Source organism: Pinus tabuliformis, chromosome 2_1, assembly GCF_031772625.1.
Source record: "Pinus tabuliformis cultivar Carrire ecotype Pingquan chromosome 2_1, CPIR1, whole genome shotgun sequence".
In the NCBI taxonomy this organism is placed as follows: domain Eukaryota; kingdom Viridiplantae; phylum Streptophyta; class Pinopsida; order Pinales; family Pinaceae; genus Pinus; species Pinus tabuliformis.
Genome location: NC_142299.1, coordinates 208,618,828 through 208,690,916, shown reverse-complemented (window position 1 = coordinate 208,690,916; position 72,089 = coordinate 208,618,828). Strand labels below are relative to the sequence as shown.

The 72,089-nt window shown below is 39.5% G+C and overlaps 1 protein-coding gene across 1 annotated transcript; it reads right to left on the bottom strand.

The window, feature by feature from the left end:
• Positions 1–26,124: 26,124 nt before the first annotated feature.
• On the bottom strand, positions 26,125–60,301 carry LOC149199478 (uncharacterized). Its single transcript, XM_089400584.1, has 13 exons — positions 60,287–60,301; positions 60,019–60,109; positions 40,943–41,008; positions 40,630–40,730; positions 38,783–38,803; positions 38,513–38,585; positions 38,342–38,409; positions 33,749–33,769; positions 33,478–33,550; positions 29,580–29,647; positions 27,823–27,897; positions 26,498–26,599; positions 26,125–26,397 (listed from the first exon to the last, which is right to left on the bottom strand). The coding sequence occupies exons 1-13, from the start codon at positions 60,299–60,301 to the stop codon at positions 26,359–26,361; spliced, it is 813 nt and encodes a 270-aa protein (XP_089256710.1). The 3' UTR covers positions 26,125–26,358.
• Positions 60,302–72,089: the final 11,788 nt, after the last annotated feature.

The window sequence follows — 72,089 nt, the reverse complement described above, 5'->3', positions numbered from 1 at the left end:
ATGCCCCCATGTGCTTCTATGAGGATCTGACTTCGTTCAAATTCAAGGATGTATCTTCGCAATATCTCATCATTGCCCATTTTATATAGGTGCCCATGATGACAGAAAAATCTGATGCGCGCACCACCAATTCCTTCTTCTGTTGGACAGAGTATTCCTTCGGCGTGGTCCCTGTAGTTAGAAAGTGTATTATATCCTCGAAGTGTCCGTCTGCGACGCGCACAGCAAAAATTTGAGCATCAGGAAGTCCCTCTTCCAAATTAGTGGGTTCCTCGCCTATTTCAATGCACAACAAGTGATCCGGTCCTACATTCAAGCGTCCCGGATTTACCACAACCTCAAAGTCATATTCCTAAAACAATAAGAGCCATCTACAAATGCGCCCCCCCAACACAAGCTTATTGACTAGGTATTTTAGTGCAGAATGGTCAGTATACATCTTGAAATGTCCTCCTAGTAAATAGTGTCGGTATTTTTAGAGTGCATAAACCATTTCCAACCCCTCACGCTCTGTGGTGGAATAGTTCTTCTTGGATTTAGACAATATTCGACTTGCAAACATGATAGGGTGATCTACGCCCTCATGCGTGAGTATTGCTCCCAACACAATACACGACGCATCAACATGTACATGAAACTCCACATCCCATTTTGGGAAGACCAGGATTGGAGCAGAGGCCAATTTTTCCTTCAGGACATCCAAACTCTTCATGCAATCGTCATTCCAGCAAAATGTAACATCCTTTTTTAATAGCTTTTCCATTGGCGTTGTTATTTGGGCATAGCTTTTGATGAACTTTCTATAGTACCCTGTATGTCCCAAGGTAGCGCGCAGCTGTTTAACACTTCGCGGTGCTTCCAAATTTAGAATAACGACAATCTTAGCAGGGTCCACCATTAGCCCTTGTTTGTAGACCACATGTCCCAATAGGTTCCCAAAGGGAACCAAAAATGTGCACTTCTTAAGGTTCAGCGCAATCTCGTGTCATCCGCAAGTATCCAGCATCAAGCGTAAGCTTGCTACGTGGTGTTTAACCAATTCAAAGACCATCTAGTCATCCAGACAGACCTCCAGGAACTTATGGATTGTTTGAACGCGGCAACAACGATGCACGAAAAAATGGTTGGTGCATTCTTCAATCCAAACGGCATGATGGTGTATTGAAAGCATCCCCCTTCTGTTGCGAAGTTTGTTTTGTTCCTATCTTCCGGTGCGATCTTGATCTGGTGATATCCCAAGAACCCATCTGTGAACGAGTATGCTTCTTGTCCGCCAACATTTTCCAATACCTCATCTGTGAATGGTGTCGGGAATGGATTGTGCACACAGGCATCATTCAGCTTCCTGAGGTCCATGCATATTCTTATTTCGCCCTTCTGCTTTTTCTCCTGTACTACCATAGGACTCACCCAGTTAGATTCTTCCACTAGCTCAATAATTCCGGCTGCGAGCATTTTGTCTAGTTCTACGCGGACCTTTTCCTTGTACTTCGGATTTAGGCGGTAAGGCCTCTACTTGACCGGCTTTGCCTCGGGTTTTAAGGTGATATTCATCATTCCTAAGTCGCCAATGATCCCTTTTAAATCCGTAATTTTGGTTGGGAATAAGTCTTGGTATTCATGAAGTAGCTCCGCGACCTTATCCACCGTGGCATCATCCCAAGAATCTCCAAGCGTAGCATACTTCGGCTCCACCTCCGTCCCAATGTTTACTTGCTTTGTTTTTAGCGGCATGGTGATGTCGGGATCTTCAATCAAGGGTCCTCGAACCTCACAACATCCTTCTGTTTCTGGAATGTTAATATTCCATGGATCCTCATCATCCTCTTCCATGTTTACAATGTAACATTCCAGTGCGTAGCTCAGCTGTGTCACCCATTTCGGCTGAAGTACTTCCATTGGCTCCTAAGGTACTTTAAAAATAGTTGCTTTTACTACTTGGAGCACATCATCAACAGTATCCCACAACCAATCTTCAAAAGTGAAGGTTAATAGAAATCCCTCATGCAGGATATCCCATTCGCTCGTACCATGGCGGAGCTCTGTCTCAGTATACCAGTTAATGGGTATGACGTCCAGGGTATGATAGAAAAAATGCACCCATTTAGGTTGTGGATCTTCCCCGTAGACCTTGGTCCATTTCGTGAGGTGTGTGCATGAATCATCGCGTCCGTCATATTTCTCTGCTAGCCATACCTGTGGTTTCCCAAATCGTAGGCGCATCATCCTTCTGTAGTCGTGCCAATCTTCAAAAGTCTGCTGTTGCGTACCCCACTACCTTGCGGGCGTAGCACGCAGTGCCCATTTCGTAGCATCAAACCACTGTTGTTCTAGTACTTTGCTTTCAAATTTGTTCAGGAATTCCTCCACTGATTTCAATCCGTCATACATGGGCAAATCCCTTTCCTTTGTTGCTACACAACATAATGACCTTATCATCGTATTGCAATTTAGCATGGTTACCTCATGTAATCAGTTCTGCCATCGTTCTACTTCCTCGTCTGAATCCAAAGTGCAGGAGTTGTCACACTCCCATGAAATCCTACCATCTGCTATCAGATTCACCCAATCCTATTCTCATGCGGTTATCTTGTAGATACAATCGAGATCGTCATCACTATTGTATTCGTGCACCGGTTCTGTATATCACGCTCCTTCGACAGGATCTAGCGGTACTACTACGCGTAGTGACTTTTTCTCAAAAATCATTTTGCGCTTCTTTAGGTTTATGACTCCGTTCATATCAGTGGCCCAATCTATGCTCAGTAGTGTGGGATAGGGATTTCTATCGTCGACAATCTCTATCACTTTGAAATCCACCAGCGTGCTCGCACCTTCAATATCGACCGTTACTCCTTGCAATCTTCCCATGGGTAAGATCTTCTGTTGGTTCGCCATTTGCAATTGAATAGGAGATCACTGCAACACGGGCCTGCCCATGTGTTCCCATGTCTGCTTTGTCAATACATTCACGTCTGATCCTAGATCCAAAACTACTTGATCCATTTCATACTCACCGATTTGCGCAGTCAACCTCATTTCCCTTCTTGTTCGCGATGTATGTTTTCCAAGATTTTGTAGTACACGTGGCTCTCCTGACCCAGCGCACCTAGTGATAAGTTCCTACAGTCCTTTCACAGCCCTGTTGTCACGCAGAAGCTTCATACATGTCTCCAGAAAGGTAGTGAGCATTAAAGGATCCATCTTCGGTTCTAGTTGATCCTTACTACCTGAAGTGGAGGTCTCCGTGAAGCTCTTCTTAGCTTCCATGAATGTCTCCTTCACGCGCTCCAAATCAAATTCAGGTTCCTTTGTAGCAGCCTTGTGAACCCACACACTTTCTTCAAGCTACTTACCTTTGTCATATCCTGTTGTGATACCGCTCTGAAGCATAATGTTCACATTCAGATCCTCTTCGCGCAGCTCAACCCTCATCATTTGTAGATTCTGAGTTGTGGGAGGCTGGATTATTCCCTTATTGCACAGCCTCACTATCATGGTAGGGAAATCCTCTGTCTCATGGTCGAAAAGAGTACAATATAAACATGATGCTCTTGTCGGATTTGTACAGTCGCAGGCATAATGTCCCAGCCCTCCGCAATTGTAACAAATCAGTTGTCCGCGACCTCTTCCTGGGCCTATTCCACCTCGACCTCAGTCGTGCCCCTGAAATCCAGCGCACGCCATTCCTGCATTTTGATCGAGGGATCGTGTTTTAGTCTACACCCTATAGGTAGGGGTTCGATCCATCATTAGCTCATAACTTCTGTAGGTGCGCTCATCATGGCCTACCGACCTACAGAAATTACAGAACAATTGTTGGGACGTCTGTGCATACTTTTGTAAGAGGTGACAATTGTCCATAGCATGTTTTCCTCCTATTTGACAGATCGCACACCATAATGCAAGCGTCGCGCTCGGCCCTACTTGTGCCTCCGATCTCAATGGCATCGGCCCTCCTGCCGCCAAATAGTTCGCGAAGACTGGACAGTGATCTTTGTCATGTCCCTGTCCCTTGCATTTGATGCACCATACCTCCTTGTGCATCTCGGGGCGAGTTATCCTGTCCTGTTTTAGACTCTGCATTTCTAGACATAAATTTTTTAGTTGTGCGTGGATTTGTTAAACTCCCAGGCTAGGATCTTGTATAGGGGTTTCATGCAGTCTCATTGCAATCTCCAATGCTTCGGCTTGGGCGGATAACTTTTGCTGCGACAACGCCGTCCTCAGATGCAGTGTTAGGGATGCTACAAACCATGCGTGGTGTTGTGCATCTGTTAAGTTCATGTTGGCTTCGCAAATCATTCCTTTCAACCTCTAATCCAGTTCCCAGGGAGTCTCGCCTAGAAGCATCACGATCTCCTTAAACCCAATAATCGACTGCGTCTTCAATTTTGGCCTGCTAAACTCCCTGTTCAGCGCGGTTTGGATTTCCGCGATCCCTGTGTTTGGATTGTCATCAAAGTGTTTAATTGCACAGTCCTACAACGCGCTCACCAATGTCTCCTTCTTTATGTTATCTTTCACGACTCTGTGCACTTCCCATACTTCCTTTACCACGAACCAAAATTGGTCTAAATCTTCATTTCCTACTCCTTTGAATACCAGTAATTTTATTGCGCTCACCATACCGAACTAGGTGGGTGGTGGAGGTGGTGTGGGCAGAGATGGAGGTGATGATGGTAAAACCGGTGGTGGTGTAGGTGGGGGTGGTATGCACAGACTTCGCTACCTTATTAGACTGATCGCACTTCTCAGAGAAACTTTCGTGAGATCCTCCTCGCTCTCTCGCGAGGGTGAAATCAAGGGACTAGTCTCTAATTATTCGCTACTTCCGTTTCTGTAGATCTTCCCACTACGCGTAGTCCCAAACATTAATTTATTTGCATAACTTTCTTTTCGCACAATAGCATTTTAATCCAGGTATTCAAAGATTTAATGTACTTACGTCACGGTCCTTTGAGGAACGACGTCGCCTCGTTGTAGCTGACAGATGTGTCTACCGCGAACTTGGTGATGAACCCTCCTATAATCCGATCGAGCCAATGGCCCACAACGCGCATGATCTTATCTTCTGAGGCTTCTAGTTTGTGCACCAATTCTGGAGTCCACACAATTTGTTTGTCGAGCCTACACCTCCCTTGATTGTCTGCTAGCTTCGCGATCCACTCATACAACTCAGAGGGGAAGGATGCAAAGAAAATCTCATGGATTTCCGTATACACGTAGAGCTCTAACCACTATTCCTTTGATATTCACAGATTCCTGTTTTCCTGCGCTGTGAACTCGTGAATTTTTCTGTCCAGCCACTTTTGAATTTATTTTTTGTCAGATTCCAGTGACACGACATCAAACATCCCTTATGCAGTTCCTAATCCCGGCAACAGGACCATTTTTTGGCTTAGTGCGGCCTGACCCAAGTTTAGAAGTGATTTAGCCAAACAAATCCCGGTACTACTAGCCCTTTTGGCAATAGTCCACGGAGCGCGAACTGAGGTCTCACCCAAATTAGTATGGGAGGGTGCTAGAACCAGGTTTCCGCACCCTAGGGATGTCTGATGATTTCAAGTGGTCTGCAGTTCGATCCCGCACGCATGTCGCTACGCGCACTTACCCGTACCTCGCAGCCTGAGATGCTGCCTTCGCGCGGCCCTATTCAGGGACCGAACAATGTTATTACCCAATTCCCTACTTGCAGTCTGATATTAGTTGATTTACTTAACTTATTTGTATGCTTTCAGTTATACTTAACAATATTCACAATACCAGTGCGTGTAATAAATAAACAGTATAATTGCAAGTAACATCAAACACGTAATAACCTAGAATAGATACACAAAATTGGTAACATAACTTCTCTTTATCATTCTCTTCCTTCGGTTACAGACTCGACTCTACCCTGCGCACTCAGCTGCAGACTCTACTAGGCCTCTGCGCACTCAGCTGCAGAGCCTCTTCCTACTACTACGACCCAAGACACTTAGAATTTTCCTCTACACTTCGCTAACCATAAGATTCCATTCATTCAATCAATTCCATTCATTTACAACTTAGAGCCTAACTCTATTTATACAATCCCATGGTCTGCGGCTGACACTACATTCAAATCTTAGGGCAGACAGCCCTATGACTCTAAAATACAATTCGTGCTTCGCACCTGCACTTCGCAGATCTTTACAATAATATTACTCAAAACTTGGGATTTTAGCCCCAAAACATGCTATGAGGGATTCCATGCCCAACAACTACCTGATTGACCTCAACCATCAGCAGGATTGGTTCATTAAAGTGTTGTTACCACTTACTCGCACGTGGTTGAATCAAAAAAATATCGATACTCTGCAAGACGCCCTAGAGAAAGAAACTCGAATTGAGGGTATGGATGGATACCCACATGAGCATCAGAGAGGGGAAGCTTCCCACAACCCTTCTATCCTAGGACTGTAGCACCAGATCATAGATTTGACAAAGAAGCTGAGGGGTATGCAACCAACACGACCCGCATGACCGCATGTATGGTCTACCAAATGCCATATCAAGGGGCATCACGCCATGGAGTGCCCAACTTTGTGGGGCCCAAGCAATCCCTCCATACTGGTGGGGCCGTCCACATATTTACTTGTCACTGGATTTTCTTAGATTGGAAAAAAGGTTTATATGCAGGGCACACTCAGTTCCATGTATTTTTGAACTAGCATAGTTCAACAACAAATGAGTACTGTGAAATATGAAAAATGTATAGAAATGTCCCTCGCCTCTATCCAATTCTACATAAGTATTCCAATGTTGCAAACAATTTTTTTGCGAATTTTGTGACTTGTTAACTCACGATATTGTTCAATGTAGAGAGCTAGATGACCTAGTTGATTGATTGGATTGGTCTGCCCATCAGATTAACGAGAATCCTCGAGGATGAGGAGGTGGAGGAACAAGGGGGGGAAGAATAGGAGACAAACGTTTGATATGTTGCTACAGCTGTGATCAGGAGGGGCATGTCACAAGGGATTGCCTGCTACCTGGAATACCCCGGTGCTCTCAGTGCAGGTTCAACACACGTGAGAGAAGATTGTCGAGAGTTGATTTCCAAATGGGAAGAGCGTTACTGCCAAAGGGGAGAAAAATTAATCAATGCTAAACCAAGGGTTCCTGAGACAAATCCCCTCTCAAACTTTAATATAGTCACCCGGAGAGGGAAGAAGACCAGAGGTGATTGTAGATTCGTTGAACAACCAAGTGTTATAAAGCTAGCCTCACCAAATAGTTCATATTATTCTTATCAGCAGAAGTAATAGTATAAGGAAGTTGTGGAGACTTTTAACAAATTGGCTCTGAGTAGTGAGCTTCAAGGAGAACAACCAGGGTTTTCAACAGCTAGGAGCCCAGACCTATCACAACTCCGTACTCAATCCATAATGGAATGGTTCAAGATGTTTCTGCATATTGTGAATGATGATCAAATGCTTGGACAATTGTGGGAAATTCTTAAAGTTGTTAAAGATGGGGCGATTGAGGAAGGATTCATTCTCGCCAATTTACCCAAAATAAATTCTAGGAGAGTGTGTAGGAACAAGAAGAGAACAAGGAGGGATTTATGGATCGATGCCTATATTGTAGGTTTTCAGATCAAAGATATAATGTTAGACCTAGGCTCTGATGTGAATATCCTACAAAGGAAAACCCAGGAAGCCTTCGGGAGGCCTAAGTTGGTGTTCTCCCCAATTCAGCTACACATGGCGGATCAATACTGTATACTCCTAGTTGGAAGGCTAGAATATGTAGAAGTTGACATTACGAAGGTGAAAACTTATGCCGAATTTGAAGTAATAGATATTATAGGGGGGAAAAGACTCCTATTCGAAATTTCTTGGAATAGACTTGGATTTTTAGAATTACGTGATAATTGATCTAAATAAGGAGACAATGGCCTTTGAAGTGGAAGGAATTAGAGTGATCTAGTCCCTAGACCCGTACCAAGGTCCAAGGTTCACTAATCTGCGAGATGACAGAGAAGAACCTCAGTTGTTGGATGAGTTATATTGGTTGACGGTGGGAAGAAGAGAAATTTATATTAATCCGACAGTGGGAGGATCGATCAACTGGAGGAGAATTCAAAGTTCATAATCCAAATTCAAGGTTGGATGGGATGACTAGAAATAGGGAAGATACAAGATCAATACCAGATGTTGCAAAATGATCCATCGTATCAACTGGCTTGGTACCGAGGTACGAGAATTCCTTTTTTTAATGGCATGGGCTTTGTGATTGATTTTCTTGATGAAGTTGATGCAACCATATATGAAGTACACAAATATCTCTTACTAGATGTCACCTTACAAGCGACGCCAACAAGGTGGTGGGGATCACATTGCAACAATCTCAGAGAATGGTGGGAGATTAAGGCAGCGAAGAGAGTTAGATTCGGGATTCATAGGACTGCCCACAAAACTTCATTAAGTATCGTGGAAGCAACAACCCTCGAAAACACCTATAATATTGTAAGGCCAAATGGTCTAGGGAAGGAATTCCAGGGGACTTATGTGTGCACATATTTGTACACACCCTAGGGACATTTCTGAAGGCATGGTATGTAAAGGAAGAGATGAGAAGACAAACCGATGATTGGGATTGTATGGAAACTCAATTTATCAGTGACTTTTCCTTCACAGATAGTGATGAAAGGATAACAACTGCTTTGTAAGCTATCAAAAGGGTTTTTCTCATGGCAGGGCAGGTGACGGAGGGATGTATAGACCATAACACTCTTGAGCATATATATATGAATCCAGATTCCTTGAAGTTGTATCTTATGGAAAGAAATACCAAGAGTTTGATGAGGATGATTTGGAGGAATTAAGACCCATGAAATTCAAGGAAACTGAGGGGGAAGAAAGTGTTGAAGATGGTCCTGTAACCGATGGTCAACAAATACCACCTCTGAAGTTGTGGAAACACAACATTGGCACTAATGAGAAGCCAAAGTTAGCCTCAATTGGATATTACTAGGATGAGCAGAGTACCAAGGAAATATTTGATCTCCTAAGAGAATACAAAGACTTGTTCCCTTAGTTTATTGTGGAGCTTAAGGGTATTAAGGGGGGGTTAGGGGAAATGAATATTGTTCTTAAACCTGATACAAAGCTAGTGAAACATCTATAGTATAGGCTAAACCCGAGATTCAAAAAGAAGCTAAAGAAGGAGATGGACAAGATGTTGGTAGTGGGGCTTATCTTCCTAGTTGATGACGCTAAGTGGGTCAGTCCAATTTTTATATAGAACAAGAAGGATGATAAAGAAATTTGGGTCTGTGTGGATCATTCAAGTCTGAATAATACCTGTGTTCATGATCCCTTCCCCACACCTTTCAGCAATGAAGTTATAGAAAATGTGGCAGGAAACGATACTTAATCTTTTACAGATGGATTCTATGGTTACCATTAAGTCTGTATTGTGGAGGAAGATAAGAATAAAACCACGTTCACCACTGAATAGGGATCCTATATGTTATAGTAATTTTTTTCACATCTAGTCAATAGGCCTTCAACTGGATCAATCAACATCCTTTGACCTCCTTCTCATCATCCTTGCACAAAGCCCTAAGCATGACTCATTATAATCCCTAATTTTCTGCCTAAGAACACCTTGTTTCAGTAATTTTAAGGACCAATGATCTCTGGCCTCCTACTGGACAACATTGATTACCAGGTTGCTCCACTATGGCTTGTGTTGATCACCTATAGGTTGCTCCACTATGGCTTGTGTTGATCACCTATAGGTTGCTCCACTATGCACCTCCGTTGGTTCTAGAAATTCAGAAAAAAGAGAGAGAATCTTGAAGCCTATTCTTCTAGAAGCTTCCAAGATCTGATATAACCATTTAACTCAAATAAAAGTCTTGAATACTATCCTATCCTACTTTGGATTTTTCATCCCTTATCCCCTGAGCTCATCCTCCCATCAAGAGTGGATCTCAAGCCCTAATTGGTAAAAGGATAAGAATTCATGAACTACCTCCTTCACCTATATATTCATTGTCATCCATAGGCAAGGGGTTGGATTTTGGAGATTGATTCTACCCTTATGTTGTTGATGCAAGAGATATATTTCCATGCATTAGGGTGATTAGAGATGCATTTTTTGACAAGGAAAGGACAAGTAAACTTGGAGGATCTCTTTTAATATAACAACACCTATTTTTTGTTGTAACTCACTCCATTTCTATTTGTTAAATTGGCAACTAGCGCTAAACTCCATGTGGGTCAGCTTATTTATGGCAGCTGATATTTTTATTGGATCCCTCTCGTGGAGAGGTGTAGGATTGATCCAAAGATCATCCGATTCCGATAAGTATTTATGGAGATATGAATTTATTTTGTTTATGTAATTATTATCAAGCCGACCAGCTCTTATGTAGGCTCTAGAAGCCCAACCGACGTGTCTATTCATCATCCTCCTTTAGTATAAATAAGAGAGGATTTGGAGTCATTAACACTCACATTCTTCATGTGATCTCCTCTCCACGTCTTGGGTTTTTGGTGAAGGAGATACACTAATGAAGAATGCCTTAGCTGTAGTCACAGTCAACGTAATACCCTAATTCAGGAAGATATATATATACACTGAAATGGCACAGCATGGAAATCTATATGCACAACATTCAAGGGATATATATGCGGCTATATGTATAACACAGATACGAAGTTTACGAAAAGACATCTACACGCTGTCATGAAAATACCTTACTCACAGTTATGTTATGACATTTATACACAGGTCATAAATACGTTGGGACATGAATGCGCAGGAAAATGGAGATACCCTATCCGCAGTAAATAGAGGCACCCTATACGCAGGCCATGGAAACGTATTAGATACAATGATCTTCGAATTAAGTCAAGGCATGAAGCCACTGTCCAGGCATGAAACGACTGAAGAAAATGTTGTAGTTAAGGGATCGCTGAAGTAACCATAAAATCGCACGTAGTCATGGCATTAACAATGCCGTATTGGAAATGCATACGTTGGGCATGAGAATCATATTCACGCTGTTCAGGAAGACTGATATTCCGCTTTCATAATAAGAACAACCGCAGTCTCATAAGGCTAACAATGAAGCCGCAGTCACATGGATCTGCATTATGCCTGCAGTTAAAGCGTAAGGTATGATTAGGGAAAACCAAACTCGGGTATCTGCTCTGTTGCCACAGTCAAAGCGTAACTTAGGTATACATAAGGTTCCAGAAAATGTGTTGAGGATGCAGTCTAAATATATCTCTTGGTACACCTGTAGATGATGCCCTCGGATGGTCCTGTAACAGCCTCAACACTATGTACTATAGAGCTACCATAACAGAGATATCACAGGACGCAGTTATATTGATAATGAATGGAGCGCAGTGATATGCGGGTCATATTCATTATGAACACAATCATGTTTATGATGAATAATATATATAAGTCATATATATTATGGAACGCAGTCATCATAGATTATATACGCTGTTCATGAGGATACAAATACATTGTTCATTATGAATCATATGCAGCCCTAATATAATGAACAACAATGACATTTTCTATGTATATAAACTTCGTTGGCTTAGAGATAAAGACATTATCATTATGTGTAATCTGGGCACATATATAACACCGTCATGGGCAACAGCATTATGTGTGATCTGGGCACATATATAACACCGTTATGGGCAGTGTGAGCAGCGTGATGCATATGGGCAGTGTGAGCAGCGTGATGCATATGGGCAATGTGAGCAGCATGATGCATATGGGAAGTATGAGCAACATGATGCATATGGGCAGTGTGAGCAGCGTGATGCATATGGGCAGTGTGAGCAGAATGATGCATATGGGAAGTATGAGCAGCATGATGCATATGGGTAGTATGAGCAGCATAATGCATATGTATGAGATAATGAGCATCATGATGAATAAGATCATGATGGGCATGGGCAGCAAGATGATGCTAAGAGTAGATGAGAGCAGCTTAGTCATAGGGTTGCATGATGATAGAGGATGCAACATAAAAGGCAGCAAGATAATTAATAAGATCATGGACATGGGAAACATGATGATAATCATGATTAGTGCAGCATGGTGTAGTATGCAGTGGTGCAGCAAGAGAACCAGATGCAGCACGATGATAGGTGAAGGAGTCACCTTGGAGAATCAGTTGAAGCAGAATGTCTTCAACTGATCTCATTGTTATAGAAGATGATTTATGCTTAGATCTAGACAAGTCAAAGTGTTGACTTCTGTTGTAATTGTACTCTCTCTCTCTCTCTCTTTCTCTGCTGAACTTTGAAGATAAAAGAAGATTTGATCAAAGGGTTTTCCCACACATTGTGGGGTTTGTCCCTGGCTCGCGCCATATCTTGTGTCCTCTTGTCTTGGCTTGTCTTCTGCGTCTTATATTTATGTTCTATCTGCAGTTTATCATAATGCTGATCCGATTACTAACTTTGAAAATTTAAATAAATTGCTCTAGCATAGAACATACCTAATCTTAACATGGTATCAGAGCTGAGGTGAAGACAATGCCCAAGCAAGAGTGAAAGAGCAATCACCGAAGACAGTTGGGACAAGACAGAAGGATCAATGGGTTCCTCATAATTCACCTAGGGTGAAGTCAAAGCAGAGCATGTTATTAGAATGGCGCAGCGGAAGATTATGATGGTCCATCTTAAGATCACTTCATTGGGAAGTTCGGATCTAAGGGTGGAAGGAAAGGTGGATGCCTTGTTGAAATAAGTTCGGCCGTTATGCGAAGGAGTGTTCGAATGGCAGAGACACATCTCTTGATGAAGATAACAATCATTCTTGGGACATCTTCAATGATCAAAAGAATGACTGGTAATGCAGGTCATCAAGGAAATGGTCGACTCTTCCTGGAAAGCAAGGAACCCCAAAATCTCTTTTATGTACCTGATCGAACTTGATGTCCATCTCGGAAATGGGAGTCAAAGGTTACAGGGTGGCACTTATCGATAGAAAGGTACGTGTTTGAACATAGATCTTTTAAAGATGTTTTTGAGTTCAAGGTTGTATCGAGTTACAGGAAGTCCACTGGAGACCATGTCCATTGACTCAGCACCGGAGGTCTATGAGTCAGATGGTGACTAGATGCCTGAATTTAAAAAGAAGCATGAAGGTACATATCTGAAAAGTACCGAAGGAAAATATTATAAGGGGACCATTCCCCTCATGCAGCAGGTTCACAGGTTTGGAACAACCCGAGGAGTTTGAGAATCATGATCAAGGAATCTCATGTATACAGGTCGACGAAAGCCCTCTATGGCTTGAAGGAAAACACCTCGGGCATAGTATGAGAGGATTGATAGCTGTCTAATGCAACTGAGATTCATTAGGAGTGAAACAGATCCAAACCATTACTCGAAGGTTGTGGATGATAAACCTCTCGTACCGGCACCTATGTCTGATAGGTGCAGACCCTCTCATTTATAGAAGACAGAGGGAGTTGGATTCTGAATGTGAGAAGATAAGCTGTAAGCTTGTGACTGCCTCGAGGATCTTAACTTTCAGAAGTTATACGGTAATGATGTCGGACCAGATTTGGGAAATGCCTCTGAGTTTCATAAACTCATTCGCGTTGATGTTCTTGGAGAACCTCCGTCCGGACATCTGTGTTGCAGTTAGCATGGTGAGCTCATATTTGGTTGAGCCTCACTAGATTGGTGCCAAGAACCTTCTAAGATATCTTCAGGGCACAATCTCTCATGAATTGAGATACACTGCCGGAAATATGAAACCACATGATTATTCGAATGATGAGTGGGCAGGAAGTATGGAGGATCACTAGAGCACTTCTCAGTGCTGTTTGGAATCTGCCTTAATATCCTGGATGAGCAGGAAGCAGAAGTCGGTGACTCTGAGCATCACCAAGGCAGAATACCTCGTTGATAGTATGGCCTTCTGTGAGGCAGTCTGGTTGTTGAAGCTCTTCAGTGAGTTGTTTGTACACATGATGAATACCACTGTGATTCTCTGTGACAACCAGAGATGGGATTCAATTATTGAGGAATCCTGTATTTGACAATGCTCCAGGAGATAGACATCAAACACTGCCTTATCTGGGATATGGTAAGTCAATGATCAAGGAGGCTCCATCGAACTGAGATGATGTACAGGACAGAGCCCTGAGGAAAGATCAAATTTGTGATTTTCTCGAACGACTTGGAGTCATCGAGAGACCTTTGAAGAAGGGTCCTGCATGTTGCATACATTGAGCTCTGGGAGCTCTGGGGGGCTTGCAGTTCTACTGGAGCAACATACGACCACAGGGTGACTCACCCTCCCCTGGTGGTGCACACTGGAACAAGATGATTCGCTCTCTTGTGGGACAAGATGATTCGCTCTCTTGTGTAGCAGGATGATTAGTTCTCTTGTGAGGCCTGGATTGATGTGTTCTCCATGGCAATTGTAACAGGATTGATGTGTTCTCCTGTGAGGCCTGGATTGATGTGTTCTCCATGGCAGCCTGGATTGATGTGTTCTCCATGGCAGCCTGGATTAATGTGTTCTCCATGGCGATTGTAGCAGGATTGATGTGTTCTCCTGTGAGGACAGGATTGATTAAGTTCTCCTGTCGAGGCATCCTACCCATGCAGTCTGGGACTCATGGGAAGTACCTCTCATCTGATCAATGAGCAGGGAAATGAAGTTAGGGACCATTGTAGTACCGATGGACACATCGTTGTATCTACCGTACTCCCTACGCTAGGATGTCCTCCATTGATCTGGGATCAATGATACTAGTCTGGGACCAGTGGTAGGAGTTGTACATACTATGATGCTGACTTCGGGTCGGCTGAGACTGGTCTAGGACCAGTGGTACATGCTCCGAGACTGACTTCGTGTCAGTACAGTACTGGTCTGGGACCAGTGAGAGTCGTACATACTATGATGCTGACTTTGGGTCGGTTGAGACTGGTCTTGGACTAGTGGTACGCACTCTGAGTTTGACTTCGGGTCAGTGGAGAATGGTATGAGACATTCTCGATCAATTCTTCTTCTTCATAGTTCAGCAGAGCTGAGTAGAGCAGAGCTAGCAGAGCTGAGCAGAGTTGGGCAGAACAATGCAGGGCACTGATGGCAGAGATAGTACAGTCGGACTTATGGATTAATGGATGGAGTTCTCCCTAGTTGAGAGGGAGTGTTAAATTGGCAACTATGGCCAAACTCCATGTGGGTCAGCTTATTTATGGCAACTGATATTTTTATTGGATCCCTCTCGTCGAGAGGTGTAGGATTGATCCAAAGATCATCCGATTCCGATAAGTATTTATGGAGATATGAATTTATTTTGTTTATGTAATTATTATCAAGTCGACCAACTCTTATGTAGGCTTTAGAAGCCCAACCGACGTGTCTATTCATCATCCTCCTTTAGTATAAATAAGAGAGTATTTGGAGTCATTAACACTCACATTCTTCATGTGATCTCCTCTCCACGTCTTGGGTTTTTGGTGAAGGAGATACACTAATGAAGAATGCCTTAGCTGCAGTCACAGTCAACGTAATACCCTAATTCAGGAAGATATATATATACATTGAAATGGCACAGCATGGAAATCTATACGCACAACATTCAAGGGATATATATGCGGCTATATGTATAACGCAGATACGAAGTTTACGAAAAGACATCTACACGCTGTCATGAAAATACCTTACTCACAGTTATGTTATGACATTTATACACAGGTCATAAATACGTTGGGACATGAATGCACAGGAAAATGGAGATACCCTATCCGCAGTAAATAGAGGCACCCTATACGCAGGCCATGGAAACGTATTAGATACAATGATCTTCGAATTAAGTCAAGGCATGAAGCCACTGTCCAGGCATGAAACGACAGAAGAAAATGTTGTAGTTAAGGGATCGCTGAAGCAACCATAAAAACGCACGTAGTCATGGCATTAACCTAACGCTGTAATAACGCCGTATTGGAAATGCATACGTTGGGCATGAGAATCATATTCACGCTGTTCAGGAAGACTGATATTCCGCTTTCATAAAAGGAACAACCGCAGTCTCATAAGGCTAACAATGAAGCCGCAGTCATATGGATCTGCATTATGCCTGCAGTTAAAGCGTAAGGTATGATTAGGGAAAACCAAACTCGGGTATCCGCTCTGTAGCCGCAGTCAAAGCGTAACTTGGGTATACGTAAGGTTCCAGAAAATGTGTTGAGGACACAGTCTAAATATATCTCTTGGCACACCTGTAGATGATGCCCTCGGATGGTCCTGTAACAGCCTCAACACTATGTACTACAGAGCTATCATAACAGAGATATCACAGGACGCAGTTATATTGATAATGAATGGAACGCAGTGATATGCGGGTCATATTCATTATGAACGCAGTCATGTTTATGATGAATAATATATATAAGTCATATATATTATGGAACGCAGTCATCATGGATTATATACGTTGTTCATAAGGATACAAATACACTGTTCATTATGAATCATACGCAGCCCTAATATAATGAACAACAATGATATTTTCTATGTATATAAACTTCGTTGGCATAGAGATAAGGACATTATCATTATGTGTAATCTGGGCACATATATAACACTGTCATGGGCAGCAGCATTATGTGTGATCTGGGCACATATATAACACTGTTATGGGCAGTGTGAGTAGCGTGATGCATATGGGCAGTGTGAGCAGCATGATGCATATGGGAAGTATGAGCAGCATGATGCATATGGGCAGTGTGAGCAGCGTGATGCATATGGGCAGTGTGAGCAGCATGATGCATATGGGAAGTATGAGCAGCATGATGCATATGGGTAGTATGAGCAGCATAATGCATATGTATGAGATAATGAGCATCATGATGAATAAGATCATGTTGGGCATGGGCAGCAAGATGATGCTAAGAGTAGATGAGAGCAGCTTAGTCATAGGGTTGCATGATGATAGAGGATGCAACATAAAAGGCAGCAAGATAATTAATAAGATCATGGACATGGGAAACATGATGATAATCATGATTAGTGCAGCATGGTGTAGTATGCAGTGGTGCAGCAAGAGAACCAGATGCAGCACGATGATAGGTGAAGGAGTCACCTTGGAGAATCAGTTGAAGCAGAATGTCTTCAACTGATCTCATTGTTATAGAAGATGATCTATGCTTAGATCTAGACAAGTCAAAGTGTTGACTTCTGTTGTAATTTTACTCTCTCTCTCTTTCTCTGCTGAACTTTGAAGATAAAAGAAGATTTGATCAAAGGGTTTTCCCACACATTGTGGGGTTTGTCCCTAGCTTGCACCATATCTTGTGTCCTCTTGTCTTGGCTTGTCTTCTGCGTCTTATATTTATGTTCTATCTGCAGTTTATCATAATGTTGATGTGATTGCTAACTGTGAAAATTTAAATAAATTGCTCTAGCATAGAACATACCTAATCTTAACACTATTAATGCAAAGAGTTATTTATTTTCCTACATATGATGTTATGGTTTCATATATTTCAATACCATGTTGATCTATTGAATAAAGTGATTAGATGATGCTACATAGATTCCGTGGATTGTTGTCTTGTGTTATCTTACTGTATAGGTTCTAATAATCACGATCGAGCTAGGATTTCAGCATTCAAACCAAGGAAACAATGAATAATACGACATATTCCGTGTAGGCTTCATCCTGATATCTATTTAATTTAAGGAAAACATTAGTGCCTTTTCCTTTTTATTGTTCTAGGTCAGTCCACCAGGCCTAGAGAAGATACTTTTGTCCACAATCGTAGATTATGCATAACATTATGCGTATGATGTCATGCCTTTTGGACTCAAGAATGAACCAACAATATTCTCAAGAATTGCAGTGGCTTCTTTCAGGGATTATATTCATAGGTTTCCAAAGGCTTACATGGATGACTGAACCATCTACATTTTACTAAAGAAGCACTCCAGTTTTCTCTGAGTCATGTTTGACCGGTTTAGACAATCACAGTCTCCTTAAACTTGAAAAATTGCATATTCACTATCCCTTTCGTAACACTTCTAGGCCATATAGTCTGCAAAGAGGAAGTATGTGTTGATCCCACTAAGGTCGCATTGATGTTGAATATGGCCCCGCCAACAAGCATTAAACAATTGAGATCCACCCTTGGCCACACAGAATATTACAAAAGGTTCATCCACAACTATGCCTCAATCACTGCACCACTTGAGAAGATATTGAAGAAATATGAAAGGTTCGCATGGTCGAATGAATGTGAAGTTGCTTTCAATGTATTGAAATAAAAGCTGGAAAGTTCTCTAATCTTGGTTTATCCTAATTAGAACAAGCAATTTCATGTTCATATTGACGCATCGGGTATCGCCTTGTGGGTCGTCGCGGCTCAACCCAAAGAAAGAAATATTGATCACTCCATCTACTTTGTTAGCAAACAATTATCGACGCAGAAGGGAATTATACCACGAGTGAGCATGAAACCCTCGCATTGGTCACTAATAGAAAATGGCTAATTAGTTACTAAAAAAATGACTAAAATTCACATATAAATGACCATTTTCAGTCGGTGACCAATAGTAGCTAATTTACAGTATCTTATAACGCGACCAACTTTTAGTCGTTTTTAGCTTAGTCATTAACTGATTGTCTCAATTTTATTGTCTAGTAGTATATTTAGTCATAAATTTGGTCATTAATTTAGTCATTGATTTAGTCACTAATTGTCACAGTTAATGACCAAATATACAACAAAATATATTACTATATGATCACCTAAGAAAACTAATTAATGACCAAAAACATATGACCAAAATGTTGGTCATATTATAAGATACTATAAATTAGCTACTAATGGTCATATATATGCAAATTTTAGCCATTGTTTGAAACCAATTAATAACCAAATAAATATGTCTGAATTTTGGTCGTGTTATAAGATACTGTAAATTAGCTACTAATAGTCGTACATATGCAAAATTTAATCGTCAATTGTAATCACAAATTTATCATTTGCGGTAGTCATTTATCATCTTTTGGTAGTTTCATATTCATTATATAAATGACTGATTTATAAGTTTATATTCATTTCATTTACTTTCATAATAATTATTATAAACAGGAGAAAATAATGACATCAACGCACACTCCCCTCTGAGAACCCGTTGCTGCGCTCGTTGTTCCTGCTTCGCGGCCGCCTGGGCCTCGGCCTCCTGCCATGGCCCCTCCGGATCCTCCTTCGGAGGGGGTTGATCCACAACGTGCCTTTTCAGATCTGGTGAAATCTCTTCCACCGCAACGCCCTCAGCCAGCTCTCTCTAAATTTGTTAAGAAGTTGGATGTGCTTCAAGAAGTTCATTTACCTCCAGTCTTGCCCCGCATGGCCGCTTTGTCTCTTGCAGAAAAAGGTCTTATAGGTCAATTTACAGGCCTCTGGCCTTCTCCAAAAACTGTTCAAAGATGGGTAGAAAGAAATTGGTCTGACAAAATTCAAGGGAAAATCTCCATCAGGTTTTGTGGGAAAGGGTATTTCACATTCCACTTTGAATCCAAAGAGGATAAGGATTTAATTTTCAGAAACGGGCCCTATTTCATGGACTCCAGGGGCCTGTACCTCAACAAATGGACCCCAGACTTTGACCCTGAACTGGATGTCCCCAGTGTTGTTCCGGTTTGGGTCCGTCTCCCCCATCTCCCACTCCACTGCTGGGGAGATGAATCAGTGCGTGCCATTGGGAACACAGTCGGAAAATATATTGATCGCAGCGAACCGAAAGAAAACATGCAGGCCTGTGCGAGGATTTGTGTCGAAGTGGACCTTGGCAAAGGACTCCCTGAAGCTATAAAACTGAAAGTGGACGAGTGGAGCCATATCCAGCAGCTGGACTACGAGCAGATACCATTTAAATGTAAGGTATGTCATGAATACGGCCACTTTGCCAATCGATGTTCTAAACTTGTTGATGCAGAGAACGGCGTTCAAGAAGACCAATGGGAAACTGTCAAAAAGAAGAAGTCTGCCTCTTCGTCCAAAGCCTCCCTTGAATCTGGCCCTCCTGTTCCCAATGCATCTCGTCCCTCTTCATCCTCCCCTCTCTTGTCTGCCCACCCCCCTCCTGACCATCCACCCCTCCCCTCTTCATCTAACCCCTTTCTAGTCTTATCTCCCCTTGAACCTCCTTCCGTGGATCCCTCTCTCCCCCCCTTGATTCTTTCCGAAGCTTCTGAACCTTCTCCCCCCTTGGTCATCCCATCTCAGGCTTCTCTAGACCCCCCTCTTATCAGGCTTACCAGAAGCTCCTCTAAAGACCATGGAACTTCTAGCGACTCTTACAAGAAACCTGGACCTGGTAGAAAATCGGCCAAGCAGCATAGAGACGAGAATGCTCAGAAAGACATAGCCATGGGCACTCAAACCCCTATAGAATCTTACATCCTGGGGCATCATGAGAAAGAGACAAATCACAAAGATCAAGAGAGGCGAGCACCTCTCCGTACGCCCAATACCCAATGATGAAAATTATGTCTTGGAATAGCAGGGGATTAGGGCACCCCTCCAAAGTTTCAGCCCTCAGAGAACTTATACACAGTGAAAAACCAGAAATTTTATTGATTCAGGAGACAAAGCAAGACCAGCAAGAAATGAGAGGAATAATAGATCAGCAGAAGCAGTACAAAGGCAGTATCAGTGAATCAAGAGGAGCATCCGGAGGAATTGCCACTCTCTGGGATCATAGTAAGTGGAACTGCACATCAGAAAATTTTCATCAGCATTGGATCAGAACTATTCTGGAAAATAGAATAGACAACCAAACTGCAATCATTTATAATGTTTACGCCCCCAACCACTACAGAGAAAAGGAATGTTGCTGGGATGATCTTAAGGCTAGCATCGATGGTGAAATAAACTCTAATATTATTGTGGCAGGCGATTTTAATCTTATTTTACATGCCAACGAAAAACGGGGAGGTTGCTTTTCACCTGATCCCTTCAGAAGCCGTTTGGAAAATATCATGCAAGACCATGAACTTGTGGACGTTGCACCAAAAAACCGCAGGTATACTTGGAGCAACCGCAGGCTGGGCATTGGTAACATAATGGAAAGGCTGGACAGGTTTTTAATTAATGTTTCGTTTCTTTCTTCCTTCTCTGTGGGGTATGCTAGCATCCTTTCCTCTTCAGCCTCTGACCACTATCCTATAACCCTCACTCTGGAAACCCACTGCCCCCTTGGGCCCATCCCGTTTAAATACAGTCCCCTCTGGAATTGTGTTCCAGCTGTCAAAGAAATTGTTCAGGGAACTTGGAATCAGCACGTTGAAGGCTCTCCTGGTTTCATATGGGAAACCAAACAAAGAAGAACCAAGCAGGCTATCAAAGAATGGGAAAAATCTAGTTATAAGGAGCCTGAGGAGACCAAAAAGAAAATCAAGAATGACTTAGACAGCATCCAAAGAACGATAGAAGAGCATGGCCTCTCTCAGGAGAATAAGGAACAAGAAAGCGTTCTCTATACACAGTTGTGTCATATAAATAGAGAAGAAGAATTAAAATGGCGATTAAAGTCAAGGCAACTCTGGCTGCAAGGTGGCGATAAGAATACAGCCTTTTTTCACAAACAGGCCACGGCACGAAAAATCAGGAACAACGTAAGCTCTATTTTAGATGCTGAGGGCAATCAGCAAATCACCCAAGAGGCCATTAGAAAGGCTGCCACAGAACATTACAGAGAACTTCTAACTGAAACAAAAGGAGAAGAGGATTATGCCGATTTTCTTCAATATTTACCCAATGGAATCACCAAGGAAATGAATGACAGCCTGAATAAGGAAATTGATGAGGAGGAAATCAGAAGAACGATTTGGACTCTCCAACCTGATAAGGCTCCTGGCCCTGATGGATTTCCCATTTGCTTCTATAGGGCGTTCTGGGGACTAATCAAAAAAGATTTGACAAAAATGATCAGATGGATCCAGCGAAAGGGTAAAATAGGAGGATATACCAATGCCACTTATCTTGCTCTCATTCCTAAAGAAAATCGGCCCACTTCCTTTTCTCGGTTTCGACCCATTTCCCTCTGCAATTCCTCCTACAAGATTCTGTCCAAAATCTTAGCCTCTCGCCTTAAACCCCTCCTCCCCTCTCTTATTTCAGAAAACCAAGGAGGGTTCCTGGCCAACAGACAAATAACTGATTCCATTCTCCTAGTTCAAGAAGCCATTCATTCGAGCCTCTCTAGAAAGGAGAAAGGGTTCATCCTCAAGCTTGACCTTGCCAACGCCTTTGACAGAGTTAGGCATTCCTACCTTATAGTTGTCTTAAAAAAGATGGGTTTTGAGTCGCCCTTTATTAACCTCATCACTGCTTGCATCTCTGGGCCCTGGATTTCCCCTCTGGTTAATGGTAGACCGGGTGAAGCTTTTCAATCCTCTCGTGGTCTCAGACAGGGTTGCCCTCTTTCTCCTTATCTTTTTATTCTTATGGCTGAATCCTTTAGTCAAGCTTTGGACTTCAACCGAAGGGTGGGTCTCATCACTGGAATCAAATTTGGGAATGGAGTCAAGAATATCAACCACTCACAGTTTGTCGATGACACTTTGCTAATTGGAGGAGCCTCCACCACTATAGCAAGGAGATTCAAGACTCTTTTAGACAAATTTATGAGGTATTCTGGCGGTTTGGTCAACCAGTTGAAAAGTTGTATTTATGGATGGAATGCAACAAATCAGGTCATTCACAATATTGCAAATATCTTTGGAGTCCCTTGCAACCATGAGTGGACTCATTTCTCTTACTTGGGCATGCCAGTGAGTCTAGGACCTCTGAAGGCAGAAACTTGGGACATCATCATTGACAAGGTGAAGCGGAAAGTGCAGCAATGGGGATCTGTTTGGCTCAACCCAGCAGGCCGCCTCATCCTTCTTAAATCAGGTATTTCTTCTCTTCCCCTATATCGTTTCTCTCTCTACCAAGCTCCAGCTTCCTTTCATTACAAAATGGAAGTTATCCTCCGCCAATTCCTCTGGCAAGGAGGGAAAAACGACAAAAAGAAATTCAATTTAGTCAATTGGAAACAGGTCATTCAATCCCAGGACAGAGGAGGTCTTGGTATTAGATCCCCCAAATTTCTAAACCTAGCCTTTGGAGGGAAAATTGCTTGGAGGCTTATAACTGGTCTTTCTGCCTGGTGGAAAAGGGTACTGGAAATTAAATACTTGAACTTCCCCAGACAGCAGTTGCTAGATCTCGATATTCCTAACAGAGACTCATCAAAAATCTGGTGTTTATGTAAAAAAGCTATTCCATTCATGGCTCAGAATATTTCCAAAGTTCCCAAGGGAGGAGCCAGTATTAATATTGGAGCTGATAAAATACTGGGACAGCAGCCAATAAATAGTCACGAAGAAACCATTCCTATTCTCACTTTTTTTAACAGCATTGGTATCCATTATTTGGATCAAATCTCTTGCTGGGATCCACTTTCTCATCTCTGGCTTGGGTGGTCCTTTCCTATTATCCCCAATGATCTTAAAGCTAGCCTGTCTACTCTGCAATCTCTTCTCCACAGCAAAGCTCCCATCAAAAAGAATGAGATGGATGGATTTCGATGGGACCCAATTGGATCAAATTACACTGTCCAAGCAGCCCACCAACACATCTGCTACAGCATTTTCCCTATGCCAATATGGAATCACTGGAAAATGGTTTGGAAATCAGAGGCTCTTCCAAAAATTAAATTTTTTATTTGGACCCTTCTAAAAGGGAAAATCCTCACAGCAGAAAATTTACAAAAGAGGGGTATCAATGGTCCCTCTCGCTGCCCCAACTGCTACGCTGCTGAAGAATCTATGCATCACCTCTTTGTCGACTGTCCCTTTGCTATTGCTTGTTGGAAAAAATTATCCCCCATTGATAATTTCCCTTGGAGTTCCCAGAACTCCATAGGAGATGTGATTCATTATTGGAAAAAGAACTGTCCTTGGAAAAATAAGAAGAGCAATTTAGTGAAGAGGGTCTGGAATACACTCCCCTACACCATGTTATGGAGTATTTGGCTAGCTAGAAACCGTAAAATCTTTAAGGACAAGAACTCGGCTACAAGAATTATCTGCAATAAGGCAAAGAGTCTCGCTCTTGAAACTATTTCTGTCAAATCTCAAAACAATATCGATGTAACAATGTACAGTGTTGAAGAAAGGAGTTTTATCAGCTATATTCTGGATAAAAATAATAGCATTCAGAATGGCAATATAGTTAAAGACCAGCATAGCCAGGAAACCCACAGATGGAAAATCAGGTTAAAAGAGGATGAGTTTGCAAATTGGTTACAAAACTGCAACAGTTACTATCTTTTTTTCGACGGAGCATCAAAGTCAAACCCAGGAATTGCTGGAGCAGGGGGACTGATCTTCAATGCCAATGGGGACTGTATCCTCTTCTATGAATGGGGACTTGGGAAAATCTCTAACAACAGGGCAGAAGCGTTGGCCCTATATCAAGGGCTAATCCAGCTCAACAGACTTGGTATAAGAACAACAAAAATCTTTGGAGATTCATCGGTTGTTATTAGTTTAATGGCTCAAAATAAAGAATCACCTAATGTTCTCCTACAGCAGGTCATTCAGCGTTGTCAACTCTTGCATCAGACAATGGCTAATTTGAATTTTCATCATATCCTTCGCTCGTTCAATAAGCAAGCTGACATGCATGCCAACAAGGCTTGCGACAGGTCAAGGGGCAGTTTACTATGCAATGCCGAGGAGACTCAGCAACCTTTGCCATGAACCATATCAGTTCAACCTGCAACAAATCTTATAGCTCTGACAGGTGGAAGTGGATTCAGATTTTTCAAACATACAGCAAGATCATGATCAGCATTGGGATTTGGCTCAGAATCGATTCTCTCATTCCTCTGAATTCAATCAGTAACTTAGCCGATTTCTATCTAATCGACCTTGCCCTTCTGACTCCCCAGGACAGCCTCCTAGAATTCCCGCGCCCTATCCCTGTTCCTCTCTTCATTCTTGTGACTGCCCCTCATCGTCCCCGCCCTTCTATATATTTCTCCTTCTCCTTCCTCTGTTCAGCGCCCTTCCTCTTATCTGTCCCCCTGTTCTATCGAACTGGGCATTCTTCCCCGAGGTCCTATCTTCCTCTCGCCTCTGATTCTCGTTGGATCTTTGAAGCCCTGAACGTGTCCTCTGCTTCCTCCTTCGTCCGACCTCATCTGCAAAACCTCATTGCCACATTCCGGAGTCTCAACCTCTTCTATCCAATCTCTGCAATGGCCCGCAGCGAGGACTGCCTCCATTGTGCGGATCTTCAAGCAGAGCTGGAGGAAATAAGAGCTCAACAGAAGATCTTAGACGCAAAAATCGACAATCAAAACCGTATCATCAACGACAAGTATCAAGCTGAAATCAATCTGTTTTTGCACAGGGTTTCTTCTTTACATGAGCAGTTTAACCACCTGTCTAACAGGTGCAGCCATGCGGAAGAGTCCATAGAGGTTCTGAAATATATGATGGACAAGCGCAACACTGTTGCCCCAAGCTCCTCAAGCGCCAAGCACATCGATGTGGATGAAAAACCGGAGGAATCCACAGCGCGGCACATTAGTCACATTAATATAGATTAGATATGTTTTGCAAATGTCAGTTTTTGTTGTTTCAGTTTGTAAGAGTCTATTTCTGTTTAGACTTTCTCAAAGCCAGTAAAGGCAGGATTAAGGAGAAAATTCCTTTTTGTAACTCCTCTGATCCTGGTATACCACGGCATTTCATGTACCTCAGGAGTCCAAGCTCCCTCCTTTTTCTTTTCAGATATTAATACAACAACCGACTTTGTAAAATATATATATATATATTATAAACAGCTAATTTAGTCATATTCATTTTATTTATGTTCATTGCTAACCAATATAAATTACTAATTTAGTAGTTTTAGATTGTTTTTTTGTCTTCATTATTAATCAGCATAAATTAATTAGTATGGTTTTGCGATTAAATTAAACCAAAAAAAATTATGTCAATTACAATACTAAATGATATCAAGTGCAACTCTAATTAATTTCCACCACATAAATTATATTATATAAAATGTCAAGTATTACAATATGAGCTTCCAACTTAATATTGGTTGGACTACAATTTACACATGAAATATTGTCTCATCACTTCAAAACATTATCATTGTCTTTCCAAGGCAATTATTTAAAGAATTGACCATCAATATGTATATGTGTGTCTCATGTAGGATATTAACTTTAAGGGTATCGTTAGACTAGTTCTCTTATCTCTCTCTCTTTCTATTTTTGTGACTCCAGTGCTATTGTTCTCCTCTTTCTTCAATTCTTGCTTCTTACCATCAACACTGAGTTCCTCTTCTGAAAATGAGAGAAGATACAATACAGAGTATAAGACATGAAAGACAATGAACACTGAAATATAAAATAAAGTAGACTAAAAAAATTATACGACATATACCTCAACATCAACAATGTCAATGTCATTTCTCCCCATAAAAGCAAGAAACTCGAACAAATTTTCTTCAATTGGGTGATAGTGGCCACTATCTGGTGAAAGGACCTATATAAACAAAGAAAATAAAATGTCACCATAGAAAATAACACCTTAGGACTTATTAATCAACATTTAGGAAAATCTTAGGCACAATCATGCTAACTAAGTTACATGCCAAAAAGCTCAAGTTGTAAATAACTTGTCAAAACAAAAAGAAAGAAGAAGACAACATATAATAAATAATATATGACAAACCACTGGAAAATTGCATCATAGAAGAAGAGAAATATCATATGGTTACCCATATATGTGGGTAGTTAACCTACCCCAATATGCCATGATCCTTAGGGTCCAGAGGAAGTAAACCTCCTACTAACATAATGATTAACTGGTTGCATCTTGGCCTCCAAATAACTACCATGATTTCCCTTACACATCATATTATTCAAAGATTTATAAAACAACACAAGAACCAAGGATACAAAATTGCATTCGATAATGATGATATATTCAAAGCATTGTGATGTTAATAAATTAGTTTTGTGCAAATCTAATAAATATGGTAATCTAAAAATTCTCACTATGCCTTTTTTATCACAAATCTAAAAATGTGAAACAAATATCTATGTAATTATTTGATGAATAACTCATATTATTGTTTAAGAAAAAATAAAAGCATTTTTTCAATCACTAAATATTTTTTAGCACTCATTTCATTGAAACATAAGTGTTATAAAACAATATCCCACTGGAATGAGACAATTAGCAAAAATTGTAATAAATTGGGTACAATGCAACAAGTGAGTTTTAAAAATTGGAATGAAAGACACCTTCGATGTTTACAGTATTAATTGCTCAGACATCAATGTTTAATTTCATAACAAGATAAAATAATAATGCAATAGCTAAAGCACATATATCCAATATTCAACAGATATATTTTTAAGTTTTACAAAGGTGTCCGAGCATAATTTATTTCGTAGTTCGACACTTGATCAGTGCCAAATATTTCTTTTTAAGCAAGGGTCAAACCCAAAAAAAAATCATGTTGGTTGGATTTATCAATATAGGAATAATTCTCTAATGCTACACTCCTTTCATAATTTTAAAATAAAATTGGGCAAGTTTTCCTCGGATGTCAAACAGAATAAATTGATGTTGATCATAAGCAACAGAGAAAAGGAGAGAGGATGAAAGATCTTAACTGAAAATCATAACACATATCAAGGGTCAAATTGTCATCAATAAATATGTACTTAAAATTTTTTGCACTGCATCAACAAACTTACCAAAGATTCTGCACCATGTTCTTTTAGAAGTTCAATCATAACCTGATAGTTAACACACTTTGCGTCTGCAAATGGCTGCAAAAGAAATTGTCTCACTTAAGTCCTCAAACTAAACAATGCACATAGTGGATTCAATACCACTCGTGTTCCAAAATTGAAAAACAAAAACAAAATAATAAATACACCAAACAATGTAAACATTTATAACAACAAAAGATTTGGAAGGCAAAAATTGAACTCCTTGCTCTTGATTTATAAAACAAGGTTTCAGTTGGAAATAAGCAGTGATCCCAGAGATGAGAAGTACAATAAAGCTAAAGTGGAAATAGCTAATGATAAAGAAGAGGAATTCAATGCCAAGATGATAATTTGGAAGACTTTTATCTGGGAGTGGGTGAAGGTAGCCATAAAAACCCTTATCTCACCTCTCTCAAAGGATCTGTGATTGTTAATCAACACCAAGGAGGGAAGTTGCCTATGGAAGAAAGGAGAAATTTGATTAAGGTGAAATGATACAACCCTTCCTATTTTCATTTTATTAGTCTTGCGAAATGAATCTCATTCTGAGAGCCTTTGTTCACAAAGTGCGCTTTTCGCTGCCTTGTAAAGCATATTCCACGCAGATTGTGGTATCATATCAAATTCCTGGTGAATCTATTCTTTCACCTCTTTAGAAAAGTATATTAGAATTATCAACACAAAAATAATGAACCCTCTAGAAAAGGCAATACAAACCAGTTAGGAAAAACAAGTTGAAGGAAGAGCATATAATGAATAGTTATGGCTTTGAGCTCAGGAATTATATTTAAACCCAAAAGCCACAAAAGGATACAAACAGTGAAATTGTGGAATCCAAGAAAGATCTATAGCCTATATTATGATACTATTGGAGGCGCTTTGCACACGTGTGTGCAAACCCTCTCCAACAAGTGGTTGGCTACCTAGAAATAGAACCAAGATATAAACTACATTTTTTCTCCAACAATCTTCTCATTAAGGCAATGGTTACTGTGATGGAGAAGGAATAATAAATAACCTGGCCCTGTTCAATAGTTGATCTTACAAACTCTGAAATTTTTGAACAAGCACCACGGCCATGCTCCAAACAATCAACATAATTATTAACTGCAAAACATGTTGAGTAAATATGAATTTCGGAGCCACCCAATCTCATCAGAGAACCCAGCATGAACCATAAGAAAATAACATTCTAGTTATCGAGGAAAATAATAGCCTATAAATCTCTCAAAATACACGACATTGCCCCACAAGTGATGGATGAGATTATTCCATGTTCTAGAGGCTCATTGTCAATAGTGGGAGGTCCCCAGGGAAGCACAGTAAGAGGACGACTAGGAAAAACCAAATTTACATGTGCCAAAACTTTCTGATATCAAAGCAAAGTGAAGATCAACCAACCTCTTGAAAAAAATTGAAAAAAACACTACATTCTAATGTTTGGGCATTGAAATATTTGAAATGTTAAAGTTATACGCTTGAGTATCATATCTAATCCTTCTCTCCTCAAAAGATACTAACAATAAATGAACTCGTGTACCATTTATAAACCATCACCATTACTCTGAATCCTTATCAGGTGTTACCAGTACAAACAGTCACACAATGCAAAGAAGAAGAATGATACAAACCAAGTTCAATGGAACATAGTCATTCAATTAGATAAGCACGTAGTTAAAAGTTAAAACACCAAAAATTCCATTGATCCATAATCTTGAATAAAAGATATAAATTCTTACCTGCACCTCCCCCTTTGTCGGATCAAGAATAACTTCTCCATTGTCTCTCACACCGAAACAAATTGCAACTAATTAAAAACAACTTAATTTTTCTAAGAGAATGGACATCAAAGGCAAAACAACAGCGTTAACTAGAACTAAACTTAAGATTTAGAAAATAATGAACAATACTGTTATGTAAAAAATAGTTAATTTTAGGTTTATTATTTAGTTTAGGTTTAGTTAGGCGAAAGGGCACGATCATAAGATCATGCCCTTTCCTAAAAGGTGCCCATGGCGGTATATAAGCCAGGCAGCCCACTGTAAACATTCATCATCTGTCTATTCTTTTATTAATAAATTATTTCTATATATATTTCTGTTTATCCAGATATTTTCTGTTCCATCTAGTATCAGAGCTGGTCGATTCTCTGCCTTCAAAACATAGGTTCTCATTGCCGCCAACAATCATCGACCTCATCTCTCGCTATTACCATAGCCCTGTTGGCCGTCAGCCGAACCCAGACCTCCGCTCTGCTTGTTTCGCAAATCCCACATAGTCATTACCGTTCCGCCACTGCCGCTGCCCGGTGCTGCACAACCATTACCCGACGTGCCTCAGTCCTTCCACTGCATGAAACTGTGACTGCACCGTTTTCGAAACCATCCCACCGGAGTCTTTACTGCACACCGAAGATCGCACGCTAAGAAGGACCGATACGCTGTGACCAGGCGACGACGTAATAACTGATACCATCAATACGGTGCAACGATTAGTGACACGTCAGGGTTTGTATTAACGAAATTTAATTATTAATAGTATAACCATCAATCAATAAGGGGATACGGTTCAGAAAGCCCTGTATTTTGTTTGAGGTGATAACGTTGAAGTTCCGGCGTCCCCTTTTTTTTATCTGCGGTATTATTCTGTGCGGTTATATCCCCGTCCACTGCAATCCGGTCCCTGCAAGTCGTCTGCCACACCGAAATTGTTACAGCCGCCACTGTCCGCTATTCATCATCGCTCTGTTTCTTTATTACTGCCCACGTCTGTTTCAAACCGTCGTGTCGCTCCAAGTTAAGTCGATAGGAGTTTTATTATATATATGCATAATATATATAATTAAATTATATTAAAAATTATATATTATATAATATATATAACTATATTATATTAAAAATTATATATTATATATAATTTTATATACATATAGTTAGTGAACCGTAGTTATATATATTTATAATATATATATAGTTATATTATATATTATATACAATACAAATAATTTAATTAATTAAATTTATTTTAATTAGTTAAAAATTATATATATAAAAAGTTAATTTAATTAATTAAATTTATTTTAATTAATTAAAAGTTATATATATATATATATATATATATATATATATATATATTAATTTAATTAATTAAATTTATTTTAATTAATTAAAATTTATATGTATAAAATTTATTTTAGCTAAAAAAAAAAAAAAAAGGGAAGAAAAATATCTTAGCTGGCAAATAAATACACGCCCCCGCAAACGCGCTCAATGTCGACAATGACAATGGCGGATTTCCAAAAAAGGTTGTTGGATGTAGAACATAAGATAAATAACAACCACGACGAGGTCAGTAAAAGATTAAATGACGTCGAGAGCAAGCTTGGGGAGCAAGCAGACAAAATCAAAAATCTTGAAGATACGACAAATCGAATAGAGATAAAAATGGAAAGTCAACATGTCCAAACAGAAGTAAACTTCAAAGAGGTCTTAACAATGCTAAAAGTTCTGTGTAAAAGGTCGAATTGTACGCCCGAACAACTGCTAAAAGAAGGTGAAGAGAATCAAGAACACCTTTCGTCAGATTCAACTAAGTCCACAGACTCTCATGACAAAGTTGAATCCCCAAAAAAATCAGTGACACCCCACCAAGAAGCAAGTAACACAGCCTTTACAAACAAGCAACTCTGGGATAACTTTACCAATCAACACCCTTTTTTCGCTCAACCAGTAGCAACATACCAGCGACGGGCAAAAGTCGAGATGCCTAAATTCGATGGAAACGAAAAAAACAATGTTGCATGGATAAATAAAGCAGAAGAATACTTTGAGATATATGACATCACTGACGATGACGAAAATCTCAGACATGCATCCATGAAAATGGAAGGAGAAGCATATAACTGGTATATGTGGTGGAAAAAGACAACACATGTCATTAGCTGGAGGAAATTTAAAGATGCATTCTTCAAAAGATTCCAAGGTGTAAAGGAAGAAGAGTTCTTTTCAAAACTCATCAAACTACGACAAAAAAGAAGTGTCGATGAATACACTCAAGAATGGGAGACCTTAGTAACACGAGTACCTGGGTTATCAGAATCTCGTCTAATTCAGTCATACATCTCGGGACTCAAAACCCATTTACAAGCAGAACTTGAGATGCATGATATTACATCTATAGAAGAAGCAAGACGAAAAGCAAAAACAGCCGAAAAGAAATCCGAACCAATACTTTGGTCAACAGCGGAAAAAGCTTATGCAAGACGAAGGATACCTCAATATGTGGACTCAAATAATACAAAATATGCTCCACCACATCGTCGTGAAGATGAAAAATCTAATGTGGAAATGCAAAGGATAAAAGAGGGTAAATGTAAACGTTGTGGTGAGAAGTGGGACCCCAAACATAGATGTGTTAAAGGAAAAGAACCAAAGAACCTATATAATTGTGAAGCAACCAATGATTCAAACAGTGAAGATTATGACATAGAAGACACAGAAGACGCCCCAGAATTCTCACCAGAACTAGATGATGGAAGTATTCCACAAGTATCATTATCAGCTGGACAGGTATATCACAACCTCAGACCTTAAAGTTAAAAGGACACATAAAGAAGAACAACGTAGTGGTTCTCATAGACTCTGGAAGCACACACAATTTTTTAGATACAACTGTGGCAAAGAGACTCAATATATTTTCATTTCCCTTACCAAACATGAAAGTGATGATAGCTAACGGTAAAAAGATTGAAAAGGTGGGAAAATGCCATAAGGTTAAATTGCAGATTCAAGACTTCAATTTAGAGTCTCCGTTTTTCACAGTACCGTTAGGAGGAGTAGATGTAGTCTTAGGTATCCAATGGCTACGAACTTTAGGTACTTATGCCGCCAACCATCAAGTACAATTTATAAAATTCAAATGGGGAGGTCAGAAGTACAAGCTACACGGATTTCAACCACCAGAAAATCAAGTTACATCATCATCCCAGATGATGAAGCTGAGTCGAAATGGAGCACCTGCTTATGTAGTACAATGTCACCAATTAGAGATGTTAGCTGCAAATACAACCAAAGAAGAGTCACCAGAGATACAAGATTTGATTCGGAAGCATGAAAAAGTATTTCAAGACCTACCTATGAAGATGCCACCTAATAGGGAAATTGAGCATACAATAGAAGTCAAGGCAGGGTCAGACCCTGTCAACATCAAGCCATACCGATATCCACATCACCAAAAAATGGAACTTGAGAGATTAATCCAAGACCTTTTAAAGTGTGCGACCTTGATCATCTTAGAATATCTGATCAAGTGGAAGGACTTACCCGAAGAAGACGCTTTCTGGGAGAATGAATCATTCTTCAACAACATCCGTCGTTACTTATGCTTTGAGGACAAAGCATTCTTTTGAGAGGAAGGCAATGTTATGTAAAAAATAGTTAATTTTAGGTTTATTATTTAGTTTAGGTTTAGTTAGGCGAAAGGGCACGATCATAAGATCATGCCCTTTCCTAAAGGGTGCCCATGGCGGTATATAAGCCAGGCAGCCCACTGTAAACATTCATCATCTGTCTATTCTTTTATTAATAAATTATTTCTATATATATTTCTGTTTATCCAGAAATTTTCTGTTCCAAATACCAATAATGTTTCTCAAAGGAATTTGAGCATCCACCAAAGCAGCGCATGCTGCATTGATAGAACATGCTAGCAGCTGAATTCACTTCATTAAGGAATTCTTATTTTTCAAAAATTTAGTTTGATTTGTGACTCAATAGAGAAATTAATCCCTGATGCAAATATAACACACACCATAACTAAACTAAAATCAATAACCTTCATCTTGTTGCATCAAATCATAATTGAAAAAACTTATAAAAAATGATAATGAAATAGTAACAAATAAAGATACAACTCCATCATCATTGACAACCTGCAAAATATAGAATCAAAAAGTGCATATTTGAGAATCAAGACCAAGTGGTGAAGTATAAATGTACTTTAGAGCAAAAGCACTAGCTGTATTACTCCATGCTTAGGCAGACAAAAAAGGCAAACAACAAAACAACTAGTAAAAATTGCTTACAAAAAGCCTAAGCTTAGGTCACAGATCAATATTCTAGGCACAAAGTTGCAACTTGAAAATACAATGCATGGAAGGTGATAGTGGTGACCAGTGACCACAATGGAATGAACTGAAAATTCTAGTAATGTGTTTATGTCTTTGAATAGACATGTTGCATAGACAATGTTAATGAATGATGAAATAATAGGAAGACGACTGAGGGATGGCAGGTGTGGGAGGGGTTTTCTATAGCCATGGAGGAATTATAGAATGCAGTTATGCATGAAACCTTGGAAGCAAGACTAACAATCAGGTAGAGGCTTATGCCTGTTTTCAAGGTCTTCCACTGGAAAAATCTCCAAATTAAATGTTAGTGGAGATTCCAGTTTAATAATCAAGCTTATGCACAAAGGGAACTCTCCAAAAGATAACAGGTTCAATGTCATCCTGGCTAAAATTAAATCCCTTGCAAAAAATTGAGTCCATACAATGGATACATGTTCTTAGACAAAACAATGAACACAGTGATCACTTTGGAAATCAAGCTACATTGAAAATTTTTGGGATTTTGTTATTAATGACATTAGAATTTCAATCCATCCCATAGTCACGGATCGAGGAAGGCGTCAATAAGAAAACTTAGAGTCTCCTTTTAGTGCTTGAGTACCAATCTGGATATGAAATTTGTATCTGTTTTTTAAAAAGGAATTATATGGGTTCTATGTCTACTCAGCCACTCTGTTTCAAGAACACTGGTGCAAACTATGGGTGACTTTTTGTATTATCTTTTGGACGCTTTAGCCTCTTTAGCCTCATCCTTCCTATAAATAAAATTTACCACTTTTTGTTTGAAAGAAAATATATATATTTATATATATATAGGAATATGGCAAAGGTTCATAATAGGCTAATAGCTTCTATCTCTCAGGACTGAGCAATGCACATTTTGAAAAGAAGCAAACACTGGTAACTTCTACTTTACAGGAATGGAGCTGATACAGGGGTTAGCTTACTCCACTAATCAAAGACATCAATACATTTGGAGGGGACAGAAAGATGGGCCTCAGGCTTAATAAAGAAGTTAGCTTAGCTGAGGTAAGATGCCAACGTCTTTCTATGCACAATTTAGAGCTAGCTCTTAACTTTTTGCCTAGACTAGATATTAGCAGCAAGAACGCTGCTCAATGTTCATACCTAAGCGTGAGAGCTGTAAACTTTCTTTGACTATATAATGTAAAGAAAGTGACCAACTAACTTCCAAAAGGGTGAACAGATCCCACAAAAAATCAACATTTCCATGCTATTGTGCCAGAGGCCACTCTAAATGTAAAAGGAAAATATATTTGCATATTCAACATGGAGTTGTAGTAAAAAATAAGCTTTGCACAATCCTGACCTTTTGAGATGAATGTAATTGGAAAAGGAACAACCAAGGATATGACAGAACACTTGTTTGTGCAAGACAAGAATGTTGAGCATGAGCATAACATTTTGGTTGATTAGTTTAAAAAAAAGTGGATGTTGGGTGACTCTTGATGCTTATTTCATAACTTGACTGTAAGATCAACAATGGACATTGGATATAACTTGTATAATGAAATTTCAGTAAAATGTTTCTGCCAAATGGACAAACAAGAAATTAATTTGGCTAGAAATATAATAAATCCAACGGCTACCTTACAACCATTTTTCTCGATAATGGATTATCTACAAAATAATATATGTTGTAGTATTTGGATGAACTGTAGAGAGAAAAATATAATCCAAAGTTCTCTTCAAAATTATCTCACATTCCTTCTCCTTCTTACCTGAAACATAGCAACAAATATTCCATGTATAGTTGCAAACTTAAAGTGAATGCCCATTAATGCAGAGCAATGTGCGTCCATCAATAATGAATTGCAAAATTTAACATTGCAATTCTGGATAGAGTCCTCAATGCCCTCCAAACTAACACAACCATATTGCATGGAATAGGCCTCATAGGCCTCAAAATCAACATGCTTGCATTCACCAATTAAATTTTTACCTTCCAAATGTTTTATTTCTGCTGCAAACTTCCTTCCTTTGATAAAGTAAGAAGAATCGTCACCATCTGGAATATGTGGCCAAGAATCAGGCATAAGAATGAACTTGAAATCTTCCTGAAGTGTGGGTATCTCTAAGGCTTTCTTGCAGTCTTTCCATTCCTCTAAAATAACATTTGGAATAGGATCACAACATGGATCATTGACTTCTTTCATAAGATAGTCACGAGCATTCTCATAAGCGACATTAAAATTATGAACATTAAATTTTGTTTCATTGTATGGTAGTTTTAGAAAAGACCAGGCTGCATGATATGTTGTTTCTGTACACAAAGGTCTCCAGCAGAGAAGCCTTATCAGTGTGTCAAGAATCTGGCACATTGGCATTCTCTCGCTAGATTCTATTTCCTTACTAGGGTCACCTTGCGAGTGCTTATGTTGCACCCTTTGAGGAAGAATACCCCGTACATCCAATAATGAATTATCCATCTCTTCACTCTGAAATTGGATTGACAACAAGCTCGGAGATGCCAACACCAATTTGTTGTTCCCAAAAAAAATGAAGGATAGCAATCCACTTGAACTTGTCTTTATATTTGTATCCAGAAGTGTAATATTCATAAATTGTGTTTCCAAAGGCCCAACAACATTGCCCTAACTTTTCTACTCTTCAATTTGAATACTAGTGTTGACCATAGAAATTCCAGATCCTGCAGCTACCTTTGTGCTCTCATTTAGCAAGTCTCCAACAAATAAATGATCATTTCACTCAGGGTTGAAGGTTGTAGTGGCCAATGTTTGTGGGCACAAAAAAACAGTAGCAATACTATTTACCAACTCTTTGTTATTGACTACTTGTAAAAGACGAGATGTTATATACAACGATATAAGAGTGCTCATCTTGGGAAGAAATAAATTAAGGGATGGTAGCAAATCTTGCAGAATCAATAAATAAAGAGAATTATGTGTGATCGGTCTGCTCAAATCAGAAATACTGGCACAAATTATGTCAATGCAGTTATAAAGGTCATCTATGATTTCTTCAACTATAGAAATAATGTTGTTGTCATCTCAGAAACATCATCAACCTGTACTGCATGAACAACAAGAACATCTAATTTTAAGCTTTTCCCCTTGAGGCATTTCACCAAATACGAGTATGATAACATTATTTGGCTTGTGACAAACTTGTTGACACTTTCATCACCTCTATATATAGCAAGTGGGAAAGCACGTACAACTGTATGGACCATGGTGTCTCTATAATAAGTGAATTCAACAACCTCACTATACAATGGGAAGGAAAGTACAACATTCTGAGATTCCATATTGAAAGAGAAATTCCTTTTCATTATAAGTTCCAATCGATTGAGTATTGTATTAGCCTTACTTATATTTTTCACCCTTGAACCTTCCTAAAACAAGCGCAATTTTGGAGGTCCTTCAATCTCATCTTGTAGCCTTTTGATAACATTGTACATTTGATCAAATTTCCTGTTCCCCGTCAAGGGTGCCAGATGATTATTTGATGAGCCCCAAAATCCCTTAACATCAATTTCTGGACAAGCCAGTAGTTCTTCTATAAAATTAATTTCTCCAGTGCTTCTTAAAGGGTGGCGATCCTAATCCCTCAAAAGGCGTTCTACAAGTAGGCAATGGTTACTGTGATGGAGAAGGAATAGTAACTAACCTGGCCCTGTTCAATAGTTGATCTTACAAACTTTGAAATTTTTGAACAAGCAGCATGACCACGCTCCAAACAAGCAAGGTAATTATCAACTGCAAAACATGTTGAGTAAATATGAATTTTGGATCCCCCCAAACTCATCATAGAACCCAACAATGAACCATAAGCAAATAAAATTCTAGTTATCCAGGATAATAATAGCCTAGAAATCTCTCAAAATACCCGACATTGCCCCACAAGTGATGAATGAGATTATTCCATGTTCCAAAGGCTCATTGTCAATAGTGGGAGGTCCCTAGGGAAGCACAGTAAGAGGACGACTTGGAAAAACTAGATTTACATGTGCCAGAACTTTCTGATATCAAAGCAAAGTGAAGATCAACCAACCTCTTGAAAAAAATTGAAAAAAAAAACTACATTCTAATGTTTGGGCATGGAAATATTTGAAATGTTAAATTTATATGCTTGAGTATCATATCTAATCCTTCTCTCCTCAAAAGATACTAACAATAACTGAACTCATGTACCATTTATAAACCATCACCATTACTCTGGATCCTTGTCAGGTGTTACCACTACAAACAGTCACACAATGCAAAGCAGAAGAATGATACAAACCGAGTTCAATGGAACATAGTCATTCGATCAGATAAGCACGTAGTTAAAAGTTAAAACACCAAAAATTCCATTGATCTATAATCTTGAATAAAAGATATCAATTCTTACCTGCACCTCCCCCTTTGTCGGATCAAGAATAACTTCTCCATTGTCTCTCACGTCGCAACAAATTGCAGCTAATTAAAAACAACTTAATTTTTTTAAGAGAGTGGAAATCAGAGGCAAAACAACACCTTTAACCATAATTCAACTTAAGGTTTAGAAAATAATGAACAATACCAATAATGTTTCTCAAAGGAATTCCAACATCCACCAAAGCAGTGCATGCTGCATTGATAACACGTGCTAGCAACTGAATTCACTTTGTCAAGGAATTCTTATTTTTCAAATATTTAGTTTGATTTGTGACTCAATGAAGAAATTAATCCTTGATGAAAATATAACACAGACCATAACTAAACTAAAAGAATAACCTTCATCTTGCTGCATCAAATCATAATTGAAAAAACTTATAAAAAATGATAATGAAATAGTAGCAAATAAAGATACAGCTCCATCATCATTGACAACCTGCAAAATATAGAATCAAAAAGTGCATATTTGAGAATCAAGAGCAAGTGGGGAAGTATAAATGTACTTGAGAGCAAAAGCACTAGCTGTATTACTCCATGCTTAGGAAGACAAAAAAGGCAAACAACAAAACAACTAGTAACAATTTCTTACAAAAAGCCTAAGCTTAGGTCACAGATCAATATTCTAGGCACAAAGTTGCAACTTGAAAATCCAATGCACGGCAGGTGATAGTGGTGACCACAAAGGAATGAACTCGAAATTCTAGTAATGCGTTTAAGTCTTTGAATAGACGTGTTGCATAGACAATGTTAATGAATGCTGAAATAATATGAAGACGACCCAAGGACGGCAGGTGCGGGAGGGGCTTTCTATAGCCATGGAGGAATTCTAGAATGCAGCTATGCATGGAATCTTGGAAGCAAGACTAACAATCATGCAGAGGCTTATGCCTGTTTTCAAGGTCTGCCACTGGTAAAATATCAAAAATAAATGTTAGTGGAGACTCCAGTTTAATAATCAAGCTTATGCACAAAGGGAACTCTCCAAAAGATAACAAGTTCAATGTCATCCTGGCTAAAATTAAATCCCTTGCAAAAAATTGAGTCCATACGATGGATACATGTTCTTAGACAAAACAATGAACACACTGATCACTTTGCAAATCAAGCTACATTGAAATTTTTTGGGATTTGGTGATTAATGACATTAAAATTTCAATCCATCCCATAGTCACGGATCAAGGAAGGCGTCAATAAGCAAACTTATAGTCTCCTTTTAGTTCTCGAGTACCAATCTGGATATGAAATTTGTATCTGTTTTTTTAAAGAGATTATATGGGTTCTATGTCTACTCAGCCACTATGTTTCAAGAACACTGGTGCAATCTATGGGTTACTTTTTGTATTATCTTTTGGACGCTTTAGCCTCATCCTTTTTATAAATAAAGTTTACCACTTTTGTTTGAAAAAAGTTAAAATTAAAATTAAAATATATATAGGAATATGACAAAGGTTCATAATAGGCTAATAGCTTTTATCTCTCAGGACTGAGCAATGCACATTTTGAGAAGAAGCAAAGACTGATAACTTCTAGTTTATAGGAATGGAGCTGATACAGGGGTTAGCTTACTCCACTGATCAAAGACATCAAAACATTTGGAGAGGACAAAAAGATGGGCCTCAGGCTTAATAAAGCAGTTAGCTTAGCTGAGGTAAGATACCAACCTCTTGTTATGCACAATTTAGAGTTAGCTCTTAACTTGTTTCCTAGACGAGATATTAGCAGCAAGAAGGTTGCTCAACGTTCATACCTCAGCATGAGAGATGTAAAATTTCTTTGACCATATAATGTAAAGAAAGTGGCCAACTAACTTCCAAAAGGGTGAACAGGTCCCTCAACAAATCAACATTTCCATGCTATTGTGCAAGAGGCCACTCTAAATGTAAAAGGAAAATATAATTTGCACATTCAGCATGAACTTGTAGTAAAAAACAAGCTTTGCACAAACCCGACCTTTTGAGATGAATGTAATTGGAAAAGGAACAACCAAGGATATGACAGAACACTTGTTTGTGCATGACAAGAATGTTGAGCATGAGAATAACACTTTGGTTGATTAGTTTAAAAACAAGTGGATGTTGGGTGACTGTTGATGCTTATTTCATAACTTGACTGTAAGATAAGAAATGGACATTGGATATAACTTGTATAACGAAATTGCAGTAAAATTTTTTATGTCAAATGGACAAACAGGAAATTATTTTGGCTAGAAATATAATAAATCCAATGGCTACCTTACAACCATTTTTCTCAACAATGGATTACCTGCAAAATAATAGATGTTGTAGTATTTGGATGAACTGCAGAGAGAAAAATATAATCCAAAGTTCTCTTCAAAATTAGTTCACATTCCTTCTCCTTATTACCTGAAACGTAGCAAAAAATATTCCATATATAGTTGAAAACTTAAAGTGAATTCCCATTAAGGCAGAGCAATGTGTCTCCATCAATAATGAATTTCAGACTTTAACATTGCAGTTCTGGCTAGAGTTCCCAATTCCCTCCAAACTAACACAACCATATTCCATGGAATAGGCCGCAAAATCAACATGCTTGCCTTCACCAATTAAATTTTTACCTTCCAGATGTTTTGTTTCTGCTGCCAACTTCCTTCCTTTGATAAAGTAAGAAGAATTGTCACCATCTGGAATATGTGGCCAAGAGTCAGGTAGAAGAATGAACTTGAAATCTTCCTAATGTGTGGGTATCTCTAAGGCTTTCTTGCAGTGTTTCCATTCCTCTAAAATAACATTTGGAATAGGATCACAACATGAACTATTTACTTCTTTCATAAGATCATCACGAGCATTCTCATAAGCAACATTAAAATTATGAACATTAAATTTTGTTTCGTTGTATGGAAGTAGTTTTTGAAAAGACCAGGCTGCATGATATGTTGTTTCTGTACACAAAGGTCTCCAGCAGAGAAGCCTTATCAGTGTGTCAAGAATCTGGCACATTGGCATGCTCTCGCTAGATACTAGTTCCTTACTAGGGTCACCTTGTGAGTGCTTATGTTGCACTCTTTGAGGAAGAATACCCAGTACATCCAACAATGAATTATCCAGCTCTTCACTCTGCAATTGGAAACCCAACAAGCTCGGAGATGCCAACACCAATTTGTTGTTCCCACAAAAAACAAAGGATAGCAATCCACTTGAACTTGTCTTTCTATTTGTATCCAGAAGTGTAATATTCATAAATTGTGTTTCCAAAGTTCCAAGAACATTTCCCTGACTTTGTTGCTCTTCAATTCGAATACTAGTGCTGACCATAGAAATTCCAGATCCTGCAGCTACCTTTGTGCTCTCATTTAGCAAGTCTCCAACAAATAAATGACCATTGCACTCAAGGTTGAAGGTTGTAGTGGCCAATGTTTGTGGGCACCAAAAAATAGTGGAAATATTATTCACCAACTCTTTGTTATTGACCATTTGTAAAAGACGAGACGGTATATACAACGATGTAAGAGTGCTCAACTTGGGAAGAGATAAATTAAGGGATGGTAGCAAATCTTTCAAAACCAATAAATGAAGAAAATTATGTGTCATCGGTCTGCTCAAATTAGAAATACTGGCACAAATTATGTCACTCTAGTAATAAAGGTCATCTCTGATTTCTTCAACTATAGAAAATAATGTTGTTGCAATTTCAGAAACATCATCAACCTGTACTGCACAAATAACAAGAACATCTAATTTTAAGCTTTCCCCCTTGAGGCATTTCACCAAATCTGAGTATGATAACATTGTGTGGTTTGTGATAAACTTGTTGACACTTTCATGAACTCTATATATAGCAAGTGTCAAAGCACGCACAACTGTATGGACCATGGTATCTCTATAATAAGAAAATTCAACAACCTCACTATACAATGGGAAGGAAAGTACAACTTTCTGAGATTCCATATTGAAAGAGAAATGCCTCTTCATTATAAGTTCCAGTCGATTGAGTATTATATTAGCCTTACTTACATTTTGCACCCTTGAAGCTTCCCACAACAATCGCAATTTTGGATGTCCTTCAATCTCATCTTGTAGCCTTTTGGTAACATTGTAAATTTGATCAAATTTCCTGTTCCCAATCAAGGGTACCATATGATTATTTGATGAGCCCCAAAATCTGTTAACATCAATTTCTGGACAAGCCAACAGTTCTTTTATAACATTAATTTCTTGAGTACTTCTCAAAGGGTGGCTAGCCTAATGCCTCAAAAGGTTTTCTATAAATAGAGCCTTGCAGATTTTGTAGGGAGAAATAACTATATAGTAAGAAAGATCATCATCTGGCTTCATCCTATGCAAATGTGCAACTAACTCTCTAAGGGTATAGATTGTAATTTCTTCTTGAACAACTCCATCGATTGGGGTAGACCCTGAAGAGATTGAATGCAACATACCCACAAACGCTGTTACATATAGATTATGTAACAAGAATTTATCTCCGTTGGAATTTGATTCTTTGAACTTTCCAATAGCGCCAATAATCTTCTTCAGCGTAAATGTCATAACAGAAATTAGTGCACATTTAGGAAGGCAATCTAAAATAAATGTACCAGGCTGTATTACTGAATTCGTCACACCTAATTCCTTCAGGGTTTTTCGAGGTGTTCGTTTCAAAATTTACAAAGCCTCAAAAGGAGATGGACTGCTGGTTGACTGATAATCATATTCATTTAAGAAGGGCCAAAAGGTACTAGGCACACCTTCCTTTAACGATGTTTCCAGATTTAAAGTCTTAATACCCTATGGCCTACAAATTTCCTTAACAAAGAGTGGAGGAAATGGTTCTGCAACTTCTTCATTGAAAGTATGCCAATGGCCCATTTTCTCAATTAGGACATTCCCGAAGGAACTACACCATTTCTAGTGTATTCTCCTCTTACCTCGATCAAAAACTAAAATTATGTTGTTGGGTAACTGAGTGGAGGTATTTTTGTTTCTATCTCGATGATGATACATATCCCCCAATTCAATAACTGCCATTTTACAAGAGTTGAAAAGAGTCTCCTTCATAATTTGATCCCTGTTTGAACTTTGGGCAAATTTCATGTTTCTTCCTTGTAAAGTAATCACACATGGAAATAAACCCAAGGTCCTGCTACTCTGGGTTGGATCAATAATATTTTCTTTAAGAGTACTAGGGATAGCTGGATTATCCCTCTCAAATATCTTCCTTTCAGGTCCAACGTGTTCTAACAAGGCTCCAAGTCGTCTGATAGACAACTCAACTTGTTGTTCCTTGATAGTGGTAGAATAATGTTGTTGTAATCTCAGAAACATCATCAACCTGTACTGCACAAACAACAAGAACATCTAATTTTAAGCTTTTCTCCTTGAGGCATTTCACCAAATCTTGTTAAAATTGGTAACTAGAACCAAACTCCATGTGGGTCATCTCATTTATGGCAGCTGATATTTTTCCTACATTCCTCTTGTTGAGAGGTGTAGGATTGATCTAAAGATCATCCGGTTCCCACAAGTATTTATGGAGATACGAATTTATTTGTATTTACTTGACAAATTGTCAAGGTTGGCCAGCAGCTAAATGTGTGGCACGCATGCCCAGCTAATCATATAAATACAAGTGAGATTGATTCATTTTCAACTCATCTCATCTCTCACATTCTTCTCCCTCTCCTTGCATATTGGGTACACATAAGGAAGAAGATTTCTCTCACATGGGAAGTAAGAGGACGCAGGCTGAAGGAGGACGCAGGAAAAAAGGACGCATAAATAGTTGACTGCATTGACCGAGTTTGACCAGGGCTGCTGAAGGTCTCTTTGACCAGCGTTGACCAAGTTTTGACCTCAAAAAAGTGCGGTTTTGGTGTGGCTGCCTCTCCTAGGCAAGCCGCAGTTTTTGGCACAAAAATCAAGGCAATCCAACCACATGTTTGACCAGCGTTGACTGTGCTAGTTTGGGGCAGCAGGTTGACTTCAGTCAACTGCAGTTTGACTGTGTATTTAGGGCTAATTTTTCAGGCTGTTCAAAGACTAGTTGACTGGGAAATTGAGCAAGCATATTGGAGGTCAATTTCATCCCATTTGACTAAGTTTGCTATTGCTGATTTAGGTTTGCTGCTGCTGATATAAAATTACAGAATTCTGATTTTGTACTATTTATCTCTGTTGAATTATTAAAGATAAAAGAAGATTTGATCAAATGGTTTCCCCGCATTGGGGTTTGTCCCTGGCTAGCCACCACATCTTCTGTCTCTTGTCTTGGCTTGTTTTCTGTCAATAATTTAATGTTCTATATGCACTTTACTTAATGCATATGCGATTGCTAATCAGTGGTTAATAAGAAGAAAAGAAGTAAACTGCTCTAAGCATAGAACATACCATAACTTAACATGGTATTAGAGCTAAGGTGAAGACAAATCCCAAGCAAGAGCAAGAGCAAGAGCAATCACCGAAGGTTGGCAAGGCTATCCTAAAAACTACATGGGGTCCTCAACACTCTTCCCCGCCGAAGACAAGCTCCGTGAGAAGTCTGACTATCACAGATGGAAGATGTCTCTCGATCTGACTTTAGAAGATCAGGAAGTGTTGGACCATGTGAGAGGCAATATTGTTGTGCCTCCATCAAATGCATCCGTTGTTGCCAGAAGCAAGTGGACCAAGAGAGAAGTCAAAGCAAAGAAGATCATCCGCGACTCTATCGACAAGTGCCTGGTGGCCTATATTTCCGAGCTGACCACCACCAAGGAAATCTATGATAGAGTGGTGAGTTTATTTAAACTTAATGATGCAAATCATGTTTTGTTCCTTAGAAATAAGCTAAATGAAATTAAGAAGGGCAAAGATGAGAGTATGCAAGCATATTTCTTAAGGATCACCAAGATCAAGAATGATCTCTTATCTATAGGGGAAGTAGTTCCTGATAGGGAAATGACTATCACAACTCTTGGAGGACTGCCACCTGAATGGTATATATTCAGGACTACTCTTCTCAACAATAATGTCATCCCAGGATTTGAGGAATTGATGGCTAGATGTATTCAAGAAGAAACAAGGAAGGAAGAGCAAGAAATGCCCTCACTTAAAGGCAATCCCTCTGCCTTTTCTTCTCATGCTAAAAGAAGAAACCATTATGGGGCTAAATCCAAAAGAAAGGTTGGACCGAAAGGTGGAAGAAAGGGATGACGTTACCATTGCAACAAAATGGGCCACTATGCAAGGGAGTGCCTAGATAAAAGGGACTCACACCATGACGATGATCAAAATCACTCTTAAGGCAATCAAAGGAATGACAGGTCAAATGGAAAAGGTAAAAGAAATGTCGGAAATCAAGGAAGAGGACAACCCTTCAAGAAGGTAAGAAACTCCAGGTATGAATCTAACGTTGTTAACAATAACCAAGATGAATATTGTCTACCAGTGGCCCTCCCTACTACTGCTCCCTCGGACTTGCTGGGACATTGGCTTATTGATAATGGTGCCTCAAGGCACTTCACTAGTTACAAAGAAGCTCTCTCTAATCTGATAGAGAAGGAGACCAACCTGGAAATTGTCCTTGGGGACAACGCAAAATATCTCGTGAAAGGTGTAGGGAATGTCACTCTTCAATTGAATCAGGGTAATACAATTCATTTGCAAGAAGTCATATATGTACCTGATCTCAAAAAGAACCTGGTGTCCATTTAGGCAATGGAAGACAAAGGCTACAAGGTGACCTTCATCAATGGCAAGGTACGTGTATGGAAAAAGAATTTTAAAGAAGCTTTCACTCTTGGGTTTCGAGTTGATTCATTATATTAGGTCGGAGGAAGTCCACTGGGTGTCATGTCTTGTGACACATCACTTCAGTCTGAACTATAGAATCGTAGGTTTGCTCACCTTCATTATAAATCTCTACCCAATGCAAGACAAATGGTGACAGGGATGCCCGAGTTCCAAGCAGAGAAAGAAGGTGTATGTCCTGGATGTTCTGAAGGGAAGCTAAAAAGGGGACCATTCCCCTCAATCCAAAGCAAGACCTCCGATATATTGCAGTTGGTTCACTCAGACATATCTGGTATGATGCCTATGAACTCCTTGGGAGGATATTTATATTACCTCACTTTTACAGATGATTATTCTCGCAATATTTCAATATACTTCTTGAAAAAGAAGGATGAAGTGTTCACTTGGTTTCGTCACTTCAAAGCCTTGATCGAGAATGAAACCGAAAATAAGATCAAGATCTTAAGGAATGATAATGGGACTGAGTATAAATCCAATGAATTCCATGACTTTTTCAAAGAGGCTAGCATTAAGAGGGAGACTACAACACCATATAATCCTGAGCAAAATGGTGTGGTGGAAAGGAAGAATCGGACGATTGTGGAAGTTGTCCATGCTATGCTCCATGATCAAAGACTTCCGAAGTTTCTATGGGCCAAAGCTGCGAATACCACCGTATAGGTGCAAAACTGATGCCCTCATCAAGCATTGGGTTCCAAGACTCCCGAAGAGATGTTCACTAGTAAGAAACCTGACGTATCTAATTTTAGAATTTTTGGAAGTCCTGTATATTTTCATGTTCCGAAGGAGAAAAGGAATAAATTGGGTGCAACTGGAAAGAAAGGAATCTTCGTGGGCTATAGCGAAAATACTAAGGGCTACAGAATCTATGTGCCTGGTCAAAGGGAAATTGAGATTACCCATGATGTCACCTTTGACGAAGATATGGCTCTTAGCAAAGTTGACAATCTTCCTACTCAAAGGGGATCTAAAGAAGCTGACCCCCAGGAACCAAAGGAAAAGGAAGATGAGACGATGTCTGATGTGGAAGAACCTTTGGATCCTATTGATCCCCCTCTACAAGAGCCTTCCTCTTCTAGGAAAAGGCCTTCATGGCTTAGGGGGACACATGATGATTCTGAAGGACACATTGCACCCAGAGGGACTTTCCGGGAAAGTAAGAAGTCGGTCAAGTCTCAGGGATACTTGACCATCATGAGCACGATCACCCAAATTGAGCCTTCATCATTTGCGAAATCTATCAAGCACCAAGTATGGAAGGATTCTATGACTAAGGAATATGAGTCCATCATGAAAAACGATGTCTGGGATGTGGTCCCCAAACCCCAGAACAAAGCAGTTATCACCTCAAAATGGCTTTAAAAGATAAAGCATGTAGTTGATGGAAGTGTTGAAAAGTATAAGGCTCGTTTTGTCGCTCGTGGCTTCTTTCAGAAGGAAGGAATAGACTATGACGAGATATTTGCACCTGTTGCCCGATATACCACCATCTACTCAATCATAGCCCTTACTGCTTCGCAAGGATGGAACCTACATCAGATGGATTTCAAGACCCCGTTCTTGCATGGTTCGATCAAAGAGGAAGTCTATGTGGAACAACCCGAAGGATCTGAGATTCATGATTGGGAATCTCACGTATGCAGGTTGAAAAAATCAGTGTTGTGAAAATCGCAATTTTATCGTTTTATCGCGATAAAATCGTGATTTTATTGTTTTATCACAATTTTTTCGATAAGCCGAAAATATCGCGATTTTTATACGAAATTATTGCGAGTAATTTTTTTTGCACGATTTTTATGAAATTATCGCGATAAATTCGAATTTATCGCGATAAAAACCGAAAAAATCGCGAGGCTTCGCGGCAGCGAGGTTTTATATAGTTTTTTTGGTTTTTTTTATGAATTCATTTGGACAATCGCGCGCAGAGGGCAGAGGAGAGCTGGGAGACTAAGCTGGAGAGGGTTTGAAGCTAATTCGAAGTGCTTAGAGGAGAAAATCAAGAGGAGACCACTGATTTCTCCATAGAAACAGTATGTGGATTAATTTATTTATTTTTCATTGTTTAAAAACATTGTTTTTGTATTTTTTTCATTGTTTTTGGTTGGGTAACTTGGTATGGGCACCATTTTTTATTTTCATTGTTTTTAAAGATTGTTTTTGTATTTCTTCATTGTTTTTGGTTGGGTTACTTGGTATGACTATGGGAACCAATTTTTTTTTTGTTTTCATTGTTTTTAAACATTGTTTATGTTTTTTCATTGTTTTTGCCATTTGGTTGGGTAACTTGGGTTTGGAATGGTTGGGTAACTTGTGTTTGAACATTGGAATGGTTGTTTTTGGTTGGATAACTTGGGTTTTCATTGTACAATGTAAAAATTAAAAATTAAAATACTAAATTGTAAATTTGTAACTTGCAATTTTGTAAATACTAAATTGTCATCCTTATTTTCCCATAGGTTCACAATTGCACCGAAACACCATTCAAGTTTGCAACTTCAAAGTTCAAAAACAAACATGCCAAGGAAATTGGATCCTTTCTGGGAATATGGTGAACCTAATGCTTCGAATGATAGACTAAACTTGAGTTGCAAGTTTTGTGGCCACCTATGTCCGAGGGGGTGTACAAGTTGAAGTATCACCTTGCATAAATCCCTGGAAAAGATGTGGGGCCTTGTACAAATACAAATCTTGAACTCATCCAAAGAGCCATGAGAGCAATGGAAAATTTAGACCAAACTAGAAAGGCCAAAAGGTCAGCTGAAGGAAGTGGCACTGATTCTACTGCAGCATCAACCAATCTGATAGTTGCCACATCATTTTTTGTTCCTCGAACCACACCTGGTTCACAACCACCTATCAGTTCAATGCTAAAAAGAACTGAGAAAGAACAAGCTGACAAGTTGCTGGCAAAATTTCTCCTCTGGAGTGATATTCCTTTCAGCATTGTAAGGAATAATCCATTTTTCCAACCTGCTGTTGATGCTATTGCAAGTGTTGGCCCAGGGTACAAAATCCCTTCTTATCATGATTTCAGAGGCCGGATTCTTCAAAATGAAAAGCGTGACTGCACCCAAAAATTGGAGGATTTTAGAGCATCATGGGCACAAACAGGATGCATTGTTATGTCAGATGGTTGGACTGACCAAAAGGGGAGAACCCTTATAAACTTCTTGGTTAGTTGTCCCAAGGGGACTATGTTTATCAAATCTGTTGATGCATCTACACAAATCAAAGATGCAAGAACTTTATGTGATTTGCTAGATGTGTTTATTTTGGAGGTGGGTGCAGAAAATGTTGTCCAAGTCATAACGGACAATGCTGCAAATTATGTTACTGCTGGCAGGATGCTTATGGACAGGCATCCTACTTTATTTTGGACACATTGTGCTGCACACTGTATTGATTTGATGTTGGAGGACATAGGGAAAATCCCTTTGTCAAAGATATTGTTGATTCATCCAAAAGCATTACAAAATTTATATATAACCATACATCTGTGCTTAGCTTAATGAGAAGTTCACCAACAACAAAGAGTTGGTGCGCCCCACCATTACACAGTTTGCCACCAGTTTCATATCTCTTCAATCCCTCTTGAATTCTATGTGGGATGTGAAGAGAATGTTTCTTTCAGAGGAGTGGCGTGCTTTGCCAATGAGCCGCAAACCAGAGGGAGAGGCCGTATGCAGACTAGTTTCATACCAGGAAGACTTCTGGGTGGGAGTGCACCGTTACTAAACCTTTGGTAAAAGTTCTTCGGTTGGTTGATGGTGAGAAGCCCGCAATGGGCTATGTGTACGAGGCCATGGACAGGGCCAAAGAAGCCATTCGGGCCTACTATGATGGTAAGGGAGATGATGGGTTTCATAGACAACTCCTCCTATGGGGAGTGATTGATGAGCGATGGAACAACACACTCCATCGTCCCATTCATGTTGTTGGGTTTTTCCTGAACCCTGCATTGTCTTACGCATGTGGGTTTGATTTTGATGCTGAGATCATGGATGGATTCTTATCATGTGTCCAGAAGATGGTGCAATCTCCAGAACAATATATAAAGATCTCTAAACAAATTGAGACATATAGGATGGCAGGTGGCACATTTGGCTTTGAGATGGCTGTCACTGATAGGACGATTAAAATGCCAGGTATTTTTTAGTTTGTAACTTTGTTTCAAATTTCATTGTCTCTTCAAATTCCATTTTTTTCTTGTGTTTATTTAAAATTTTATTTGTAATTTTGTTGTAGATGCATGGTGGAAAATGTATGGTGGCAGGGTACCCCTTCTGCAAAAGCTTGCCATTCGCATCCTCAGCCAAACATGTAGCTCCTCACAATGTGAGCGCAACTGGAGAGTATTTGAAAAAATACACAACAAGAAGCGCAACAGGTTAACACTCAAACATTTAAAATATTGCAAATTTCCAAATAAATTTTTAAATTCATTAAACAATATTTTTTTTATAGTTATTAATTATTATTTCATGATCTTTGTACAGGTTGGAGTCCCAACGACTTAATGACATAGTCTACATCTACTATAATCTTCAATTGTGGGTGAGGCAACTTGAGAGGACACCTGATGTGGATGCCATCTCATTGGATGGGATTGACACCACTGTTGCATGGAGGGTTGGGGCCGAGAAGCCTCTCATGGAGTCTGTTGATGATTGGTTAGTGCAAGATGTAATGGAGGAGGAACAGGAGGAGGAGGTGACACCACCTGCCCAGGCTACCACTGCCACCAGTAGAGGACGTGGTCTACCTCCTATAGCTCCTAATTCTAGTTCTTCAGCTTCTAGAGCACATCAGACTCCACTGCCACCTCAACCAGCACGGGCACCAGCATCTACATCTAGAGGGAAAGGGAAAGCTGTGGCATTTTCTCACAAGAGGGGCAGAGGAAATCAATAGGATTTAGACTTCAGTTATTTTCTTCATTTTATTGTATATGACATTATGACATGATGAGATACATTATCATATTTTTTGTTGATATTTTGAAGCTGAGTTGGGACTCAGGAGTCAGGACTTACTATTCAGGACATGATTTAATGTTATGTGTGATTTTAGCACTAGAAATGATATTAAACATCTTATATATTAGTTCTTTTATCATATTTATGTGTCAATGTATTTATTTTATGTTGTAGATGGTTTAGATATTAAAAAATTTGAAAAAAATGAATATTTTTGTACCAAACGATTATTTCCTGATAATTACGATTTTTTCCGTTTTTTCCTCGCGCTGATATTATCTCGATAACGATTAATGCAACATTGGAAGAAATCCCTCTATGGGCTGAAACAGGCACCCCGAGCATTGTATGAGAGGATCGATAGCTACCTGATGAAGTTGGGATTCACTAGGAGTGAAGTCGACCCTAACCTTTACTTTAAGGTTGAAGATGAAAAACCTCTCAAACTGGTGTTGTACGTTGACGATCTCTTTCTAATAGGTGTAGACCCTCTCATTCTCAAATGTAAGAGGGAGTTGGCTTCTGAGTTCGAAATGAAAGACCTAGGAATGATGCACTATTTCCTAGGACTAGAAGTCTGGCAAAAACCAGGGGAGATTTTCCTATCTCAAGGAAAATATGTGGTGAAAATATTGGAGAGATTCGGTATGGTGGACTGCAAGCCCGTGACTACCCCGATGGAGCTTGACTTCAAGAAGTTAAGCGGTAGTGTTGCCGGACTTGTTTTACGAAATGCTATCGAGTATTGTCAACTCGTCAGAGCATTAATGTTCTTGGCAAACTCCTGCCCGGATATATGCTTTGCAGTCAACACATTGAGTCAACATATGGTTGAGCCTCACAACACACATTGGATTGGTGCCAAGAATCTGTTGAGATATCTTTGTGGCACAATCACTCATGGGTTGAGATACATTGTCGGAGATGTGAGACTACTTGGATATACCGATGCTGATTGGGCAGGCAGTGTGGTGGACAGAAAGAGCACTTCCAGGTGTTGTTTCTCTTTGGGATCTACCTCGATATCCTGGATGAGCAGGAAGTAGAAGTCGGTGACATTGAGCACCGCCAAGGTAGAGTACATTGTTGCTAGTATGGCCTCTTATGAGGCGATTTGGTTGCAGAAGCTCTTCAGTGAGATGTTTGGATTCACATTGGATACTACAGTGATCCTGTGTAGCAACTAGAGTGGGATTCATCTATCAGAGAATCCCGTATTTCATGATCGCTCCAAACACATCGATATCAGGTACCACTATATCCGGGATATGGTACAGCGGAGAGCAATAAGGCTCCAACATATCGGTACAAATGAACAGGTCACCGACATTTTGATGAAGCCCTTGGGAAAGGTCAAATTCCTCACTTTCCGAGAACGACTTGGTGTCATTGAGAGGCCCTCTTATGAGGGTCATGTATGATGCATATATTGAGCTCTGGGAGCTCTAGGGGGGGCGCGGGGTACTTCTTGGAGCGACATGCGACCACAGAGTGATTCACCATCCTCTCGTGGTGCACTATGTACAGTGTGAAAGGTTCAACCTTCCCCTGTGACACCCCGTGGCGACTGTAGGAGAGGATGATTAGTTCTCTTGTGGGCCAGGATGATTAGTTCTCTCATGGCGACTGTAGGACAGGATGATTAGTTCTGTCGTGGGCCAGGATAATTAGTCCTCCTGTAATGACTATGAATAGGATGATTAGTTCTCCTGTGACGACTATTGGATAGGATGATTTGTTCTCATGTGGACAGGATGATTAGTTCCCCTATCGAGGCATCCTACCCATGCAGTCTAGGACTCATGGGAAGTACCTCTCATATAATCAATGAGTAGGGAAATGGGGTTAGAGACCATTAATAGTAGTATTAATGGACGCATCGTTGTATCTACTGTACTCCCTATGCTAGAATGACCTCCACTGATATGGGATCAATGATACTGATCTGGGATCAGTGAGAGTGGTATGACACACTCTGATACTAACTTCGGGCCAGTGGAGGATGGTATATCCTTGATCATTTCTTCTTCTTCATAGTTCAGTAGAGCAGAGCAGAGTAGAGCAGAACATAGCAGAGCCAGCAACACAAGGCGGTGCATTTGATCGCTGGGACAGTACCTACGGTCAAGCAGATTAGCTGATGGAGCTTTCCCTAGTTGAGAGGGAGTGCTAAAATTGGCAACTAAGGCCAAACTCCATGTGGGTCATCTCATTTATGGCAGCTGATATTTTTCATACATTCCTCTTTTCGAGAGGTGTAAGATTGATCTAAAGATCATCCGATTCCGACAAGTATTTATGGAGATATGAATTTATTTGTATTTACTTGACAAATTGTCAAGGTCGGCGAGCAGCTAAATGTGTGGCACACATGCCCAGCTAATCATATAAATACAAGTGAGGTTGATTCATTTTCAACTCATCTCATCTCTCACATTCTTCTCTCTCTCCTTGCATATTGGGTACACACAAGGAAGAGGATTTCTCTCACGTGGGAAGTAAGAGGACGCAGGAAAAAAGGACACATAAATAGTTGACTGTGTTGACCGAGTTTGACCCAGGCTGTTGAAGGTCTCTTTGACTAGCGTTGACCTCAGAAAAGTGCGGTTCTGGTGTGGTTGCCTCTCCTAAGAAAGCCGTAGTTTTTAGCACGAAAATCAAGGCAATCCAACCACAAGTTTGACCAGTGTTGACTGCCCTAGTTTGGGGTAGCAAGTTGACTTCAGTCAACTAGACTTTGACTGTGTCTTTAGGGTTGTTTAAGGGTTGATTCTTCAGGCTGTTCAAAGACTAGTTGACTGGGAAATTGACCAAGCATATTGGAGGTCAATTTCATCCCATTTGACTAAGTTTGTTGTTGCTGATTTAGGGTTTGTTGTTGATATAAAATTACAGAATTCTGATTTTGTACTATTTCTCTCTACTAAACTATTGAAGATAAAATAAGATTTGATCAAAGGGTTTCCCCGCATTAGGGTTTGTCCCTGGCTAGCCGCCACATCTTGTGTCTCTTGTCTTGGCTTGTTTTCTGTCGATCGTTTAATGTTCTATCTGCACTTTACTTAATGCATATGTGATTGCTAATCAGTGGCTAATAAGAAGAAAAGAAGTAAATTGTTCTAAGAATAGAACATACCATAACTTAAAAATCTGAGCATGATAACATTGTGTGGTTTGTGATAAACTTGTTGACACTTTCATCACCTCTATATATAGCAAGTTTCAAATCATGTACAACTGTGTGGACCATGGTGTCTCTATAATAAGTGAATTCAACAAGTTGACTATACAACGGGAAGGAAAATACAACATTCTGGGATTACATATTGAAAGAGAAATGCCTTTTCATTATAAGTTCCAATCGATTGAGTATTGTATTAGCCTTACTTATATTTTGCACCGTTGAAGCTTCCCACAACAAGCACAATTTTGGAGGTCCTTCAATCTCATCTTGTAGCCTTTTGATAACATTGTAAACTTGATCAAATTTCATGTTCCCCATCAAGGGTACCAAAATTATTTGATGAGCCCCAAAATCCCATAACAACAATTTCTAGACAAGCCATGAGTTCTTATATAGCATTAATTTCTCCAGTACTTCTCAAAGGGTGGCAAGCCCAATGCCTCAAAAGGCATTCTACAAATAGAGCCTTGAAGATTTTGTAGGGAGAAATAACTCTATATTAAGAAAGATCATCATCTCGCTTCCTTTTATGCAAATGTGCAACTAACTCTCCAAGGGTATAGATTGTAAGTTCTTCTTGAATGACTCCATCGAGTGGGGCAGACCCTAAAGAGATTGAATGGAACCTACCCACAAAAGCTGATACATATAGATTATGTAACAAGAATTTAGCTCCACTGGAATTTGATTCTTTGACCTTTCCAAAGGCGCCAATAATCTTCTTCAGCGTAAATGTCATATCAGAAATTAGTGCACATTTAGGAAGGTAATATAAAATAAATGCACCTGGTTGTATTACTGAAGTCGTCACACCTAATTCCTTCAAGGTTTTTCGAGGTTTTCATTTCAAAATCTGCAAAGCTTCAAAAGGAGATGGACTACTGGTTGACTGATAATCATATTCATTTAAGAAGGGGAAAAAGGTAATAGAACACCTTCCTTTAACGATGTTTCCATATTTAAAGTCTTAATACCCTATGGCCTACAAATTTCCTTAACAAATAGTGGAGGATATGGTTCTGCAACTTCTTCATTGAAAGTATGCCAATGGACCATTTTCTCAATTAGGCCATTCCCAAAGGAACTGCACCATTTCTGGTGTATTGTCCCCTTACCTCGATCAAAGACTATAACTATGTTGTTGGGTAACTGAGTGGAGGTATTTTTGTTGCTATCTCGATGATGATACATATCCCCCAATTCAATACCTGCCATTTTACAAGAGTTTAAAAGAGTCTCCTTCATAATTTTATCCTTGTTTGAACTTTGGGTAAATTTAATGCTTCTTCCTTGTAAAGTAATCACACATGGCAATAAACCCAAGGTCCTGCTACTCTATGTTGCATCCATAATATTTTCTTTAAGAGTATTAGGGATAGCTGGATTATCCCTCTCAAATATCTTTTGTTCACGTCTAACGTGTTCTAAGAAGACTCCAAGTCATCTGATGGACAACTCAGTGTGTTGTTCCTTGATAGTGGTTGTTGGCTTAGTGGGGCCTGACCCAAGTTCAGAAGTGATTTAGCCAAACAAATCTCGATACTACTAGCCCTTTCGGCAACAATCCGCGGAGCGTGGATTGAGGTCTCACCCAAAGTAGTATGGGAGGGTGCTAGAACCAGGTTTCCGCACCCTAGAGATGTCTGATGGTTTCAAGTGGTCTGCGGTTTGACCCAGCGCGCACATCGCTACGCACACTTACTCTTACCTTGCAGCCTGAGATGCTGCCTTCGCGCAGCCCTATTCGGGGCCCGAACAAATTTATTACCCAAGTTCCTACTCGCAGTCCAAGATTAGTTGATTAACTTAACTTATGTGTACACTTTCAGTTATACTTAACAATATTCACAATTCATATAAGTGCACACAGTAAACAAACAATATAATTGCCAATGATATCAACCATGAAATAACTTAAGAACATATACACGCAATTCAAATAAAACTTCTCTTTATTATTTTCTTCCTTCGGTTACAGACTCGACTCTACCCTGCGCACTCAGCTGCAGGGGTCTGCGCACTCAGCTGTAGACTCTACTAGGCCTCTACGCACTCAGCTGCAGAGCCTCTTCCTACTACTACGACCCAAGACACTTAAATTCTTCCTCTACACTTTGCTAACCATCAGATTTCATCCAATCAATCTATTCCATGTCTATCTCTCTTCACAACATAGAGCCTCGCTCTATTTATACAATCCCATGGTCTGCGGACCATGGGTAGGCCGACACTACATTCAAAACTTTAGGGCGGAGCCCTATGACTCTAACATACAAGTCGCGCTTCACGTCCGCACTTCGCGGATCTTTGCAATAATATTATTCAAAACTTGGGCTTTGAGCCCCAAAACATGTTGTGGGGAGATTCCATGCCCAACAGTGGTAGAATATTTCTTATTGATATTATCACCAACATTATTTATAGAATGGCCAATGTCACCATAATCTTCCTAACTAGGTTTGGACATTTTTGGTCCTTTGTTACCTGTCAAATAATCATTTTCATTGATGCCCTGAGGATGCTTTCTAGAAAAGTGATCTTCATATCCTTCTCCATATCCTTTGTTTGATTCATCACTTTTCTTCTGGCTCCCTTCAGATGTAATTTCCAAGGCTCCTTGATCTTTGGCAGTCTTCAAGTATTCATCTATGTCTGCCTTGGTATACACCACTAAGTCTTTAGTTCTGCTTATATCATCATCTTCAAACCTGTATATATTTTCCTTTTTTCCTTGCCATCTTGATGATACCCACACTTCCATGACCTCTGTCACCCTCAAGAAATTTGTAGATAATTGCTCAAACAATTCATGTGTTGTCCTTTGTTGCCTTGGTATTTCTTTAGCAACAACTACTAGCCCCTCCTTCTCTCCCATGGTACCTTGAATTCTAACTCTAGTTCACTTGTCTTTAGGCCCACAGCTGGCCAAGACCAAGGCTCTGATACCACTGTAATGTTCCTTTCCGGAAAAGCCTTAAATTTTCAATAGGTTTCTGAGTGTGTGTGAGGTTTAGTGACGTGTTCTAGCAACAAATTAGCCACGTTTAGCTGTAGGTTCACCTTTACAAATTTCACCCAATTAAATGTGCATAAAAACCAACGTGCATACCAAAATAAAGTACTCCAAGCGCTCAAATAGATTTATGAAAGTTCAGAAATTTACATATGTATATAGCTGGAACATCACAGAGAAATAAACTAGAGGAGCTTCTTTCACATTAACCAACTAAATACACAAAGACATAAGAAAATAAAGGAACCTGTGACCTCTATCTCACAGTGTGCTTCTAGAGTGGCAGTTGAAGAAGGGATGCGACCAACAATACATCATAAACTTTAGCAAGGAAATATTCTATGTGTTATTCCCTCAGGGTACTAGGATTTCAGTGGTTCACAATTAATAGATTTGTAATCCAACAGATGGGAAACTCGTGGCCCTTCCTTTGAGGCTGATATGACATATAAATTTTGCCCACAAACTGTCTAAGTGCACCCAGAATTCTTAACACTGCTTCAGTGCAGAGTAAAAGGTAACCGGTTGATCTCCTGCATCCGGACCCATCTTTCATATCTCAATGCATGCGTTCAACACTTCGAAGGGGGTTGGCTCCATGTCATGGTTCTTTTTTGTAATTAATATCTATCCAAGAGCCGGATTAGTCACTAGAGCGATGTCATCCTTAGAGCTAGTTTACAGTTCTTGATGTCCAGGAAGCCCACCTGGGATTTCAATTTCGTTTGGTCATTGTTACTACCACTGAAAGTCCAAGGCCAATGCAGAGATAAAAGTATTATGTGCAATAGTGGATGGGTGAATTCAGTAAAGAGTAGGCAAATATTTATTCATTGGAAAGAGAAAGCATTGTTTTATTTTTGATCTCCATTTTGTTTTCTTTTCTATTGAGAAATGACCAATGACCACAATCTATGTGAGCAGAGCTTGCTTGGGCATATAGATTTGTGGAAGAAAATTATGTACATCAGGTTGTTAGCCAATGGTGGATCCCATCCAAACCTTTAAAAAGAACCACCATTAGAGTATATCTAGTGAAAATCTTGTAAGAGGAGGTGAGGGACTTGGCGGTGCTCATGAACTGGATGCATGAATTTCCAAACACTCAATACATATGGGTGAGTTGGATATCAATTATGTATGAGGTCCTCAAACACGAACATTGTGTTCAACTGGGCAGATTTAATTATGAGCAGCCTTGCTGGAATAGACAAGGCGCCTGGGAAGGGTGAAACGACCTGTTTCTACATGACATCATATCTCATGTTTTGCATATGTGCTTGTGCAGTTAGTTTTTTAGGCTTCAAACCAACCTAGGAACCTACATTTGGGCCAATGCATGTAGATTACCAGAGTTTGTGGAAAACCAAATATTTGCGAGAGTATATTGCCATTTGTACCTATGTTTTAGCTCTCCTTCGTGAAAGTATTTATGATGAAGAATGCCCATTATTTTTAGTCAATTCGATATTAAAGTAATGAAATTGATCGGGGATTGGTATGTGCAAGAAGAAAGCTGCTATATCAAGATCTATAGGGTATCTACTGCTGCCCATAAATTGTCGAAATACATACCAGTCATTTTGTTTATTTTGGAGACAAATTTGCACGGTGTGACAAGGACTTTAAGGAAGAGTAAGGAGGAGTTGTGGCCTAAGTTTACTTTCACTATGAAGGATTTGAAGATAGAAGATGTATCCCATGGTGAATAGTTTGCAGCTCTAGATGGCCCAGAAATTCATAAATTCGTGGCATTGGTGTCTATATACTACTCAACACTGTGGGTGTCCCTAAACTTAGTTAGGGCAGAGAGGGACGTTTCCTTTATGCCCAAAATATGTCCATTTGCAAGAGAAAATTACCACAACCTTGGTATTGGCAAGGGATTCAACTCGATCACCCTTAGGAATCCTCCAACAAGTGATAACAACCCACGTTCTATATCAAAGCAAGGAATGTGGTCCCCTTCATTCCTAATCTCTGCCTCTACAGAACTCAGGGAAGTCGACCCACAAACTTGACTTATTTCTGGCTTGGGAAACAGTGAAACTCGTGCTTCGTTGAGGAAGGAATACTAGACTTGTAAAATCAGATTATGATTCCAATAATCTTTGTGCCAAAATTCTCTTCAGATCTTCAGAAATAAGCACAAAAATAAAATCCCACTAGGATGGAAAGAATGTCCACGAGGAAGGGAAAACCAACTAGGGTAGTAATGAAATCTACCGTTGAATCTCCGAAAACAATCAAAGTTGCTGCCAATCGTTTAACATGTCTCAGAACTAACCATGTTATCAAACTTCTCCAACTTGATATCGAATGTGGTCTTGTCGGGCTTCTTTTCCTTGGTTTTCAGATCACCAAAGGCCAGATGCACCTGAGGGATTTCTGCGGAAGCCTCTACTAACATCATCTCAATGCGGGGCACCCTCAACTTATCCCTCAGGCAGGGACCAATTTTCTTTCGCTCTTTCGGGGAGACGATAGTAATGCCTTCAGCGAACTTGAGGATTTTATTAGAGAGAAGAGGTCTCGGGCCGTATGGATCATAGTGGGGAGTGCCAGTTTGAGCTCCAAATGGAATGTACAAAAGTGATCTCTGATATTTATTTGTGGCTTCATGTCTAGAAGCGAGAATGGGAATTTTTTTAGAGGATAAAGAAAACCTTAATCTGTACCAGAATGGTAGTCTCATGCTTTTAAAGATGAACTAAAAGTTGGGAATGGACTCACCAGGTTTTGAATATATCGAAAGGAGGACAACTGCTTCAGGAAGACATATTTTGCCAACTACAAGAGAATAGATGCCTCCAAGGTTTTGAACCTGCAACCATCAGACCTTCAGGAAGACAGATATTGCCAACCACAAGAGAATAGATGCCTCCAAGGTTTTGAACCTGCAACCATCAGATCTTGATAAAACGCTGAACCCTAACAGATGTTTTTCGAATTATGTAATACCAACAAATGAACTTTTTGAAGGAGCAATGATGAGTGATACGATAGCTCCCTCCATGTGACTTATTGCACAACACGATCATTATTTCCAAACCAAATCGCCAACCAGCGGATGGGGAAGATATGTTTCATGTGATTACATTTAAGAGGATGTGAATATAGATAATTGAAACGTATGCGACTGTTATTGCACAACAAGATCATTATTTCCAAACCAAATCGTCAAGCAGGGATGGGGAAGAGATGTTTCATATGATTAGATTTAAGAGGATGTGAATATAATGTTTCATAATTGAAACGTCGAATATATGAGAGCCCAATAAAAACAAAAAACTACCCATTTCCACTTACGCACACTTACACTTCTATGTATCTAAAGTTGCCATTGGAGCATATTTCCTTAAAAAAATTCACTGAATTGGTATCTTGGTCGAAAGCCAAAAATTAAAATAAATTATTATAAATTTAGACTTCATTATGATGTATCTTTTTAACTCCATCAAGTTATGTATTTTTTTAACTCCATCAAGTTTAGTAAATAAGATTTCATTTCCCGTCAAAAAATGCATGGTAGAGTGGAAATGTTTTGGTAGGAAATAAAGGATACAATAACATTTATGTGTAGAATCTATTTAAATCACCAAATATATAACCAAACCATAAAAATCACACATTTTTGAGTAAAATTATGAAATACTATGGAAAAATTCAATTTAGAACTTATAGCGAAAGCATCAAAAATATATTAAATATGTTTCACATATATGACGTGATATTCTAATATGTGCAACATCTAATGGTCAGGCGATATCAAAATCCTCATAGGATTCAAAACAATTTCATAAAAGTCTAGTACTGTTATGTTCATAATGTACATTCAAATTACTAGATAAACAACTTGATATCCAAGTTAAAAACTGGTATCGTAAGTTCAATGGATATGACCCTGATAATAAAAAATGTAGATATGCATGAAAATTTAAGTGTTCAACTAAAGGAAATGTGTCATCTCCTAATTAGACAACACTTCTCCTTGTAGGTATTCTTCATAATGTATTTGACCCAGTTGTAAGCCCACTAATTCCATTTTGGATGATGTGTCAACTTTTGAATTTAATTCCCCGTGAATGTGATCAATGGATATAACCCTAAAGATTTTAATCAACTCCATAACTCTAATCATCCACTTATCCAATAAAAAAGTGTTTAAGGAATTATAACCTTTCAGCGAATCTATAACAACATTTGGATCTCCTATCACTTGTAAGTTTAGATTGTTGAAGTGACACAATTCAAATGACTAACATAAACGATTGATTCATATTAATGTAGTACTCATTAGGTAGTCATATTTTTGTTCCTAGACTAACTTAGTCATTTATGTTAGTCATTTTTAGTTGTATTACTTATTGGCTAGTCATATATTTTAACTCAAGACTAAATTAGTCATTTATGTTAGTCATTTTTAGTTGGGTCACTTAAGATTGCTCATTTTTTGAGTATTTCACTTGCAAAAGTTGTGGTGACTAACATTTTTAGTCACCTAGTCACTAATTTCTCATTTTCTACTAGTGGGTGTATTTGCTACAAAAGTTTTGGCACTATCTTCTGGGGGGGTCTGTTGAAATTTTTCACTGATCATTCATCCCTGAAGTACTTGGTGAAGAAGCCTATACTTGAAGGAAGGATTTGTATATGGCTTCCATTTTCTAGGAGTTCACATTTGATGTAATCATCAAGCTAGGAAGACTAAACATGGACCCTGATAAAACTTTCCTAGTGGGAGTCAGGCGAAGCGGGAGGATCATTAGATGATCATTTTCCATATGATGACCTATTTAGGCTCAAAGCCATTCTAGACTAGTTGGAGGATATTATAGTATTTCTAGCCATAGGTAAATGCCTAGAGGGGTACATAACAACACAATGAATGCACATGGTGGTTTGCGTTGTAGATTACCAGTTGATCAAAGCATCGTTGTACAAGTTGGGCCTTAATCAGATATTGCGAAGGTCTGTTTCTTATCATGAAAGACAAGAAGTATTGTGGGAATTTCTTTCAGGAGTTGCAGGTGGGCATATTGGTGGAAAGGCCACCATGAGGAAAGTGTTGCAGGTAGGACTTTGGCGGCACACACTTTTCTGGGACACAAAGAAGTACACAAAGAAATGTGACGTTTGTCAAAGGGTTGGAAAGACATCACACCGGGATGAAATTCCTTTGCAACCAGTACAAGCACTTCAGATCTTTGAGAAATGGGTAGTCAACTTTATGGGACCTATTAACCCATCAATGTGTCACTCACATGCTAGATATATTATTACTGCAACATAGTATCTTACCAGATAGGATGAAGCTATGCCAGTGAAAGATTTCATTGCAAACACTACCGCTAGATTCATCTTTGAGAATATTATCATTCGATTGGGTTCCCCTGAAGCCTCGCCACTGACTAGGGGACTTACTTCATTAATGAGATTGTCAATTAAATTGATGTAAATGTTGGGTTGTGTTATATTCTTTCCACAACTAGCCCACGTAGTTAACCGGGAGGTTAGAGGGGGGCGGAGCCCCGCTTCGTTGCACCGATTGTGTAGCGGGGGGGGTCACAGGGGGTTTGAGATGTACCCCGTTGCCCCAGAAAATTTTAGTTCTGGACCCTATGTTAGGTTGGGTGGACCCACCTAGGGTTTTGTGCATGATTTTCGCACATGTTTTTGGACGCGATGGTTTTCGGTCCATGGTATTGGACACGATGGTTTTCGTTCCATGGTATTGGATGCTTCGACATGTATAAATATGTATTATGAGATTGAAAGGAATATAATGAAAAATCAAGCTGGTAGTCCTAGTTTTGGGATCCAAGGGAAATCTTTGTGTATATGTGTTTTATATGTTATGCTCTCGCATTGTTTATTTTCTGTGTTTTAGAATTTGTATGCAGGTAATTTATGTAAGGGGCTAAAACCTACATTTGGTATCAAAGCAGTTTTGGCTTCAAGGGGACGCCTTTGTTGTTGAGGGGTTTCGCTCGGGCCTGTGGTAGACCCTATTCAGTGGGAGATCTGTGAGATCGATTCTGGTGGTGAAAGAAGATGGCGAGCAGTGGAAAGATAGAGATCGAGAAATTTAATGGTCAGGGTTTTGAGTTGTGGAAACTCAAGATGGAGGATCTGTTGGTGGATAAAGATCAGTGGATCACAGTAGATCCAGGTACTAAACCAACGGGAGTGTCCGATGAAGAATGGAAAAAGTTGGATCGGAAGGCAAAGAGCATAATACGATTGTGTGTCTCAAATTCAATATTGTTGAATGTATCAGGGGAAGCTACAACGAAGGCTTTGTTGGACAAATTAGGGACTTTGTACCAATCTAAGTCTCTAGTGAATAAATTGTTCCTGCGGAAAAAGTTGTATAACCTGAGGATGAAAGATGGAGACTCGGTGACAAAGCATCTGAACACATTTAATATTATGGTAAGTCAGTTAGTATTTGTTGATATTAAAATTTCAGATGAAGATAAGTGCATCAATTTGTTGTGTTCTCTACCAGATTCGTGGTATAGTCTGGTTATTGCAATAGGTAGCAATACAACTGTCTTGCAGTTTGATGAAATAGTCTCATCCTTGCTGACGGAGGAGATGAGACGAAAAAATATGGAGAGCCAGAACGGTGATGCCTTATCTGTACGAGGACGATCCCAGAACAAAAACAAAAATAAGTCATCGTGTGGGAGATATAAATCTAGAGGGAGATCTAAAATCTCCAAGAAAACCTGTAAAGGTGGTGTGCTGGAAATGAGGAAAGGAAGGGCACTACAAAAGGGATTGTAAATCTAAAGCTCCTGATAAAGGAAAGGGATCTGATGATGCTCCTTCTGCAGAGGTGAAAACCACCTTAGATGAAGGTGTGGATGTGTACTTGGTTTCTTCAAGTACACTTGTAGATCATGAGGCATGGTTGATTGACTCAAGTGCATCCTTTCACTTCACTCCCCATAGAGAGTGGTTCTGCGAATATGAGAAATACGATGGTGGTGATGTCTTCTTAGGGGATGATAGGAAGGCTAGAATCATTGGTCGTGGAAAAGTAAAGTTGAAGTTGCAAGGTGGAAGAGTTAGAACACTTCCAGGTGTTTTGCATATTCTTGCATTGGCCATAAATCTGATTTATGTAAGCAAGCTAGATGATGCAGGTGTAAAAATAGTGTTCGAGAAGGGTACCTACAAAATGGTTTGGGGAGCACTGGTATTGATGTGGGGAGTTCAAATTGGAACTTTGTACAAGCTGCAAGGTAGCACTGTTCTTGATGGGTGCCATAGTTTTGTGGTTCCTGAAAGTGGAGCAGAAAATCTAGTGGTCTCTGGAGAGAAGACCATGTTGTGGCATCAAAGGCTTGGACATACTGGAGAGAAGGGCTTTCAAATACTTCATGGTAAAGGTATGGTAGAAGACATGAGTAATAGCTCTCTGGATTTTGATTTCTGTGAAAATTGTGTATATGGGAAGCAGAATCGGGTGAGTTTCCCCTCTGGTAGTAAGAAGGCGAAACAGATATTAGAACTTGTGGACAGTGATGTGTTTGGACCTATGAAGGTTCCATCACTGGGTAAGTCTGTGTACTATGTATCATTTATAGATGACTTCTCAAGGAATACATGGATATATTTCCTTAAGAAGAAATCTGAAGCCTTTGACAGGTTTAAAGAATTTAAGGCTCTCGTGGAAAATTAGACAAAGAAGAAGATAAAGGTGCTGAGGAGAGATAAAGGTGGAGAGTTTTGCAGCAAGGAATTTGAATAATTCTGTAAGAAGTGTGGTATAGCATGATAGAAGACTACTCCATATACACCTCAGCAAAATGGAGATGCAGAAAGAATGAATAAGACGTTGATGGAAAGGGCAAGAAGCATGCTCAGTGGTGTCGGGTTAGGACAGGAATTCTGGGCAGAGGCGATGGACACTACATGTTACCTGGTCAACAGGTCACCTTCATCAAAGTTGGAGGATAAGACTCCACAAGAGGTATAGACTGGTAAGAAACCCTCTCTTTCACATTTGAGGGTATTTGGATGTGATGCATATATACATGTTCCAAAGGAGAAACGAACCAAGTTGGATAGTAAATCTGAAAAGTGCATCTTTATTGGGTATAAGGATGGTTTAAAGGGTTATAAGCTTTGGAACCCAGTCACACGGAAGGTTGTGTACAACCGAGATGTGGTGTTCAGAGAGGTAAAAGATGTTATTAAACATGAAGTCCAAACAAAAAACCTTAGAAGATAGAGTTTGAGCTTAAGGAGGAAGAATCAGACTCTACAGCAGAGGAAGAATCAGAAGATGAAGAGCCACAAACTCTAGGTGTGAGAAGATCAGTTCGAGAAAGAAGGCAGCTAGAAAGGTATAGTCCATTTGCTTTTTGTTCAAATTTTGCTTTATCTATTACTGACGATGATCCCAAAATTGTGAAGGAAGCAGTAGATTTAGAGGATGGAAAACTCTAGAAAGAGGCCATGGTTGATGAAATGACATCTTTGCACAAAAATGAGGCTTGGGATCTGGTGGAGTTGCTGGCTGGAAGGAAACCCATTGGCAGCAAATGGGTGTTCAAGAAGAAGATAAATGCAGAAGGAAAGGTGGAGAAATACAAAGCTTGGTTGGTAGCAAAAGGTTATTCCTAGGTGTCAGGAATTGATTTTGGTGATATTTTTTCTCCTATTGCCAAGGTAACTTCTATTAGATTACTTTTATCTGTTGCTACTTCTTTTGCTTTTGAGGTAGAACAGATGGATGTAAAGACAATATTTCTTCATGGGGATCTAGAAGAGGAAATATACATGAAGCAACCTAAAGGCTTTGCGGTGAAAGGTAAGAAAGAACTGGTATGCAAGTTAAAGAAGTCTCTGTATGGGTTAAAACAGTCACCAAGGATGTGGTATCAAAAATTTGATACATTTATACAGGGACTTGGCTTCACTAGAAGCAAAGAAAATCACTGTGTGTATTTTAAATTAATTGGTGACCGTGTTATTTATCTGGTCTTGTATGTGGATGATATGTTGTTGGTTGGAAATGACAAAGAAATTATCTAGGATTTAAAGACCCAATTGTCCTCCAAATTCGACATGAAAGATCTTGGTGCTGCAAACTGTATTTTGGGCATGGAAATTAAAAGAGATCGGGCAAAGAGGAATCTCTGGTTAAACCAGAGGAAGTATGTCGAGACAATATTGTAGAGGTTTAATATGTAGGATAGTAAACCAGTGAAGGTTCCTATTCCTGTAGGTATGAGGTTATATGCTAAATAGTGTCCCAAGACACAAGAAGAGGAAGAGGACATGTCCCGTGTTCCATATGCAAGTGCAGTCGGTAGCCTGATGTATGCAATGGTCTCTACTAGACCAGACATTGCACATGCAGTGGGAGTATTGAGTAGGTTTATGTCAAAACCAGGGAAGGAGCACTGGACAGCAGTGAAGCGGGTTTTCAGGTATTTGTGTGACACTAGTGATTATGGTTTGTGCTACCAAGGAAGATCAGGATTGGACATAATGTTGGATATTCGTGGCTTTGTTGATGCAGAATGGGCTGGAGACCTGAATCAAAGAATATCTACAAGTGGGTATGTGTTTAACCTATTTGGTTGTGCAGTCAGTTGGATGAGTAAGAAACAATCTGTAGTGGCACTATCAACTACAAAGGCAGAATACATGGCAGCCACTCATGCAAGCAAGGAAGCAGTTTGGTTGCAGAGGTTGTGTTCAAGTATGGGGTTAGTACAGGGAGCTATAAGGATAGACTGTGACAACCAAAGTGCAATTTTCTTGGCAAAGAACCCCGCACATCATTCAAAGACAAAGCACGTTGATGTTCAGTATCACTTTGTGAGGGATATGATAGAAGACAAAAAGGTGTTGCTGGTAAAGGTGGACACTTTGAAGAATACTGCAGATGCATTGACAAAATTTGTGAGCTCTGAGAAGTTCTTTTGGTGTAGAGAGACAATGGGCATTTCAGGGCTGGAAAAATGACTAAGATCTCTTGTGGCCCCCTGTGGAAAGAATACAACAAGTGGGAGAATGTTGGGTTGTGTTATATTCTTTCCACGACTAGCCCACGTAGTTAACTGGGGGGTTAGAGGGGGGGTGAAGCCCCCCTTTGTTGCACCGATTATGTAGCGGGGGGGTCACAAGGGGTTTGAGGCATACCCGTAACCCCACTTTATGGGGTCCAGGGCAACGCCCCAGAAAATTTTGGTTTTGGACCCTATGTTAGGTTGGCGGACCCACCTATGGTTTTGTGCATGATTTTCGCACATGTTTTTGGACGCGATGGTTTTCAGTCCATGGTATTGGACGTGAATGTTTTCGGTCCATGGTATTGGATGCTTTGACATGTATAAATATGTATTATAACATTGAAAGGAACATAATGAAAAATCAAGCTGGTAGTCCCGGTTTTGGGATCCAGGGGAAAATCTCTGTGTATATGTGTTATATATGTTATGCTCTCGCATTGTTTATTTTCTGTGTTTTAGAATTTATATGCAAGTAATTTCTGTACGGGGTTAAAACCTACAGTAAAACTTCATGATACAACACCATAAGAGCATCCCAATTCACCCTCAAGAAAATGGTGCCGTGGAATCTTTTAAGAAAATCTTAGAGAGGAGACTCACCAAGATATGTTCGACAAATAGAGACGATTAGGACAAATGGGTGCTAGCTACAATATGGGATTATCATACAACTTTCAAGCGCTTACACAAGTATACGCCCTTCCTATGGATGAGAAGTTGTATTACCTGTTGATTTTACCATCCCCAACCTTTTTATTACACATACCACTCACATGACATTGGATGAATCAATTCCAAAATGGTTGGAAGAACTCTGGGAGATGGAAAAAGCTAGGTTTCTGGCAGACTTCCACCAAACTGTCAAGAAGTAGAGGCAAAACTCATGCCAGCATGACAAGCACATCAAATGGATATCTTTTACAGTTGGAGGAAATGTTCTTCTATATGATAGTAAGTTATTAAAGCATCCTTGAAAGTTGAATATGCATTGGTTAGGACCATTCATAGTTGCAAAAGTGAAATAATTAGGAGTTTTCAAGCTCGCACAATTGGATGGGGTCCTAATTCCTAGATGGGTGAATGACGCACAACTGAAACCTTCCCATGACTCAACTAGTTCTACATCAAAATAATTTGATCTCCGGAAGGGGATCATAGGTAGGTCTAGATAGATTTGGTTAGTTCTTTTAGTGTGTCAGTTGCATTAGTTAATTAATTGGTTGTTCTAGTCAAATTCGACCATGAATAAATTTTCATCAATTCCTTTTAGTTGCAGAAGTAGCTTCACCCCTTAGTCAGGGAGTCGCACATGTTAGTCATCATATCAGTAATAATTAGTAATAATTCCCTGTTTCAGTTCTAATTTGGGAAAAATATCTCCTGTAATATCGATGGCACGATCCGTTCATCAACTTATAGGCACCTACCATCATAACACCATAATCACCCATTATTCCCACCCTCCTTTTCAGTTTTTGCATCATCCGAGTCAGGTCCAACTAAGGCATCATTACTACTTCCACGTTTGGGATGGAGTAGGGATGTTACCGTATTAATTCGTTAAGTGATCTAATAAAAAAATTCATGCCGATCCTTTCTATTTAATTTACATGGAAATGATAATCTTATCAGTATCAAAAGCCGAGGTGGTCGAATTACCTAGTATGGAGTCTGTATCAAATTTCCCCTGTTCCCAGCCCAAGTTCAAGCCTCTCATGTTCCCAGTGTATTATCGTCGCAGTACAACCATAAATAAGACCATAATATTCGTTCCAGACATTGAACCAGACTTAATAATTACAAAAACTGAGAATCTCTAGGGCAAGTACGAAAAGGTTGTTCTGGTAGACAATGATCTCTCAGAGTTGTTCCATTTTCCAGCGCTCAAACAAGAAGTATACATAGAAGATGTCACCAAATCCGATGAAATCCATTCAATGAAAGTTAGAGAAGAATTCAGAGGACTATTATAACACCCTCCTACCACATATACCCAAGCAACTAGCCAGCCGGGGTAAATATGCAACAAGAGGATAATATGATATGATTCAACCTCCTAGATAACCTTAAGGAAATGGAATCGATGGAAACACAACACACATATCTCCCTTAGGTGCTTCAGGACCTCCAAGAGCTAATCCACCACTCCAGGTGCCCAACCCCTGAGTTAACCTAGCATTTAGATGAATTAAACCCAAAGTCATTCCCATGACAAGGCATGCATGTGACTGTAACCCTATAGTCACTCTCACAGGCTTGCTTGGTAGCGACCAAAGACCTAAATTTCTAGTGCTATGCCAATGACTCCGAGATTTGAGCCACTTTTTCAGGCCCAGAGCCTAGGTCACTACCCATAATTGAACCATCTCTTCAAATCAGTAAAATAACATGGAAATGATAGTGCTAAAGAAAATACTTGTTTAAGACCTTGACTAGACCCCTACCAGCCATGACAGACATATTTTCAAACACTTAGTAAATATGCAACCTACAGGTGTGTTGTGCTGTACAACAACCCCCCATTTCTAAATTTTTATCAAAAAACTTTAAATAGAAATGGGTTCCTTTTTAAGACTTAGTTAAATTCAATGATTCAATAATAATCGCATGCTTGGATTTAATTATATAACACATGGAAATCCTTTTCAAAAGGTCTAACCCAATAGAACTAATATCTGAAACCTTTTGTTGAAATGTAATATAATATGATATATCCTTCTTTGAGAAGCCCTCATAAGCAAATCTTTGATGCGATAATGCGATCGGAGATTGCATATCGCAAAGTTAAACAAGGATGCATCCCGAAAGGTCTATACTTAACCTCCGATCCGATAACGTAATTGCAATCGGCGATCACACATATCACATGACATATAGCGAAAGCCCTTTCAATTTCCCTGATTGCGATATCATAAAGTAAGGTGCGTGTTTCAAGAAAAGACTGTAAAAGGGTATTATTAGCGAGTGCAAATCTTAAAAGGAATAATAAATGAAAAAGCAATAAATCAAACGATCTGTTGATTAGTCCTCCGCCTTATTATATTCCTTTATCGCAATCGGGGCTATCAGCCCAAAACGTTAAGCCTGACCGATGAACCTCCCGATTGCGATTTGCGATTTATCGCTGATCACTGATCGGGAAGATCAAAAGATACGTTTTAAAGGACCATCAAGCATATGTGCGATGCGACGGATAATTATTACATTTATTAACTACGATTGGTGGTTATGGTGGTCATTAATTTTGCAGTTAAGGGTGAATCCTTCGAGGATTTCACCTGTGGTAATACTTAATTACATTTCATTTATCATGCGTGAATTACCTTAACTCTTTTCATTTCATATTAGCTTTAAGCGGGTATATTTCTCTATTATGTTTTTCATTGTCTGTGTAGAGCTACTCTGAGCTGATGAATCCAGAGAAAATGGGAAAGAAGGTGAAGAAAACCAAGGCCCCTGTTGTAGTCAAAGAACCAGAACCAAATAAGAAAGGGTTGATATCAGATACTACCTGCCTCAGCTTAGGAAAAGCAAGCTGGGAGAGTATCTACAATTTGCTGGAAGCAGAGGAGCCTGAAGAACTCGAAGAAGAAGCAACAGCAGATTCCAAGAGCAAATAAGGGAATACTCTTAAGGAACTAGCCTATTCATATCTACACAAAATAGCAACTCGTGCCAAGGTTTTACCCTATAATGATGTGGTCAGGTGGATTGTTGAAAGAATTGCGACCACAGATAGGACATTCTCTATAGCTGATGGAAAAGTGTTCGGGTCGTTTAGAGCAGAGGATCTTAGAGAAATGTACCATTTACCTCAGCCAGAGAAGTGGTATAACAAAGCATTTTTGGAGGCTTTTGCCAAGGAGAACGACATTGAATTTGACCCTATTAGACAATGGAGCCATTTTCCGACCAAACACAAGCACGAGACATTGGGTATGTACTCTGTAGAATCATTGACTTCTCCTTATTGTTATGCTAGTGTAATGATGTGTAGACTCTTCGAAGTCCATGATTATGCTAAATTCTCTATAGATATGCTCCCATTAATGGAGGCTGCAATTAATGGTTATATCCTGGACTAGGCAAACATTCTGTCTGATAAAATGGCCACCGAGATACTTGAATATAGGAAAAATAGGTTTGTGTCTACCCGGGTGATACCTCCCTTTTACATGAGTGCCCATATCATGGACACTATCTGTTTTAATTCCGAATACCTTGTTCTTGGATGGAAATGGACTCCGCAGAATCCCAATCCCATTCACATCTATCATAAGGAGCTATGGAAATCCCATTATAAGAATCATCTGTATAGAATTTTTCATGGTTTTATTCTTCCCGTGTATTATGCCATATTCAATAAGCCTGCTCCTAGGTTATCCGAGGAAGCATCAGTCAACCTAACTGCAATTGGCAGTTGGTTTGGAGAAGAAAGATTCACCTATATAAGACTTTTCATCAGCCTTGCCAACCCTCATGTTCTTCCTCTGTACATCCCTGATAAACTGCTAGCCAGGGAATTAGCACATCAAATAACAGTTGAAGGGATGTCAAGGACCCTTAGGGACTCTAAAAAGCACATGTGGCCGACATTTCCCCTTCGATGTGGAGCTTTTACCCTACATGATTTTAAACATGCAGAGAAGGAGGCCGAGAAAATAAAGTTGTTAAAACTTGCCACTATCCCAAAAAGGCAGTACGATCCTAGAAAGGTTGCCTACAATGTTACCTCTCAGGCTAAAATCGCCAAATTTGATCATGAGG

What these genes read in the sequence shown, in the direction of transcription:
- LOC149199478 (XM_089400584.1), bottom strand. An exon ending in AGAAACAAAACATCTGGAAG is followed by an intron (nt 40,731 to 40,942) that starts GTAAAAATTTAA and finishes GCTACGTTTCAG; the next exon opens with GTAATAAGGAGAAGGAATGT. An exon ending in TTGTCAATGATGATGGAGTT is followed by an intron (nt 33,551 to 33,748) that starts GTATCTTTATTT and finishes AAGTGAATTCAG; the next exon opens with CTGCTAGCATGTTCTATCAA.